This window comes from Amblyraja radiata, chromosome 31 (genome assembly GCF_010909765.2).
Source record: "Amblyraja radiata isolate CabotCenter1 chromosome 31, sAmbRad1.1.pri, whole genome shotgun sequence".
NCBI lineage: Eukaryota > Metazoa > Chordata > Chondrichthyes > Rajiformes > Rajidae > Amblyraja > Amblyraja radiata.
In genome coordinates, this window is record NC_045986.1 from 26581498 (window position 1) to 26653381 (window position 71884).

At 45.3% G+C, this 71884-nt stretch overlaps 2 protein-coding genes across 5 annotated transcripts; one reads left to right on the forward strand and one right to left on the reverse strand.

Annotated features, from left to right (window-relative positions):
• Positions 1-4335: 4335 nt before the first annotated feature.
• plod1 (procollagen-lysine,2-oxoglutarate 5-dioxygenase 1) lies at positions 4336-32135 on the reverse strand. Of its 3 annotated transcripts, none has more exons than XM_033048239.1 (19): positions 31927-32135; positions 27690-27781; positions 25719-25855; positions 24716-24879; positions 24070-24182; positions 23866-23929; positions 23082-23179; positions 22773-22871; positions 20464-20595; positions 19760-19881; positions 18739-18843; positions 16026-16151; positions 14856-14997; positions 14542-14655; positions 13332-13397; positions 11435-11539; positions 10651-10797; positions 7471-7596; positions 4336-5314 (listed from the first exon to the last, which is right to left on the reverse strand). In XM_033048239.1, the coding sequence occupies exons 1-19, from the start codon at positions 32021-32023 to the stop codon at positions 5159-5161; spliced, it is 2205 nt and encodes a 734-aa protein (XP_032904130.1). In that variant the 5' UTR covers positions 32024-32135; the 3' UTR covers positions 4336-5158. The 3 variants fall into 3 exon arrangements, with proteins under 3 accessions (XP_032904130.1, XP_032904129.1, XP_032904132.1); XM_033048238.1 differs by lacking the exon at positions 7471-7596 and adding an exon at positions 7836-7961 and having other exon boundaries at positions 31927-32133; XM_033048241.1 differs by lacking the exons at positions 7471-7596; positions 27690-27781 and adding an exon at positions 7836-7961 and having other exon boundaries at positions 31927-32048.
• kiaa2013 (KIAA2013 ortholog) lies at positions 23626-42784 on the forward strand. 2 transcript variants are annotated; one of them, XM_033048243.1, is made up of 4 exons: positions 23626-23666; positions 36031-37492; positions 38472-39325; positions 42297-42784. In XM_033048243.1, the coding sequence occupies exons 2-4, from the start codon at positions 36526-36528 to the stop codon at positions 42330-42332; spliced, it is 1857 nt and encodes a 618-aa protein (XP_032904134.1). In that variant the 5' UTR covers positions 23626-23666; positions 36031-36525; the 3' UTR covers positions 42333-42784. The 2 variants fall into 2 exon arrangements, with proteins under 2 accessions (XP_032904134.1, XP_032904133.1); XM_033048242.1 differs by lacking the exon at positions 23626-23666 and having other exon boundaries at positions 35854-37492.
• Positions 42785-71884: the final 29100 nt, after the last annotated feature.

Sequence of the window (71884 nt, forward strand, 5' to 3'; positions counted from 1 at the left end):
AGTGGTCAGGCAGTGTCTGTGGACAGTGGTCAGGCAGTGTGGACAATGGTCAGGCAGTGTCTGTGGACAGTGGTCAGGCAGTGTCTGTGGACAGTGGACAGGCAGCCCCTGTGGTGAATGGATACGCAGCGTCTGTGGACAAGGGACAGGCAGCCTCTGTGGGGGACGGAGAGGCAACATCCATGGCCAGGATCCTTCTTCACACTGCAGAACGAAGGCCCGCGCTACAGTGTAATTAGTAAAGTCAAGTTTATTGTCATGTGTTCAAGTACAGTGAGATATAGATACAATTAAAAATCTTGCTTGAATCAGCATCCCCGGCACAGGCTCGTACAAAACATAAATTACGCCAAAAAATTCTGCACGGCAGTAAAGAGAAAAATGACTGCAAAAAAAAAAACACAGCACATATATGCAAGATACAATTCGAAACAAAACAAGCCCATGGTGGCACAAATGGTAGTCCATTGTCAAGGTAGGGTTCGGGTGGCATTGGTCGGTTTGAGAATCTGATAGTTGGAGCAATTGAACCTGGAAATGAAGGCAAGCATATTGTATGCCTTCTTTACCACCCTGGAGTTTAGAAGGATGAGAGGTTATCTCATTGAAACATATAAGATTGTTAAGGGCTTGGACACGCTAGAGGCAGGAAACATGTTCCCGATGTTGGGGGAGGCCAGAACCAGGGGCCACAGTTTAAGAAAAAGGAGTAAGCCATTTAGAACGGAGACGAGGAAACACTTTTTCCCACAGAGAGCGGTGAGTCTGTGGAATTCTCTGCCTCAGAGGGCGGTGGAGGCAGGTTCTCTGGATACTTTCAAGAGAGAGCTAGATTGGGCTCTTAAAGATAGCGGAGTCAGGGGATGTGGGGAGAAGGCAGGAACGGGGTACTGATTGGGGATGATCAGCCATGATCACATTGAATGGCGGTGCTGGCTCGAAGGGCCAAATGGCCTACTCCTGCACCTATTGTCTATTGTCTATCTACTTGTGCTGCCACCCTCTGTGAGCAATGAACTTGGACTCCAAGATCCCTCTGCACATCACTGCTGTTAAGGATTTTGTCATTAACTGTATACTCTCCCCTTACATTCAACCTCCAAAGTGCAACACCTGACACTTGCTCAGATTAAACTCCATCTGACATTTCTCTGCCCATTTCTACAGCTGATCTATATCCCGCTGTATTTTCTGACTGCCTTCCTCGCTGTCTGCAACTCCTCCAATTTTGGTGTTGTCAGGTTTTGATAGGTAGAGGGTTGGACAAAGTTCAGAAATGAGATCACAAAAGGTGAGATTTAGGATAGAAGAGGTGCGACATGTGAAGGAACAATTCCTTACCTCACACCTTTTGTCTTTTCACTTCTGGCCTTTGTCCAACCATTTACCTGTCATCCCTGCCCCCTCACATATATCCACCTATCACTCACCAAGCTTTGCCCTACCCTTCCTCTCTTTCTCCTCCACCTCTGCAATCACTCTGAAAATAGGTCTTGACCTGAAACGTCACCTAGTCATGTTCTCCAGAGATGCACTCCAGCATTTGTTGTAAATCAGCATCTGCAGTTCCTTGTGTCTATGTTTACACACCAGGCTGAAAATGTAGTACATGCAGATTCAATTGTGGCTTTCAAAGGGGAATTGGATAAATATTTGAAGGTAAAATTGTTTACAAGGCCATGGGGAACAAGTGGATTGCTCTATAAAGATCTAACAAAGTCTGGGCGAAATGAACTCCAGTGCTGGAACAATTCTATGATCCTAACAAGGTAGTTGTGCACAAATGAACTGCAGATGCTGGTTTATACTGAAGATAAGACACAACGTTCAGGAGTAGCTCAGCGGGTCAGGCAACATGTCTGGAGTAAAAGGACGGGTGACATTTTGGGTCGGAGCCCTTCTTCAGACTGAAAACCAAGGTGGTTATATTCATTATTGTGAGTGCCCGGCACTTATGTGGCATGAATGTTTCTGGTCCCTGTTGTACTTAAAAGTGCAGCAAATGATGTTTGGGAAATAAAGTCTGGCATGAAGAATGAAACAGCTGCAAATGATTAAGACATCGAGTCATTAAACCTTTAACTTAGCTTTATCTTGGTGATTCATTTTAATTTTGAAAACATGAAACACTCAAAGTTGCGTCCAAGTTTACTCTCAGATGAGGAAGATGTCTATGATCTTGCTGGGTTGAAATGTCAGATGGAGGTCGCTGCAGACAAATGTGAGGTGGTACATTTTGGTAGTACTAATCAGGCTAGGACATAACCATGAATGGAAGGCCTCATGGGGTATTGAGGAAAAGCTGGACCTTATGATCTGTGGTCTGTGGACCCTAGTAGAGGTTGATTGATTCCTGAGGGTGGCAACACAGGTAGATAACATGGTTAGGAAGAAAAAGGATCCTGGCCTTCAATGTTCACTGGATACAGAAATAGGAAGGTTATGTTCCAACCTTGGTCAGACGTCTGCCGGAGCACTGCATAGAGTTCTGGTCAACATGTAAGAGGAATGTTCTGGAGAGGAGATTTATCAGGACGGTACCTCAGAGGATGTCGTTCAGTTATAATGAGGGACTGGAGAATCTAGGTCTCTCCTTGGAGCGGAGGAGGTTCAGAGGGGACATGATTGAAGCTTATAAAATTATTAAGGAAACGGATATAGGAACTTCCAGGAAACTTTCCGCCATAGCAGAGATAGATAAAATTATAAAAGGTTGATCTAGGGTTAAGGGGAAATGGTTTATTGGGGATATGAGGAAGATCATCTTCACCTAGAGAGTGATAAGAACCTGGAATGCACTGTCTCAGAGAATGGTTGCAGATGAGTTGCTGACATTTAAGTGTCTGGATGAGCTAGACACTTGAATCACTTCAGGCGTAGAAGTCTGGGCCAAATGCCAGGACATGGAATTAACTTGCAAGGATGCCCACTGGTCAGCATGAATGAGTTGGGCCGAATGGCGTCTTTCCATATAATTCGATTTTGTGACTGATCTTAATTGAGTTAGTAGGAAGGCTGATGAAATGAGCTCAAAGCTGATAAGCTGACTTAGAAATGTGGAACGGCTGAGTCGGATAAACGGAAGCCAATTATTACAGGTATCGTCTTGTAACCAGTTTGTGGCGGATGCTGAATGTATGGCTAATGCCATTAAACCAAGCTACACACTTAAAAAAATTATTTTTCAAATGGGAACTGACAGTTTCTCCCATTTATGTATTACACAGCAGTTTCTCATTTTAAATTCTTCCCAACACAAAACTGGGGTGGGCAGTCTGTCGGCAATATTAACATGCACATAAAGCTTGAATAACTCATTGCCAATCATTCCATTCAATTGCAGACATACAAGATAAAACACTTTTAGAAAATGCTAACAGACAATTTGTTAAAGTATAAAAGTTTTTATTTTGACATTATATGGGACCCACATTTTCTCAAATGTTCTTTCTGTTCATCCTGTAGAGAACCTTCCATCTCTGACTGGAATGCAGGAGATTCAATACTTGCAAGGTTTTGTGTGCAAGGTTTCCCCATCTGCCTCTACCGTCCACCCCCATTTATTTGTAATTTTCTTAATGGAGTTACAATTCTCACCAATTCCCATTAACCACATTCCTAGCACAGCTAATAATTCCCAGTCAGGCTGGATGTTTACTGCATGAATACTGGAGCTGTAAACACAGCAAGTAATAATAATAATGATGGATGGGATTTATATAGCGCCTGTCTAATACTCAAGGCACTAGCATTTCAGTGCCAAGTTGGGAGCCCGTTACTAAATTTTTAAACACTTGTCTGTTCAGAGATAAGACAACTGATTTATGTGATGGGAAATACAAGTAAAAAAGGAAATAATTGTGATGAGTCTTTGACAGTAATAAATGGAGCTAAGCTAGAGATCAACTGACAAAAACAAGATGGTGCAATATTGGACTGGGTATGCAAAATGCTTGACATATTCTCAAACTGTATTAATGCAGAACAATCATTCAAAGAGTCTATAGGCAGCGAACACAAAGTTTCTACTGAGGGATAGTTAGCAGAGTGCTTGGCAGTTCAATCCAACACAGAGAAAATCAAATTCCTCACATACATCTAACCATTTCACAAGCTACTCTTCCTTTTACATGCTCTGCAGTAGTGGCCCATGAGGCAATGTATTGTCATTCTTACATCATTTGTGTGAAGAGGTAGTTCATCCTTTCCTGTACTGCTAGTTTTGGTCAAACTTTAAAATCCCAACTACCAGTTAATTGTGGAGTCAGATCCATTGGCCATCCATTGCTAAAAACCGTACTAATCAAATCTTTTTGTTTGCCCTCCTTACTTTTGTTCCTCACCAACTGTTCTACTCCACAGATGTTCAGAGCATAAAGGTCAGCGAAAAAAAACTGAAACGTCACAACTGATTCTAACCTGTCAAACCATGGGCCCCACATGTGCATGTTGTGTGGGCACATGGTCAAAGTCATTGCAATCACTCCCTTCTCACTCTTGACTGTAATGGTTCAGTAGCACAGACCTGGGACTGAAATCCAGGACTGATGCAGAGCTGGAACCTGCCAGCTCCAAAACTACTGATTCCACCCAACTCAAACCACAGTGGGATGCCATAGAGTCCTCCATACCTCCAGCATCCGTGGGTTGCAAACTCTCCAGTTACTATGGAAAGAGTAGCCTCTGCCTTGAGAATTCTAGGTAACCCTGTCCGATTATTATGAGATGGGGCAATTGTATCTCCAGAATCCCTGAGTTAGAAACACACTGACTATTATGTGATAGGATAGATCTCTACTTCCAAGATGGATTAGCCCTGTGCCCCCAGGATCTCCTCGTTAGTACCCGTGTGGGATGTGGTGAGCTCCAGGATCTTGGGACAGTCAGGTTTCTATGGAATATGGTATCGTTGTATCGGCTGGACTTCTGTCATTTGAGATGGGATTTGATTTTTCCAATAATAACTTTCACAACTGACAAATACACCGGCTGCAACTATCCCTTAGAACTTAGCACCTAAAGAAATGTATTAACCATTATGTACAGGGCAGGGACGCGAGCTTCCCCTGCCGTAATATCTTAAGGAAGAATAGGCTGAAGTTTGTTGCAAAATTACATTTGTAATAACTTCCGCTGCATGATCTCAGATGTAAGCACTTTAAGGGTCAACGAAAGAGACAACGATATATCGAGTTCCGCTGGTGGTTGGAAGACCCTCATGGTAATGAGTCAGTCGTCCTGGGTGCAGGATGGCCCAGCCCTTCCGAGAAGCTTGAATGGAACAGTTATACCTGATGAACCTGCAGCCACCACCCTGCAAAAGACAGAACGACCATCAGCTTAATTAGCAATATCACCACTTCAGACCAAGTCACACTTGGACTAGGTATCTGTTACGCTAACCTGGTGTTGATAGGGTAAGGATATAAATCAGGAAATATGCCTGTGTTTACTGCGGTCATACATTGTTAGGGCAATCAGTCCTGCCATACACATTGAACACAGAGTAAAATTCAAGACACCACAGTTACACACTAAATCATGTAGATGCCGGGATCTTGCGTAGATTACAAAGTGCTGGAGTCATTCAGCGCGTGAGGCAGCATCTCCAGGGACGTGGATAGTGATGTTTTGAGTTACTCCAGCACTTTGTGTTCAAGGCACTGTCAGTTCTGCGGGCTAACACTGCTAGTAAAATCTGGATGCAGTATTCCTGCAACTGACCGGATATGGTCAAGTGTGAAGAGGGAACCTTGGGATATGTTTATATGTACATATAATCCCTCAACACTGAATAGAATGATAAGGAAGCAGTAAATTAACATTCACCATGAACAGAGGTCCAAAGGTAAAAAGGTTATTATTAAGTCCTGTCTACAGAACATTGCGTTGGGAATAGACTTGGCTGAAAGGAGGCGGGATCTTCAGCTGCACTGCTCTAAACCAGAGGTGGAGTCGAAATTCAAACGTGCGAGTCAAATTTCCCTTTAATTGGGAATAATTGTTTAGTCTAGCCCTCGACATATGAATAAACAGGCATTGTCAGCATTCATTCTTCACCTGTGGTGAAAACAACTCGTAACATTGAGCACAAGACAAATATCAACCTTTACAAACTTTCCTAACACAGAAACATCCAATCAGATGTACGCAACTTATTCCCTCTTCAAATTCAGATACTATACTGGCAACTTTCAATAGGAATAAATGAATTTTCTCCTTGAGAAATTTCTTTTCCACTTATAGGTAAATTATTCATCTGATCAGCAATTTGCAAAGCAAAGTGTAGCAGTTATCGTTCAACTTAGAATACTCTGGTTCACAAACTGCACCTTTATTAAAAAGTGAATTTCAACAGTTTTTGCTTTCACATTTTTGTTTAAACTTCAAGCTCAGATTTATATTCTCTTTGAGATGTTCACTGTTTGTGCAGGGGTCTCTGCACTATTTTCCCACAATAATCCCTCAGTTAACTTGGAAAAAGAAACTGAGAAACACACCAAGGGTCAGATATACAAAGTGAGACACTGAGGGGTCAGATACACAGAGACACACAGAGAGGGTCAGATATACAGAGACACCTTGGGTCAGATATATAGAGGTGAACCAAGGATCAGATGAACAGGTGAAGGGCTGACGTATTTTGTGACCCTCTCTGAAAGACAGAAGTTAGATCCCTAACTATTCCACATCAACAGAATTAAATCCAAGAATACTTTATTGTTTTTTCTCCTCAAAACCCTTGTGAAGAGGAGTAGGGGAGGTTCATCTGATCAACTTCAAAGTCTGAATTAAGGTAGGAAATGTGAGTACGACGGGCAGGATTGATTGGAAAAGGAAGACCTGCAATTAAGTTAAACATTACATGTAAAAACATCCAGACATTGAGGTCATTTTCTATTGATAACTTTGTGTTTCGAGACCCCCTTCTGGGGTTACAACCCAATGTTAATATCACAACTGGAAACCGGAGCACGATTCAGATTTCCCTGGTAGTAAAAATTATTACAAATAATTATATAAACATTCGCTTATGATAAATCAGCTGTATGCATTATCAATAACTACCAGTTTGGTCCCTCTGATGAGCTAAGCCAGAATCTTGACACATCCTTACCTTCCCCAGAGTATTAAAGATAAGCATTAGTTGAATAATCAAACGGCAATCTTCACTGATCATTAATGATTAGATCACCCATGCACCCGCTGAATCTGGAACATTCCACAGCTCGAACACATCTTCAGAAAGTGATAAACATGCAAGATCAGAACAAAGAGGAAGAATCAATTTACCACACTCTTGAGGACTTTGCAGGGAAGCCACTCAGTAAATGTCAGTGTAAATGTCAGAGCCATGTTTGATCTCAGAGCCAGTGCAGGATCCTGTGGACCAGCCCATGACACATGCTCCGTACTTGTGGCCGGAGTGAATCAGATTGGCCCGTCCCACGCAGCCAACTTACAACTTACCTGATAGTCAACTCCAACCTTGTTGAGTGCAATGTTTACAGTAAAAGTGGAAGCATCATGATGTGGCATTAAAGATGGCTGTTCATCAGGTTTATATCTAACTATAAAGGCCAGGTCAAACAATGCCTGCAAGAAAGAAGAGGGGTGTGAAGCAATACCATGCAGCATCCATTAAAGAGCAGGGACTGGGTATAGAGGTCAAAACCCCATCTTACAAAGCCCTGTGTTCCCAGGGAGTGTTTGCACTTGGGCCTCAACTATCTCCATTGTCATGAGAGTTCAGGCCTTGCACCTCTCCTGCACCTGGGCCTCAGGCTCCTCCATCATCACAGGCAATTCCTCCACTGAGACTGAACTGGTTTTACCTCATAATCAACTCCTGCCTTGTTTAGAGCTACGTTAAGAGTGAAAGTTGAGGCATCGTGGTGGGGTTCAAGCGAGGGCTGCTCCTCAGGTTTGTATCTCACTACAAAGTTCAGAAACGAGTAGGCCTGAGAGCAAACGTTTAACATGGAAGAAATAAAACCAACATTAGTAACCATGGCGATAACAATCATCAGATATAACAGTTGGTAATTAATTTATAATAGGCTTTTAATGGGTGTGTTAAACTCTTTTTTTGGACTTTTTAATTCCTCTAAACATTCATTTATTAATATAAACTTATGTTCACTTGTCATTCGTCATTTTAATTTCATGTTTCATGTATTTTGTGTTTGTGTTTTTTATGACTGTTGGCAGATCAAAGTTCTATCGTATTGTATCGTAATAACGTGCGATACTGAACTGGATTAGTTTAACAATTAGTTCCTTTCTTATTTTCACAACTACCCACTCCTCACTTTTCTACTGTGTTCCACAGATGTCCTCTCCTCTGCTCCTTATTCTAAATGCAGAGCATGTTGACAACAGTGGAGGCGTCAGAACAGAGTCCAGTCCAGATAGGAGCCAATTGTTCACAAACGCCTCATGGGAAAGGTCAGGAGAAGATCACCACCTCTTAATCACACTTACAAAGGAGAAAAATATCCCCGCCAGCGTGTGTGTGGAGGTGAGGGATTGTGGATTCTCTAATTAATTAGTCATCACAAATGATGAGACATGAACCTCCTAATTTGTGGTGGAAAACTAGAATAAAGAGCCACACAGCATTAAAATGTTTATCCTATTTCTTTAGTACATTTGTTCATTAGTTCATTCGTCATTCTTTGGAGAATTGCTAGGGTAGGGCAGTTAGACTTCAGTTACGGACCCTAATTTTTTTAATTGTGCCTCAACATCCAATGTATAAGCAAACGGCCGAGTCTGGAGAAGTCGGGTCACGGGCAGGCTGAAAATGAAATCATTTTCACCTGGTGTGTCACTTCAGTAAATAAACACCATGGAAGGTCAGGAACTTTAAACAGATTTGATATTTTCCGTCTCTATTCTTCAGTTCATTCTCTCAAATGCAAAAACTGGAGTAATAACCGCAGGCTCTGCTGGAGTCAGCGCCTGCCTCATCAATCACAGCAGTCACCACGTCTGAAGCCCGTGACAAGCTGCTTCTTGAGGATGATGTTATGTCACCTGTCAAGAGCCACACATTGATGTGCTTCGAGAGTGTTATTCCTGTACCTGTCCTAACATGCTTGCCCTTCAGTAGAACATAAACATACCTGCCCAGAAATTCAATCCCTTGAAGCTGTGCTTTCCAGATGAAACATGATTACCAGGTTGTTTCATGCCTCCAGGGTATTTCTGTGTGAGTATCACTATTCTGGCCCCAATATAAACTCCATCTCAGCAATGTATTGAATGTGTCATTCCCTGGGTTGTGCTCCTTTGAAGCATTGGGAAGGGGGCAGGGGGAGCATAGACTGTGTTATCCTAAGAGCAACCATGGTTGGGTCCATCTGTGACAACCAGGATCCCTTCAAATGGGACCTCTTGTCAGTTGTTCCCATACATCGCTTTCATTCTGCTAGCCCTTCCCTCGTGAAACCACAACCCCTCCTCACCAAATCTCTAGCCCATTTCTGCAGTTTCTAAGGCCTCAACTCTAAAATGCGATGTAAGGCCTCAACATCATGCGATGTAAAGCGCCTTGAGTATTAGAAAGGCGCTATATAAATCCCATCCATTATTATTATTATTAAAATCCAATAACCTGCCTCCATAATCCTCAGAGAGTTTCACAGAGCGCTCAGTCACCCCAAATCTGGCCAGGTAACTAATCCTGACTACAATCCCCTTCTGCCCCAACAAGGCAATAGTTCAGATGTCTTCCCCAATCTGCAGAACTCCACAGCCAAGCCTCTTGTGTCTACCCCCACCACAATGCTTTGACACGAAAGATGCAGTGACTTCCCACGTACCCCCTCCCTCCCTCTACCTCAGCTATCGCCATGTCAGGAGAGGCTTTGATCTCACACAGTCACAATAGGACTGTTGGTCTCCGTGACCACCTGAATCCAGCATCAAAACCAGCAACCAAACAACAGCTTTTGGATTAAGTTTACTGAGAAGACCAAAGCCACTGCCCCTCAGTTGCTGCCACAACACCATTGCCCTGGTGCAAACTTCAACCCTCCATCAGGCTGCAGCAGAGACATAGAAACATAGAAACATAGAAATTAGGTGCAGGAGTAGGCCATTCGGCCCTTCGAGCCTGCACCGCCATTCAATATGATCATGGCTGACCAAGGCAACCAAGAAGGGATAACGTTTGAACCCCTATTCTACCCCTGCCCTGACCTCCCCAACAGCACTTGACTATCTCTGCCTCAACTCTCCTGTTGATACAAGCCACGTCCACATATTCTTACTTCTAAAATATTCCGAATGTTCTGCTGTCAGCTCATCCACTGCACTAAGTCCACACTGAACTACATCGGTTGCTGGTTCAACGAAGAATTCAATTTAAAATTTTCCCACAGAGCTTTCACACCCAAATGTGATCTTGTTGCTCCTCATCTCCTTGACCTTCTTCCCACTGATTCCCCCTTCTGCAGTTCTAACCTTCTGTCCATCCCTCATCTTCAGGGGCAAATCTCACTTGGCCATTGATATACAGTAACAGTGCGGGTGTATGCGTTTGATGGGCCGATACGCTGGTGGCTCTGATCAGCCCAGTATTGCAGAAGGAAACAGGCACTCAGCCACAAAAAAAATGGACTGCAACAGAGCAGTAAAACTGACCTTGGTGTAGTAACCTGGGTAGACTTTCTCCGTTAAAGGTGCAATGTATTCCTTTAGAAACTTCTGCCATTGTTTCTCATATCCGACCTGATTCATGTGGATGTCGATTGTCGGCACGTTCTCATATCCACCCTGAATACGCATGTCCTGGGACAGAGTGGAAGGAAACAACAGGTGAAATATGTGGGGGGTGAAGATCATATTGACACTGTCACCTCAGCATTGATGTGTAGGAAAGAACTGCAGATAGAAACATGGAAAATAGGTGCAGAAGTAGGCCATTCGGCCCTTCGAGCCTGCACTGCCATTCAATATGATCATGGCTGATCATCCAGCTCAGTATCCTGTACCTGCCTTCTCTCCATACCCCCTGATCCCTTTAGCTACAAGGGCCACATCTAACTCCCTCTTAAATATAGTCAATGAACTGGCCTCAACTACCTTCTGTGGCAGAGAATTCCACAGATTCACCACTCTGTGTAAAAAATGATTTTCTCATCTCGTTCCTAAAAGACTTCCCCCTTATCCTTAAATGCTGGTTTAAATCGAAGGTAGACACTAAATGCTGGAGTAACTCAGCGTGACAGACGGCGTCTCTGGAGAGAAGGAATGGGTGATGTTTCGGGTTGAGTCCCTTGAAGGAATGGGTGACATTTCGGGTCGAGCCCCTTTGGGACTCGACTCGAAACGTCACCCATTCCTTCTCTCCAGAGACGCTGCCTGTCACGCTGAGTTACTCCAGCATTTTGTGTCCACCTCAGCCTTGATCACTGGGTTCACTCACCTGATTGCCTCCACTTGACCACTGGCCAAAATGTTCCATTTCCTCAATGATGTCATCGCAGCCTCGCTCAGTAAAAATAGGGAACCAGTAAACATCTGGGCATGGCTGTAAAACAAAACATGAAAGAAATGTACTGGATTGATTTCTCTGGAACACCAGCAGTTGAGGGGAGACCTGACATGAAATGATGAGAGGCATAGATAGGATAAACAGTCAAAACCTGTTTCCCAGGATGGAAATATCAAATACTAGAGGGCAAAATATAAAGGCCCATTCTCTGAAAAGTGAGCCCAAATGTCACACACGTGACCACCACATAATGCATTCAAAAAATATTGTAAGAGATACATCTTATTCATCGCTATTTTCCTACCCACAGAACGCTAATGCACGTCTGCTAAAGATATGAACATTCCAGCTTTTAAAAAAATATTCGCAGTCTGTAAAATGCTTCCGTGCGGTGTCACACACGTGACCAGTCCTATTTGATCTCCGACCCTAAACAAACATTGTCAGCATAACATATAAAAATTTCAATAGATAAACCGGAAAAAAAAAATATGGATCATATATACAGCACAAAACAATATACCTGTAATGCTTTCAGAATTAGAAGAGATCGTATTCCACAACTTTTCGTCTTTTTGGTCACACACGTGACTAAGAATGGGGGCCTAAAGGAGATGTGTGGGGAAGTTTTTTTTACACGCTGAAGGTGGTGCCAGGATTGCCCTGCCAGGGGTAGTGATGGAGGTAGATACCATAGTGTCATTTAAAATACTTTTAGAGAGTCAGTTGGATATGCAGGGAATGGAGGGATATGGGTTATGTGCAGGCTGCAGGCAAGAGTTGGTCTTGGCAACAGACATTGTGGGCCAAGGGTCCTGTAACTGCCGCACTTTCTATGTTCTATGAATCTGTGCCATGCAGCTGATTGCACCTTCACCCTTGACCACCCATTCTGCCACCCGTTAACCCATCCTCTCCCCACCCAATGGTGCTCCGCTGGATCTGATGAGAGTTCTTTGTCAATGGAAATATTTTCAATCTGTGCTGCCATGTGCAATGATTCGGGACTATGTGGGGCACCATGGCTCGTCAGCACTTCAAGAGTCAAGAGTCAAGAGTGCTTTATTGTCATATGTCCCGGATGGGACAATGAAATTCTTGTTGGTCACATAAAGATCACTTGTAGGTCACATAAAGTCTCCTTTGCCAGGGCAACAGTTCACTGTAAACCCAGTGCTGCACAAGGTTTACCATCACATACTGTTGTAAGCCACTATTGCTACAAGAGCAGTACACACTATTACAGCATGGAAACGGGCCCTTCAACCAGCCAAACCGACACCGACTATCGATCAACTTTTCACACTAGTTTTAAGTTATCCCACTTTTACATCCACTCCATACACACTAGAGGCAATTTACAGACTCCGATAACCTACAAAGCTGCACGTCTTTGGGATGTGGGAGGAGTCAGGAACACTTGGAGGAAACCCGCGCAGTCACAGGGAGAACGTGCAAACTCCACACATCTGAGGTCAGGATTGAACCAGAGTGTCTGGCGCTGTGAGGCAGTAGCTCTTCCAGGTGTATCGAATTTTGAAATGTCCAAGATGCTGGCATGTTTATAGACTACCTAAAAAGGACCCAAAGTCACTCAGCAGGTCAGGCAGCATCTCTGGAGAACATGCATAGGTGACGTTTCAGGTGAAGAGCCTTCTTATCTTAGTGCTGATATCAGAGTGCGTGAGTGAAGACAAGTTTCTCCAGGGAACAACACATTTTATAATTATTGATCAGTTTCTATTGCTGACTGAAACAGGAAGAGTACCTAGTCTAAACTCCTTGCATCACACTATCCAAAAACTTCAGTTGCAAGGTGGATTCTTACCTGCAAAAGGATTTTATCTTCAATTATTCTGCTCCAGTTTGGATGAATGTACTTCTCCTCCCAATCCTGCAACATAACAGAGGGGAATGAATGGGCTGCCTTGGCTTCCTGCGTCCAGCTCACTGCTCCTTCCCCTGATACTGGTCCGTGTCAGTAAGCATCTGGACTGTGGGCACATCTGGCTTGCACTAATGTCACATCTTCAGGAGGGGCCTGTTTCTGAGCATTATATTTTATTATGCTTTGATGAAATTAATTTTAAATTTGTTTCTTTAAAATTTACAATTATTATAGCACAGGTAAATAAATAATACGCCAAAATATATGGTTGCTCTCTGTAGGCTCCTGTTTTCCCAGTTATCATGAGTTAGATCTGGGATTGTTCCATGCACCTGTGTCCCATTTCTCTCAACACTGGGCTCTAGTGAACCCCAGCCACGCAGGCGAAGAGTTACAAGCCTAAAGGGGCTGTCCCATTGCGGAGACCTAATCCACAAATTCCGACGAGTTTGCCCTCGACTCATACTCGCAGCATGGTCGACACGAGGTCCTAGGAGGTCTTTGTAACTCTCCTTCATGCTCGAGTAGTCCCCGCATACTCAAGGTCTCAGCTAGGTCGCGGCATATTTTTCAACATGTTGAAAAATGCCCGCGAGTAAAAAAAGGTCGCCATGGAAAAAATCGATACTTTTTTTTACTCGTAGGTTTAGTGGAAGTAGGTCGGCATGTTATTCGTAGGTAATCGAGGGTAGTCGAAGGTAGTCCTAGATAATCTTCAACATAGTTGAAGGGAGGTCGAAGGAGGTCGTCTTCACTCTCCACTATTCGGTGTCCAATTTTCCCAAAGCTAGTCTTCTACATAGTCAAAGGAAGTCTTCAACATGACATTTTTTCAAACTCTGCTAAACTCTTCTAAAGTCGCCGCAGTTACGAGAATTTTTCGGCGACTTGCTGGCACCCATCATAGTCGCAGCAGGTCGCCGAAAAGTTTCAAATTGTTGAAAATCCAGCTGCGACCAGAAAAAGGTACGGCTCTCTGGGCAACTACTCATGACAAAACATGCGGGGTGACGCCTGTATGGTTGTGAGTAGTCTTTGGGACTGATTGTGAGTCTATGGTTGTGTGTAATCTGTGGGACTGTGGTTGTGTGGTTGTGAATCTATGGTTGGGAGGTTGGGACCGATTCCTTAAAGGGCCTGTCCCACTTACCTTTACGTTTTCATCAATCTGCCAGAGGTCATTGTGAAGGTTACCAGTGTGACAGTTTTCTACAGAGAGAATGTGTCCAAACACGTGCCTGTTGGTGACGTACATGAAGATTCCCTGCAGAAACAGAGTGGATCAGTAACAAACGTTAGGGTTAAGTGGTAACTAATAGACATCTTCTCCCTGCCCAGCAGACAGAGGGTCAGTTCTCGATACCCACACTCCTTCATTCTCTCGGTTCCAGACAAGAGCAAACGCTCCCTGGAGTTGCTTCACCGTAGGAAAACTCCCGGCCCTGGGGTCAGCCGGGCTCTCACCTGCTCTCTGACGTTCTGGCAGAAGGCCATGTCTGCGTCCAGCTTGTTGCTGTGGTAGAGATCTCTCTTAGTCAGGTCTGACCGCAGCAAGGAGCCGTGGATCAGGTACACACTGGAGATATACGGGACATTCCACACACCTCTGCAGAGAGAAGAGCACAAAGACAATTTAATCTCCCGCTCAAGAATCAAGCACGTCTAATTGTCCGGTGTACTGACGACAGAAAAATGAAATTCTTACTTGTAGCAGCAAAACGGGGCATAAACAGGGCATAATCCACATAGATAAATTCATATGTGTGTATATATATATATATATATACACATACACACACGCGCATACACATATATACACATATATATACACATATATACACACATATATACACATATATACACACATATATACACATATATACACACATATATATATATACACATACATATATATACACATACATATATATACACATACATATATATACATATATATACATACATATACATACATCCACATATATATATACACATATATATACACACATATATATACACATATATATACACACATATATATATACATATACACATATATATATATATACATATACATACACATATATATACACATATATATACACATATATATATATATACACACACACATACACACACACATATATATATGTGTGTGTGTGTGTATATATATATATATATATATATATATGTGCGCGCGCGTGTGTGTGTACATATAATACATATATACATACAATTCATAAGTTCATATGATACATAATAAATAAAAAAAGATAAATTAAAAGCCACAATACTAGGGATATAACTGCTTGTATAGTAGCAGTTATATCCAGCTACTATCTACCTCACTGGAAAAGCTCGGACTCTCTCTATCCTTGATCAGACTTTGCAGGCTTTATCTTGCACTAAATGTTATTCACATTATTCATTTTATTATGTATCTGTGGACCGCTCATAATCATGTATTGTCTTTCCGCTGACTGGTTAGCACGTAACACAAGCTTTTCACTGTACCTCAGTACATGTGACAATAAATTAAACTCAAACTTTGGACCATTCACAAGTTAGCTGACAAAAGGCACGATGTTTGTAAAGGGACAGATTCTGAGTCTAAGTTGAAAAGGTGATGCTCACGTTCTCCGTCGATCAACAATATCCACATAATCTTCTGACCGGGCGTAATATCCATCGACACTCATCGCCCCCCAGAAGTTTGACCACAACTTCTTACGGCGACCGACCAGTGGAGCCAGTATCGATCTGCAAAGACCAAAACCATCAATGACAATTATAGGCCGTCCCCAGAGTCCTGCAGGCTTCCAAAAGCTCCCGAGAAGCCAAACTCTTGTGAAGTCGGAAATGAACTAAACAGTGTGTGGGGGAGGATCACTGAGTTCTGTGACGGGAGAGTGAGCAGGCGTGGGAATAGTGACCATCAGCCGGCCTCACTGACTCGGTGAGTGAGTCTGCTCAGCTCTGCTCGACTCCAGCCAGTCCCAGGTTGTTGTGCTCAGTGAGGGAGGGGCAGGGGAGAAAAGGCAACACATAAATGCTCCGTTCCCATCCCGCAGAAGATGCCTGTAAACCCACAGCAGCTGGCAAATCCCTCCTGCCAGTCTCACCAACACTCCTTCGCGTGGGTGGGCTGTCCACAAGCTGGGGGTTGTTACCTCGGGAGGACCTGTTTGGAGGACCATTTCTGTCCACAGAACAACCTTCAGAATTCCACAGCATTTGCTTTAAATACATTCCTGCATCCGAAAGAATGTAGTTTATAATGTTTTTCCACTTTGAACTGAATGTGCCATATTTTTCAATCAATTCTTACTGATCATCTGTCGACTAGGTCCAAGTTGACAGACTCCAGACTATCCATTGCTATTTCACTAAAGATCTCAAGCAATTCCACACCCAACAGCACTAATTCTAACTGTGGTTTATTATTATCTCCCATTCACCTGGATGTTAAAAAATAATTATTCTCTATGACCAAGACTAGAAACGAAAGGATTTGGATTCCTGAACAGGTTATTCTGGGATAAGAGAAACTGCTTGGAACTGACGTTTAAGAGCTTCATTCAAAACGTCATTCCAGATCCAACTCCTGACCTTAATACCCACTACATTTGTTCCACATCTTTTATGATGGCAATCTGCCAAAAATCTACCAGTGTCAGGTTTTTAATTATTTACAGTCATAAACAATGATTTTTTTGTGAGACTTCCACTATCTTTTGTTGAAGGACAGTTTCTAACTTTTCTTCTGATTTAGTCATGTCCCCATGTCCAAGCGACCCCACCAATGAAAATGTCCCACCCTTTCTATCAATTCCTTTTTTTAATTTTTTTAATTATTTTTATTAGAAGTACGGTAAGTTACAATAATACACAACACATATGTCTTAATACATTTTTCGTACCGCTTCATTTTTTGAGCTTTAAAAAAAAAGATAGAAGTAAAGGAAGTAAGGAAAGTACGCAAGAGTCGTGAAGGTGCAAGAGAGTGTTGAGAAAAGAAAGCCCCTTAGAAAAGAAGTTAGAGAAGGAAGTAAAGAAAGAAAGTAGACCCTAGAAAAGAAGGAAAAAGAAAGGAGAAACAATCGCTCTATTATAACATTAAACTCCGCAGAAAGGGGACTACCAACCAAGTCTGTTTTTGTTGCCAGATCCTGGTACCATTTATTTATTTATTTATTTTTAAAATTACTATTGCACCTCATGCTTGTAATAGTTCCAAAAACGTAGACCACGTCTTTTGGAATTGGTCTGCTTTGCCTGCTAAGAGGAATCTCATCTCTTCCAGATGTAGTGTTTCAAACATATTTGATATCCACATTTTTATTGTTGGTGTGGGCGCATTTTTCCAGAATTTAAGTATGAGCTTTTTTCCCATTATTAGCCCGTTATCTTATCTATCTTATCAATTCCTTTCAAGTATTCTCCACCCTTTAACCAGACCCACTAACAATTCAGCTGTTAAAGCGCCGGTAACATTCTGGTACATCCATGTTGTATAATTTCCACAAACCACATATCATTTCTGTGGTGATGTGCCCAGCGTTACATTTTGGTTCTGGATTCCACCCTCCAAATTATAAGGATTAACATGTTCCACCAACCTCTAGAACCTGAATTTACTGAAGCCCCATTATCATATTTTTCATTTCTATTCTCCGACAATATTTCAACATAATTTTGCTGTAACGCAATAGTGAGCCCAAAGTTTGTGTCAAAAACTTCCGCTTCATAAATCTGAATGTGGCCCAGAACTTGAAATGGTTTTTATTGACTCTCAAAATTCTAGGGTGATTATAGGTTGATGCGTTGTATATATGACTAAGAGATACTGTATAGTACATGAGGGTTTTTTCTTTTTCTTTTTCTTTTTTTTTCTCTCTTATTTTTGTATGGCTTTGTAAATATTTGATTAGTGTATAAATGTAAATAATTTGGTGTACATATGGAAATAGGTGTTTATAGCTGCTAAATCTGTATAAGCTAATTATAAGCAGTTGAATAAGGGGTGGGAATTAATAAGCTTTGGCTTCTTCCTGCTCCTTTTCAGACACATACGATTCATTTATTTATAAATATTGTCTATGACACTTTATAAATATTCTTATTTTATTTTTTTGTTTTTTTGTATGCTGTTTCATATTTGCTTTTTATTTTTTATTCTGTTTGAAATAAAGAATTTAATTTAATTTAAATTTAAATTGATTTAAAATATGTTTTGACCGTCTAGTTAGTTAATCAATAAAATTGGAATGTGTTTTAACCTGAAACATATGTTTCTTTAGTTTGGAACATTTATGCAACAGATAAAGTGTTTGAAGTTTGTTCTGACCTGTTCTGATCAATAAGGAGCTTGAGGGCGTCACGATTCTGAAGCACAACTTCAATATCAACATTGAAGTAATAATCACAGGCCACATCCTGGCGGCACATGTCCCTGTAGGAGACAGGGAGAGGGTCACAGACAGTTATAACAATTCCTGTGCACACAAACGAACGATCTTGTTCAATCACAATGACAAGAGGAACATTACATGGAGTGATCAGGATTTTTATTTACCGTAACTCCTCACCTTATTGCTTCTTCCCCCTGCCCAGGCTCTTCCCCACCATGTTTGTGATCACTGACACTCTCTACCTCTGACAGTCGCCTGCTCACAACCTCCCCATTTTCACCGTGGACATTCAATCCCTCCACATCTCCATCCCAACCCAGAATGGCTTGAAGGCTGTGTGTTTCTTCACCGAGCAGAAGTTGAACCAGACCACCCCTGCACACCCAGCATCTCCTGACTGGACTCATTCTCACGTTGAAAAGCCTCACCTTCACCTGCATCTGCATCCTCCAAACCGCGGCACAGTGGCGCAGCGGTAGAGGTCCTTATGCCCCTGTCCCACTTAGGAAACCTGAACGGAAACCTCTGGAGACTTTGCGCCCCACCCAAGGTTTCCGTGCGGTTCCCGGAGGTTTTTGTCAGTCTCCCTACCTGCTTCCACCACCTGCAACCTCCGGGAACAGCACGGAAACCTTGGGTGGGGCGCAAAGTCTCCAGAGGCTTCCGTTCAGGTTTCCTAAGTGGGACAGGGGCATAAGGATCTATTACATCTGCTGAACAAGGTGAACAGAGTCTGAGTTTAACATCTCATTCAAAAATCAACACCTGCGTTCTGTGCTTCACTCACTCAGAATGGATGCCGAGTGTAGTCCTGCCTGTGGCAGCCTAAAGATTGGGTTTGAGTTTCTGTGCTTAAGCAAACAATCTTCAAATTTAGAGGCAAATGTAGCACCCACTGGGTCAGAGTAGATGTACAGTCACCACAAGACACAGTCTCCCGCCCGGTTTGCTACTCACAGTCCCATGTTGCGAGCATCTGTGTTGAGCATCTCCTCCTCTGGACCGATCACTTTCACGTTCTGGTACTTGTCGCCTTGTTGCTCTACGAACTTCCTCACATCCCGCTCGTGGTCTGTTTGCTGTTGGCACAGGAGAAGCATCTCAAGGCACAGTTTCAAACCAAGTCAGACTGCCCTACTCTCACCACCAATATTTCCCCCCCGTTTGATTCAGCATCAATCAGGATATCCGTCACATTCACAGACCACCATTTCAAACTGTTCTATTTAGGGGCAGCATGGCGGTAGAGTTACTGCCTTGCAGCGCCAGAGACCCAGGTTCGATCCCAACCACGGGTGCTGTCTGTACAGAGCTTGTACCTTCTCCCTGTGACCGTGTGGGTTTTCTCCGGGTGCTCCGGTTTCATCCCTCACTCCAAAGACGTACAGGTTTGTAGGTTAATTCCCTCAGATAAAAATTGTAAATGGCCCCTAATGTGTAAGACGGTGTTAGTGTATAGCGGTGATCGCTGGTTTGCACAGATTCAGCGAGCAGAAGGGCCTGTTCCCGCGATGTATCTGTAAAACTAAAACTAATCCTCCTCTGGCAGATGGTAGACCCAACAGTAGAGTGAATAATCAGAAAATAAGTCGGCGTATCATGCCAGCACCCTCATCTCCCCCCTTCCCACCTCCCTTTATCCCCACCTCTCCCTCACTCACTGTGTTGTGGATGAAGATTTGGAGTTGTTCCTTTGGGTAATCCAAATTCACTAAACGTTCAAAGAAGTTCTCGACAAAAGGCGTCAGCTGCTCGATAAAGATACCAATGAGGACAGTTGGAAATTTGTTGTCCTAAATAAAAGAAACATTAAAAAAAAGTAACTCACAAAATAGTTCACAAACTGGTATACAGATCCCCAAAAGATAGTGTGTAGGAAGGAACTGCAGATGCTGGTTTAAACGGAAGATAGACACAAAGTGCTGGAGGAACTCAGCGGGACAGGCAGCATCTCTGGAGAGAAGGAATGGGTGACGTTTCGGGTCGAGACCTTTCTTCAGATCCGAGTTACTCCAGCAGTTGTGTCTATCCTAAAAGAGAGTAATTGACAGGCAGATATCTCTCTGAATGTTCTGCCCTAGATTTGCCCATCAGGTGTCGGGTCCAAGGCTAGTTGAAGAGTCCCGACCCGAAACGTCACCTGTCCATTCCCCCCACAGATGCTACCTGACTGACCCGCTGAGTTACTCTTGTGTTTTTCAATCAAGATTCCAGGATCAGCAGTTCTCTGTGGCTCCAAGGGTGCATCTTGCTGTCACTCTGAGAAGGACGAAAATTTTCCTGCCCCAGCTGCACATTTGCAGCCGATAAAATTCATCCCCTCCAGTGTTACCACTCCCTTGAAGCTCCCCAGAACCACAGCCATGTGTATTAACGTGAAACGCAGGTGTTGCTCAAAGACTGGTGGGATCATTATTACCTTAAGGCACTGTGTCACTTGATTAACTATTTCACCACGTACTCCCTGCTGCTGGAGTTTAGTATTATTGTCTGTTGTCGTAAACTGATGCTCTTGGTTAAGTCCAACCAAGTGGCTCTTACCAAGTACAACGTCAGCGATGCCCAGCTTGAATTTCACCAGGACCACTCACTTCCAGACCTGATCGTAGCCTTGGTCCACACATTGACCAAAGAGCTAAATTTTAGAGGTAAAATGAGAGCAGTTGCCCTGGACATCAAGGCAACATAGAAACATAGAAAATAGGTGCAGGAGTAGGCCATTCGGCCCTTCGAGCCTGCACCGCCATTCAATATGATCATGGCTGATCATCCAACTCAGTATCCTGTACCTGCCTTCTCTCCATACCCCCTGATCCTTTTAGCCACAAGGGCCACATCTAACTCCCTCTTAAATATAGCCAATGAACTGGCCTTAACTACCTTCTGTGGCAGAGAATTCCAGAGATTCACCACTCTCTGTGTGAAAAATGTTTCCCTCATCTCGGTCCTAAAAGATTTCCCCCTTATCCTTAAACTGTGACCCCTAGTTCTGGACTTCCCCAACATCGGGAACAATCTTCCTGCATCTAGCCTGTCCAACCCCTTAAGAATTTGGTAAGTTTCTATAAGATTCCCCCCTCAATCTTCTAAATTCTAGCGAGTACAAACCGAGTCTATCCAGTCTTTCTTCATATGAAAGTCCTGACATCCCAGGAATCAGTCTGGTGAACCTTCTCTGTACTCCCTCTATGGCAAGAATGTCTTTCCTCAGATTAGGCAACATTTGATCGAGTGTGAATTCAAGGGGTCTTGGTCCAACGGAAATCAATGAACATCAACAGGGGAAACACTCCAGTAGTTGGATTCAATCCCCGCATAAAGGAAGCTGGTGTTGGATCCCTGAGATAGACCGGCACTGCCCAAGGATGTCACTGCAGTGTTTCTCAGACTCAATCATCTTCAGCTGCTTCATCAATGACCACTGAAACCCTCAAGGAGCTCAGCCCCATCCAAGACAAATGGCCTCTTAACTAGCACCCCGTCCTCAACACTCCTCCCCTTCACTCCCAGTGCACAGAGGCCTGCAATATGTGTTATGTACAAAATGCACATCAGTTACTAGCTACTTGGCCGGGTTACTCTGACAGCACCTTGCAGATCCACAACCTCAATCCACAAAAGTATAGACGATGCCTGGGAATATTCCCAGGTTCCCATATAAGATGCTCACCATTCTTACTTGGGAATACATTTCCAGTCCTTCTTCATAGCTTGGCTTAAAACTATGAACCGCCCCCCCACCTCCCTCCCCAACAGTACCATGAAAGTACCTGCACTAGAAGGACTGCAACAAAAAGCAGCCCACCGCCCCCTCTTCTGGGGCGATTACAGACAAGCGGTAAATGCCAGCCTTATAGCCAAAGTGCATTAAAAGATTGTGGGATATGTAATATTCTGCAGTACCGACACAAGAACAGCACAATGCACTGCATCCCCCACCTCGCTCACCAATTCCCAAAAGAATTCTCACCTTTTCTGGCAAACTTATGGTGTCCTTTTCACACTCTGTGCAGCCAGTTTCAAAGGTCCACACTTTTGGAATGTAGTTTCCCAAATAGTTGAGCTGCATCTTAAATATAAAAGAATTCAAAGAATTCAAATAATCTGAGATATTAGAGCGAAGGAAGTGAGGGGGGGTGTAGTGAGAGTGTCGGGAGGATGACAGAAACGGACAGTAACAGGGACACGGAAAGTGACTTCAGACCGAGTTGGTAACAAAGGGACAGGAATGGATGCAAAGTGCGAGTGGTAAATACTGCGACCTCAGTCTCGTCCCTACCTTGGTGGGTCCGTTGCCATGGATGATGACTGGCAGCGTATCGTAGGCCAGGTTCCGGGCCCTCACTCGCGCTTCCTCAAATTTCAAAACCACTTCATCTGTTAATCAGAGAGAAAGAGTGAGGGGAGAGAGAGGTGGTGGGGGAGAGAGAGAGGTGGTGGGGGGGAGAGGTGGTGGGGGGGAGAGAGAGGTGGTGGGGGGAGAGGTGGTGGGGGGGAGAGGTGGTGGGGGAGAGAGAGGTTGGGGGGGGGAGAGGTGATGGGAGAGGTGGTGGTTTGGGGAGAGAGGTGGTGGTTTGGGGAGAGAGGTGGTGGGGGGAGAGGTGGTGGGAGAGAGAGAGGTGGTGGGAGAGAGAGGTGGTGGGAGAGAGAGGTGGTGGGAGAGATGGTGGGGGGGAGAGGTGGTGGGGGGGGAGAGAGGTGGTGGGAGAGAGAGAGGTGGTGGGAGAGAGAGAGGTGGTGGGAGAGATGGTGGGGGGGAGAGGTGGTGGGGGGAGAGAGGTGGTGGGGGGAGAGAGGTGGTGGGGGGAGAGAGGTGGTGGGGGGAGAGAGGTGGTGGGAGAGAGAGGTGGTGGGAGAGAGAGAGGTGGTGGGAGAGAGAGATAGGTGGTGGGGGGGAGAGGTGGTGGGGGAGAGAGATGGTTTGGGGAGAGAGATGGTTTGGGGAGAGAGATGGTTTGGGGAGAGAGATGGTTTGGGGAGAGAGATGGTTTGGGGAGCGAGGTGGTGAGAGGAAAGGGGGAAACAAAAGAACGAACTGGGTCAGAATCCCAACCCTCACCTACCCAAAGCTCCATTCAGATTCTGGAAGATCCGACACTTGTGGTCCAGGGTGATATTCAAATTTGCCTGGAGAAAAATCAGAAAGATGTTAGCTGAGCATAAGTCGACTTTGCGTCATGGCCCAGGAGAGTTGGTGCCAGTTCCTACACATTTCCACAATCGCCCATTGAATTCAATCTTGTTTCATCAGTCCCCTTGGTTCTTACCCTCTTCTCGGCATCCAGGTAGATGTTTGTGTAGAAGAGCTGATCATCATCTTTATCCTGCAGATTCCAGGGCTCCATGAGTAGGTAAACATTAGGAGCAAAGCCAATAAATCCTGAAATCCCAGAAAAGTAATGATGGACATTGTCATCACATTGTCATCCTCTCCCTGCCACAGGGAATTTAGAGAATCTAGTACAATGGCAGCAGCTACAAACACCCAGACTACAAATGAAGACACATACACATGAAGATATAAATACACTTGCCTTCATTGATTGGGGCATTGAATATAAGAGTCAGGAAGATATGTTGCAGCTTTATAGGATTTTGGTTAGGCTGTAATGTGTGCAGTTCTGGTTCTCTGCATTATAGGAAGGATGTGGCGGCTTTGGAGAGGGTGCAGTAGAGGTTTACTAGAGTACTGGCCTGGAGTGAAAGATATTAGCTCTAAGGAGAAATGTGGATTGTTTTCTTTGGTGCATCATGTATTGTCTTTTTGCTGACTGGTTAGCAGGCAACAAAAGCTTTTCACTGTACCTCGGTACATGTGACAATAAACTAAACTGAACTGAGACCGTTAAAATCTTCCACTTTGCCCGTTAACCCATAGACAGAAAGCTGCACAGCACAAACCGTGAAACCCACCTCCAGAATTGAGGAATCGTTTCCCGTCGCGAACGTGGGGATACTTGACCTCAAGGTGGCGATTGGGCCAGATAAAGACTTCGGCAGAAAAGACCACGCTGTGCTTAGTCTGCTGAAACTTCTTTAGTAATTCTTCAGGTCCTGAAGCAAATATCACATCATAGCTGCAAGACATCACAAGAGCAAACAATGAAAGAAGGCTTTGCAAAGCTATAGCATACAACACATGACGTGTTCAAATCACAAAACTGGAGCCAATTTGCACAAAGCAACATTTCACAAGCAAATATGTCAGTGGTCATAGAATATGCTCCAGTGGTGATATCAGTTGAGGGGATAATGTCAAGTCAACTTTATTTGTCACATACACATACAAGATGTGCAGTGAAATGAAAGTGGCAATGCCTGCGGATTGTGCACAAATTACAGAACAGAATAGAACTGAATCAGTATTTACATGTTAGAAAATATATTTTTTTTAAAGTCACAACACAACAGTAAATTAGTCCCTGGTGAGATAAGAGTTTACAGTCCTGATGGCCCGTGGGAAGAAACTCCGTCTCATCCTCTCTGTTTTCACAGCATGACAGCGGAGGCGTTTGCCTGACCGTAGCAGCTGGAACAGTCCGTTGCTGGGGTGGTAGGGGACCCCCATAATGTTGCTGGCTCTGGATCTGCACCTCCTGGTGTACAGGTCCTGCAGGGGGGCAAGTGTAGTTCCCATAGAGCGCTTGGCCAAACGCACTGCTCTCTGCAGAGCCTTCCTGTCCTGGGCAGAGCTGTTCCCAAACCAGATTGTGATGTTGCCAGACAAGATGCTTTTGTACAGCCCCAGAGTAGAAGCACTGAAGGATCCTCAGAGAGACTCAACCTGTATTATCCAGGAGACGAAGGATAACTCCATGTTCATCTTAGGAATAGTGTAATGGGAACTTTTATCACAGCCTGAAGGAGGAAAAGGATGCACCTTACACTGAATGAGACCCACACTGGCTGGCTGTACCTGTCCACAAACAGAATGACAAGGTCCTTTGCACTGGCGTACGGTTTCATGGCTTCCTTCAGGATCCGAACTTTCTGCCCCCCTCCTGCAGTTTGAGCCACATCTCCACCAGTCCAGTCTTCGCCCATACCCAGCACCTGGAAACAAGAAGAGATACAACCCGAGCATCAAATTACCCATCCAGAGGAAGCCAACTGTTTAACCTCCGCCAAATAAATAACAGGGCTGAACTGACCGCTTCCTTGGGAGCAGGGACTGGCCTCTCTGCTGAGGTTGGCTGAAGAATTGCTACACTGACTTTGTGTCTGCCTGTTATCTATCAACCCTCGGGATATCTGAGCAATTGCTCTAAATATCTTTATGATGCGCTGAGCAATAGTTATTTGTGATTGACAGTTGGGGGAGGGAGGTTGCAAGAGCTGATTTTTAGAGAGTTGTATTCAGTTCCAAAAAGTTCCACAACCTGTTGTGGAGTTGAGGCAGGGACTATTGCAATGTTTAAGAAACATTTAGACAGCTACATGGATAGGGTAGGTTTAGACAGATATGGTGGGACTAGAGTAGATAGGGCATGTTGGTCGGCATTGGCAAATTGGGCTAAAGGTCCTGTTTCCACGCAGTATGACTCTATGACTTGCTCCTGGGCTTGGCCAAGGCAGCCATTCACAGGTCTAGGCAGCAGCTCGTGGAGAGAGTCTTCACCCTGATTGCCTGCACCTCTGCTGAGGTTATGATTGAGTCCAAGTGTCCCGAAAGAGTCAATGCACAGTATTCAAGATTTCTGCAGCCACTAACTAGGGTGCATCATAGTTGTGGAAGACAACGTCTTAATTTATTTACATTTTCTTTTTCGACACTTTGCATGACATAGAATTTTTTTTTTCAATGTAAAAACAGGGCCAATAGGAAAAAAAATCACCAGAAATTTCCTGCAGTCCATCTGTGGTTTCCCAACAGCCTGGCAACCAGCGGAGGTTACTGCTCTGTAACTCTGAGCTTACACGAGGGTATAGGAGGCATTAAGGGAGCTGCTTTTTTATTGGAAGAGAATTTAACACCAAGAATAAAGATACCTGATGTACAGCCACAGTGGCTGGCGTACAGCGAATAGCTTTAGTCTCCTTATCTAAAAAAAGGGCATTTTGCTACAGGGATAGTGTTGCAAAGATTCACAAGATTACATCCTGAGGGAGTAGGTTGGTTGTTTAAGGAGAGACTGAGTGGGGCTGGCCTCTGCTCTCTGGGGTTCCAAATTACTAGGTGACCTAATAGAAGCATACACAATTTCAGAGAGGTCCACAAGGTAGATTAGATAAATGTTTCCCTTGAGAGAGGAGTCCAAAACTCAGGTGTCACAGTCTCAAAATAAGGGATAGGCTTATTGAGGAGAAAAATCTTTGTCCAAAGAGTGGCTAATCATCGTGATTCTCCGGAGAGCTGTAGAATCTCAGTCACTGATTGCATTCAAAGCTGAGGTCTGCAGATTTCTGGATATTGGAGAGTCGTATGAAATTGGGAAAAGGTAGGCAATTTCTTTGGATATAGTGGATTATCCATAATCCAGTGGAATGGAACAGCAGGCTCGAGAGGCTTAAGGGCCAACTTCTATCAGTTCTCCAATGTTCTTATAAGGTTAAATCTCTCTTGGCAATGTGAAACCTAATGTTCAGAGCCAGGATTGAAGGGGCACGTCTGAGAACATTGCATTCCCGCCAGACAACCCCAGACACAGCAAATCAGCACAATCGGGACCTCAGGCACCGAACAACAGGGTAGGTTGGTGCATTAGTATGGGCTTTAGATCAGAAATGTATACAAGCAACAATGCTGGGTTAAAAGAGCAGGAACCGCAGTGGTTAGTTTTTAGGGAAAAGCACAGCATTAATATTAGACAAGCTTCTGACACCAGATAAGTTATTTTCATCAGATTTTAGTGTTAGGCGTTGAATCTTCAGTTACAAATTGCATCACCTTAACCGTGTAATTGAAGAAGTTTGCAGATCTAATAAAACGTTTGAATCCATCGGTTTCTTTCGTGGCAACAGTGAAAACCAAGAGCTTTTCTGCATAAACAATGAAAAGTGACCGATTAAACAAGAGACGCCACTCATAGTCCCATTCCCAGTTCTTACTTCCCGAATCACAGCCTGCCCTTACACCCTTCCATACAGCATATAATCCTCCAGCATTTTCACCACCTCCAACAGGATCCCACCACTGGCCACATCTTCCCATCTCCACCCCTTTCTGTTTTCCGCAGAGACCGTTCCCTCCGCAACTCCCTGGTCAACTCGTCCCTTCCCACCCAAACCACCCCCTCCCCAGGTACTTTCCCCTGCAACCGCAGGAGATGCAACACCTGTCCCTTTACCTCCTCCCTCGACTCCATCCAAGGTCCCAAACAGTTTTTACAGGTGAGGCAGAGGTTCACTTGCACCTCCTCCAACCTCATCTACTGTATCCGCTGCTCCAGGTGTCAACTTCTCTACATCGGCGAGACCAAGCGCAGGCTCGGCGATCGTTTCACTGAACATCTCCACTCAGTTCATCTCAACCTACCTGATCTCCCGGTGGCTCAGCACTTCAACTCCCCCTCCCATTCCCAATCTGACCTTTCTGTCCTGGGCCTCCTCCATTGTCAGAGTGAGGCCCAGTGCAAATTGGAGGAACAGCACCTCATATTTCGCTTGGGTAGCTTACACCCCAGCGGTATGAACATTGACTTCTCTAACTTCAGATAGCCCTTGCTTTCTCTCTCCATCCCCTTCCTCTTCCCAGTTCTCCCACTAGTCTTACTGTCTCCCACTACATTCGATCTTTGTCCTGCCCCCTCCCCTGACATCAGTCTGAAGAAGGTCTCGACCCGAAATGTCGCCCATTCCTTCTCTCCAGATGCTGATGTTGAATTACTCCAGCATTTTGTGTCTACTTTCACCCTTCCTGTTCCAACTCAGATTCAAATTAACAATCCGGCCTTTCCACCATGGCCAACATCTCAGCTCATACAAGGCCCTCATCCTCATACAAGGCCCTCATCCTCGCGCTACTCCCATTGTAACCCAACCAACCCCGTCTTCACCCCCACACTCCTCATTACATCCCACACCCTAACACACTGTGGGTGGATTCCCCACTGCAGCTCCCAGCTTGAATCATTCCTTATTATTGACTCAACAAACAATGGACATCAACACTTTCAACCAGTGAGCAACCCCCCTCACACAGCTGAAGACCTATGAGACAGAGCAGGCCGGCTCCCTCAAGGCAGAAGTCAGGATCGTGACGATACACATTTAGGGCGGCACAGTGGCGCAGCTGGTAGAGCTGCTGCCTCACAGCCCCAAAGACCCAGATGCAATCCTGACCATGGCGCTGTCTGTGTGGAGTTTGCACATTCTCTCTGTGACCATGTGGGCTTTCTACAGATGCTCCGGATTCTTTCCACATACCACAAGATGTGTGAATTTGTTGGTTCATTGGCCTCTGTAAATTGCCTCTAGTGTGTAGGGAGTGGATGCAAAAGTGGGATAACATAAAAATAGTGTGAACGGGTGATTGATGGTTGATGTTGACTCTGGTGGGCCAAACGGCCTGTTTCCTTGCTGTATCTTTCAATCAATAAAAAAACCCCATTCAACTTGCCTGAATGAATGCAGCTCCAACAACACTCAACAACATTGATACCATCCCGGGCAAATCAACCAGTTGCATTTCATCTCCACCGGCATGTAAAAGATTAGTTCTCTCCGCTGCCGGCACACGGTGACTGCAGTGGTCCCCACGTACACAGAGCGCTCCCCACCAGTCAATGTCCTCCACCATCAAGAAGGGCCCCATAGCAGAAGCGTCCACGTCGCGGGAATGGAAACTGGAAGTATCCCGAGCTAGTTCTGCTACCACCATCGTCTGTTGCGACAAGTGATGGCTCCCACTGTTTGTCACCGGAATCTCGCATCCTTTTCAGGACGGACAATGACAGCGAGGTCAACATTTGTCACAAGATGGACACGGAAAGAAGAAGAAGAAGAAGAAGAAGATCATCAAGAAGGACAAGAGGGACCAACCCCTGCAGCCTCCCCATGAAGACAAGATGACAAACGCCCCCTGACCTGGGAATACAGTAGAATGCTGGTGCATCACTGTTACTGGCTCTGTCCTCGAATTCTTCGCCCGACAACATTAAACACAAGGTGCTGGCATAACAGCAGGCCACGCAGCAGCTCAGGGGAATGTGGAAGGGCCCCATAGCCCATTTGTGTTTTTCTCAAGACTCCAGCATCTGCAGTTCCTTGTGTCCTCACCCATCATGGAAGATCCATCACTTGAGAAAGACAGTGGTTCACCACCTTCTCAAAGGTGGCATTAGTCACTGGCCTTACCAATGACATCCAAATGCTGGAAACTAATTTTTTAAAACTGCAATGCATGCTTTCTCTGCAGACCAGACTGAACAGTAACACGGGCAAGGCCAATGGACCATGGACATTACTCCTGCTTGATCATCCTCTGGGCAGTCAAGGTCCCACGTGGCCCACACCTGAAGTCAGGGCACTGGGTACACAAAAATGCTGGAGAAACTATTGACACAGTACCTGTTTATTCTTGGTGGATAACATTCTCTTATTATGGGAAAATCAGCTATCAATAATACTCAATGTTTAAGAAGGAACTGCAGATGCTGGAAAATCGATAAATGCTGGAGAAACTCAGCGGGTGCAGCAGCATCTATGGAGCGAAGGAAATAGGCAACGTTTCGGGCAGAAACCCTTCTTCAGTCTGTGGAGGGAATGGACAGGTGATGCTCCGGGGCAGTTCGAATATTCTTCGCACAAAGGATGGTGGATGTATGGAACGAGCTGCCGGGAGAGGCAGGTACTATCGCAACGTTTAAGAAGCATTTAGACAGGTACATGGATAGGACAGGTTTAGAGGGATATGGGCCAAACGCTGGCAGGTGGGACTAGTATGGATGGGACATGTTGGCCGGTGTGGGCAAGTTGGGCCGAGGGGCCTGTTTGCACGCTGTATGACTCTATGACTGGACCTAAAAAGTCGTTTGTCCATTCCCTCCGTAGATGCTGCCTGACCCGCTGAGTTCCTCCAGTGGTACACAAAATTGCTGGAGGAACTCAGCGGGTGCAGCAGCATCTATGGAGCGAAGAGTACTTTGCTCAGAACCCAGCCGTCCATTTCCACAGCATGGTGTGAGTTTGGTTTATTTCCAGTCCTCTTCTTCCACTTCTTTTCAAACGACCGCTGTTACATTAAAAAATAAAATGCCATCTGAGCAAATGTCTGGTTGCCCGGACACTGCCGTGCCAGCTGGCAGAAAGGAAATTGTAATTTTCTTCATAAACAGAGATGTAATTAATTCCATCACTTGAGATGGGTCGTGAGAGAGAGTGGAATCTCGGCTCCGCTGTGAAATCGGAGACGAGGGAGGAATGTGGAGAGACCCGAGGCTTGGGACTCTGCCCCCGGAGTTGGAGCGGTCGGGGTGGGGGGCTAGACTGAGGCCGAGTCCCAGAGGACCCAATCCCCCCGCGGCTGGCGGCTGCAAGGGCTTGCTGGAGGTCGGGCCGACCCACCCCCTTCCACGTCAGCACCTCCACTTTCAAACAGGGGATTATTAAACCCAAAGCAGATGCAAAGCTGGCGGCCAGATGTAACACCCTACATATGTTCTCCTCTCACCACGTCCCCAACAAGCGCCACCCCCCCCCCCCCCCCCACCCTCACGACTCTCTCACTGTTCCCAAAACACAGGTTTCCATTCACCCCTCCTGGAAAGAAAGTAAACTTAAAAAAACCCACTAGACTCCCCCCTCAATCCTCGCGGACTCCTCATTCCTCCCCGACACCCCCTCACTACCTCAATCTCCTTACTCCTTTCTGATCCTCCTCGCCCCTAATCAAATCCCCTCACTCATTCCCGACCCCCCTCACACTTCCCTGACCCCCCCCCCCCAAATCTCTCACTCCTCCCTCAATCTCTCATCAGACCCTACCAGATCCCCTCATTCAGCCCTGATCCCCTTTATTCCTCTCGTTCTTCCCTCAACCCCCCCCCCCCCTCGCTCCTCCCTGATCCCCCCTCAAAAATACCTACACGCTCCCCTCCCCCCCCCCCCCCACCACCACAACCTCCCCTACTCAGCGATGCCCCCCCTGCTTCTCTCCCTTGCCCTCCTCTCCTTTCCCCCATTACCTTTAAGGATCGGCCTTCCCCTGCTTTCACCCTCGCAACCGGGGAGTTGGGAGAGTAAAACCAGGCTCAGAATCGGCCAACAGACTCTGTGATCCATCGCTGCTCCCGCTCGATGTCCTGCCTTTCTGCTGCTGCTCGCTGTGCTGTGGACTAGGAGGAGGCCGAGGACCACCCCTTTCCCATCACATCATCGCGTTGTGCAAGGCAACGCTTCGCTTTAAACAGGCCGGCCCCTCCTCTCTTCTCGGGGGAACCGGGGCGGCTGACCCGGCTCACGTACACACAGTGAACAGCAAGAACCATCCCCACACACCTACCCTCACACGAACTCATGATCACTTTCCCACCACGTTACTAAACAACCACAGACTGCGGTGAGGGTCCTGATCCCACTGTGGGTGTGTTAACCAGTCACGATTTTGATTAAAAGAAAGACACAAAGTACTGGAGTAACTCGGTGGGTCAGGGCAGCATCCACGTTCTCCTATCCTGTCCCGCTGAGTTACTCCAGCACTCTGTGTCTTTTTTTTTGTAAATCAGCATCTGCAATTCCTTGTACACACACACGCCTTTACTTAATCTAGAGAACACTACATCTCCAAATCCAACGGGAAATTTTCCAGCTGCTGCCCATAGTTATTTTTAACAGCAGGATCAATGGGACACAGTGGAATGTTGGAAGTTGAGACCATGTAAGTAGTTATTCCAGCCTGACATACCTACAATGAAATCACCACTGATCTACGCTCCAATTTATTGGACGACGTCAGCGGGAACTCTCGCCCGTCCATTCCCTCCACAGATGTTGCCTGACCTGCTGAGGTCCTCCAGCACTTTGTGCTTTGCTCAAGATTCCAGCATCTGCAATTCCTTGCCTCTCCTGAGTTCCAATGTCCTTGTGTCCTTGAGTCTGAGTTGAGACGAGTCTGACTGAAAGAATAACCTTTTGCCACTAGAGAAAGTCAGGAGATCCGCGGAAACACATTGCAGGCCAGGCAGCATCTCTGGAGAACATGGACTGGTGACGTTTTGGGTCGGGATTCTTCTTCAATCCAGACCCCAAACGTCATCTTTCCATGTTCTCCAGAGATACTGCCTGACTTGCTGAGTTACTCCGGCACTTTATTTCTTTTTTTGTAAACTAGTATCTGCAGTTCCTTGTTTCTACAGGAGATGTGCGGTTCCTTGTGTCTCTATGCTCCAGCTTTATTGGCCCGCACCCTTTACTGCAAAAAAACTGTTCAAAAAAACTGTTAAACTGAGATTTACAAATAACAAGTAATGTGGGATCAATTGCAATTTGCACCCATTAACAAATTTCACCACTCTTTCATGTAATGACAAAACATTAATCATACAGGAGGCCATGCAGCCCACTGTGACTGTGCTATTGTAATGTTGCTACCTAACCTAATCCCAAAATAGACACAAAAAACTGGAGTAACTCAGCAGGTCGAGCAGCATCTCTGGAGAAAAGGAATAGGTGATGTGTCGTGTCAAGACCTTTCTTCAGACTAATCCTAACCTAATCCCAAGGGGTCCATGACTCCACACTGCCCTTCAAGTCCATAGAAATGTGGTAACACCCTTCCAGCGAGTTCCAGACCCTACCACCATCTGAGTAAATCTTTCTACCAGCTTCCTTAAATCTTTCTTTTTTACTTCTCTGTCAAAAAGGAAACATGTCCTTCTGATTCATCCTATCTAGGCTACTTAGATTTTTTCAACAGTTCAATTACATCTCCCCTCAAAGAAAACGACCCATGGTGCCCAATCCAGCAGAGTCACAGAAACGGATCTGCAATCATACAGTACATTACAATCGCTCCACGCTTTTAAATCTGTGGACTGTGGACTGTGAATTGCTCAATTGTAATCATGTATTGTCTCTCCACTGACTGGTTAGCATGCAGCAAAAGCTTTTCACTGTACCTTGGTACACATGACAATAAACTAAACTGAAACTTAACTGAAACTTCAGAGGAATCTCTCTAGATCACCCTCTAAGACCGAGTAAAGGATGGAAACTGAGAACCTTGTGTAACTTGGTGCGAAAACAATAACTCTCCCTCAAGTTCAGCAAGGCAAAGTAGATTGTGATTGACTTCAGGAAGTGACACCATACACACTCCCTGGTATACATTGATGGCACCGAAAGAGAGATGGTTGAAAGCTTCAAGTTCTGAGGAATAAAACTCACCATCAATTAGTCCTGGACCAGCCACATTGAATCTATGGCCAAGAAAACATACGAACGCGTCTACTTCCTTAGAGGGCTCAGGAGGTTTGGCATGCCCCCAACAACCCTCACCAACTTCCACAGATGTGCCAGAGAAAGCATTTTATCGGGATGCATCACAGCATGGTTTGGGAAGAGCTCCATCGAAGACCGCAAGAAATTGCACAGAGTTGTGGACGTAGCCCAGACCATACTCAAACCAACCTCCCTTCCATGGACTCCATCTACACTCCATACTGCCTCGGCAAGGCCAGCAGAATAGTCAAGGAGCAGTCACATCCTGGTCACTCCCTCCTCCGATCAGGCAAGAGTTACAGAAGTTTGCAAACGCACACCTCCAGATTTAGGGACAGTTTCTTCCCAACTGTTATCAGGCAACTGAACAATACTATCACCAACTGGAGTGCAATCCTGATTTTCCAACTACCTAATTGGAGATTGTTTAACTTTCTTTAATTGGACTCTTTAGTGTACTGTGGACAGCTAGATTGTATTCATGTATAGTCTTTCCTCTGATTGCATATCATGGAAACAAAAACTTTTCATAGCACCTCTGAACACGTGACAATAATAAACTGGAAAAGGCGTGACATCGCGGTGCTCAGCAACACTCTTTCCTCACCTTCTCTCTGGGGCAATCCCTATCAGTTTGTCCAGGATTCCCTCTCCTGCTGTATCTGACATTGGAGACACAAGGAACTGCAAAGGGAGAACTTCTTTAAAGTAGGCATACCTTGAGGAGATTTCGCAGTGGGGCAGTAAATGGAGACACAAGGAACCTGATATTGGATAGACACTAATGTTCATGATTTAGCCTTGCGTGTTGGAGCAGGATTAGGCCATTCAGCCCATCAAATCTACTCCGCCATTCAATCATGGCTGATCTTACCACTCCAACGTAACCCCATTCCCTGCCTTCTCCTCATAACCCCTGACACCCGTACTGGTCAAAGTAGGGGCTGAGACCAGCTGAGTTACTCCAGCATTTTGTGTGGACATTCTGCCCAGCTACGGGGCGGGGCATGGATCCGGGGCGGGGCCATGGCACGGGGCGTGGCCATGTCGCAGGGCGGGGTAGGGGGCGTGACCATGTCGGGGTAGGGGCGAGGCCATGGTGTAGGGCGGGCCAGCGTAGGGGGCGTGGCCATGGCACGGGGCGGGGCTGTGTTGGGGACGTCGCCATGGCACGCGGCGGGGCTGTATTGGGGGCGTGGTCGCGGGGCGGGGCTGTGTTGGGGGTGTGGCCATGGCGCGGGGCTGTATTGGGGGCGTGGTCGCGGGGCGGGGCTGTATTGGGGGCGTGGCCATGGCGCGGGACTGTATTGGGGGCGTGGCCATGGCGCGGGACTGTATTGGGGGCGTGGCCACGGGGCGGGGCTGTGTTGGGGGTGTGGCCATGGCGCGGGACTGTATTGGGGGCGTGGTTGCGGGGCGGGGCTGTATTGGGGGTGTGGCCATGGCGCGGGGCTGTATTGGGGGTGTGGCCATGGCGCGGGGCTGTATTGGGGGCGTGGTCGCGGGGCGGGGTTGTATTGGGGGCGTGGCCATGGGGCGGGGCTGTATTGGGGGCGTGGCCATGGGGCGGGGCTGTATTGGGGGCGTGGCCACGGCGCGGGGCTGTGTTGGGGGCGTGGTCGCGGGGCGGGGCTTGTTCCGGGGTTCGGCAATCGCTTCGGGAGCTGCTGTCGCAAAACTCTCCGACACTTCCGGGCGAATCCAACCGATGGCAGCGAATCCAACCGACGGCCGTGAGAGTGACAGAGCTAGGAAGAGAGATGGGAATAAATAGAATTAGAGGTGAAAGCTGATGATCTGACGGTGGCATCTTCAATAACAAAGGGTCGAGATACTGAGAGATGTGTGAGAGAGATATGCTGAGGGCAACTGAGATGGAGATGCAGTGAGAGTGAGGTTGAGGCAGGAGGGAGCGAGGACAGGAGGAAGGAACCAATATAATCAGGGAAAAAACAACACTGTCTTGACAATATATTGGAAAGAAGGAAGAAGTTCAGGGCTTAAAATTACAGTCAGTATAAGAGACCAAGAGTTTTTTCTCTTCCAGCTTCTAGTCACAGAAATCACCGAATTAGTTTAAAAGAAGGGGATAAAGGAATGGTTTTGCTGACGCTGATTGCAGTGTCCTTGAAAGTAAAAGCAAGATTATTGTTGTGTGGAGCAAAGGGGGTCTGATTCACAGTTAAAATAGGTTAACTGAAAAGTATGTATTGATGTATTTTTTGTTCTCTCCTGAGAGCTGACAGTCAGGAAAGTATTAGAGACAAAGACACTGCTGGATAACTGATAGGTTTGATTGGAGGCTGGAAGGGATAGGACCCAGGGAAGGGAGCAGCGGCCACAAGATGTGGTTGCAGCAGCGATTGAAGGGGTTACCCATGTTACTCTCCAGTAGCTGGGCGAGGAGAATGCTGGTATGCCTTGGGATTCTGCTCATCTTTTACTGGTACCTGAGCTCGGAAGGTGGATTCAGGCTGTTCCCTGGTGCAGCAGATCCCAGGACGGTCACAGACGGTTGTCTTCAGGTAGAAACCCAGCGGTGGAAGTCAGCCATAGACCATGGCAATGCCTTGATGAGTCACATCGACGGAGGTAGTCTGGGGCAGTTATCTGGCCCAGCTGTGGTTGGCAATGGTCATTTGGTCGTGGATGCTTTCTCTAATCAGCTTTGGGTGGCATCATCTCCTGCCTCGGGCCTTGCAGCCGTCCACCTGACAGACTATGTACCGCTGGTATCTCTGACGCCACTTGGTATCCGCTCAGCATCCAGAGCTGCACTCATCCACTTCCAGGAGGGAGTGGTGAGCTTGCTGCAGTGCATCCAGGTCGGATCATCGCACACGACCCGCGAGTGCGTCACTCTCCGTGAAGATGTGATTGTGCATCGGAGCCGTCCCCATCTGATTCTACAGAGGATTCACATCTCCAACCCCACAGACCGAGTGACTGTCTTCGAAGTCAACAAGTCGCCCGTCATAGGAAACAAATTCTCCTCCAGCCTGGAGAAACAAAACAACCAGGAGTTCTTCCTCTTAGCAGGGAGGGCACTGACGGAGGAAAGGGAGACCATCTTGGTGGTGGTAGCCACAGAGAAAGTGGCCACCAGGCTGCAGGTGGCTGCAAAGTCTGAATTCACAGAGCACGTGGTTTCGGTGGTTTATACACTTGTGCTGAAGGACTTGACAGATGTGGAGGAATCATTCAATAAACTGAGGAAAGCAGCAAAAGCAGAAATGTCTGAGCTGCTGAAATTGGGAGCAGAAGAACTCTACCAAGAGCATCGGAAGGTGTGGGGCGATTTAATAAACTCAGGTAAGCCACCACGTGTGGATAGGATTTTTCTTCACTGACAGCTTCAGTAATTCCGTGTTATACTCCTACTCTTCTGCAGAACCACCATTGTGGCAATGCGGTGGCACAGCTGGTAGAGCTGCTGCCTCACAACGCCAGAGACTCTTGTTCAATCCTGATGTCCAGTGCTGTCTGTGTGGAGTTTGCATGCTCCCCCTGGGACCACATAGGTTTCCTCCCACTTCGCAAAGACGTGTAGGTTTGTAGGTTAATTGGCCACTGTAAATTGGCCTGAGTGTGTCAGGAGTGCATGCAAAAGTGGGATAATAGAACTTGTTTGAAAGGGTGATCAATGGTCGGCATGGACTTGGTGGGCTGAAGGGCCTGGTTCCATGCTGTATCTTTCAATCAATCAATCCTTATTACCCAGAGAAGAAAGACAATGTTCGTGTGAAAAGGACAAATGATGGCCGTCTGAGTGTTGCAGTTAAGTGATTCCATCTCTTCTCTTTGTCAAAATGGAGTTATTGCTTGTTTTAGGGTATTTGAGATATGCTTACACAAAATAAGTCTTCTCTGAGTACAATTTGAAAATATTTATACCAGAGAAGTAAGAAATTCCATCACAGAGAGCTGAAAGAAAAACACGTTTTCCTCATTTACAAGAAAACTCCTTTCTGTCAGTTGCCTCCTTTTGTCAAAGTAGGGCAGAATACATCAGGCCGGGCTATGGAACTGAAGCGCTACATTGCTGAGAACTTTATTCTCCACTCTGTATCTTTGCCTTTACACAACATAGCATACTTGAGTTTGACTTGATTGTATTTATATATAGTATTATCTGATTTGTTTGGATAGCAAACAAAGCAAAGCTTTTCGCTGCATCTTGGTACATGTGATAATAATTAACCTAAGCCCAGTGAATGTGTAATTTGAATGTGTGACAAGGTTGGCTGATTGAGCTGAGATAGCCGTCGTGAGCTGCCTGTTTCTGTTGCAGGAGTGGAGATGAAGAAGATTATGGATGCTCACACGCCCTCCAGCGTGATCGTCAACAAGACTCTCTTCTACGTCCTCTCCACGTCGCCTGCTCCTCTGCTGGACCCGCAGAACGGCGCGGAGGAGCGGGAGAAGCTGGAGGCCAGCCTGAACTACGCCGACCACTGCTTCACCGGCCACGCCACCATGCACGCGGAGAACCTGTGGCCGGCGCGCATTGCCGACGTGGCCCACCTGCTGCAGCTGTCCAATCTGTGGCGGCTGACCCTGCAGAAGCGAGGCTGCAAGACCCTGGTGGGAGCCGGGGCCCACGGCATGATGCAGGGCATGGTGATGAGCTTCGGGGGCCTCCAGTTCACCGAGAACCACCTGCAGTTCCAGGCCGACCCCTCTGTCCTGCACAACAGCTACCTACTGCGGGGGATTCATTACAACAAGGATCTGATCAACCTGGCCGTCTTGCTGGACGGCGACGAGAAGCCTTTCCTCCACGTCTCGGTCAAGCCTCAGGAGAAGCAGGTCAAGCTCTACGGCTGCGAGGCGGGCTGCATGAACGACCCTGTGGAGCTGACCGCCGAACTCAAGGGGCACACCTTCCCCGTCATGGTCACTCGGCCCATCACACCCCTGCTGTACATCTCCACGGACTTAACTCACCTGCAGGCCCTGAGGCACACACTGCACCTGAAGGCCATCCTCGCCCACGAGGACCACATGGCTGAACAGTACCCCGGCCTCCCCTTCCTCTTCTGGTTCAGCGTGGCATCGCTCATCACCTTATTCCACCTCTTCCTCTTCAAGCTCATCTACAACGAGTACTGTGGCCCGGGAGCCAAGCCGATATTCAGGAGCAAGGTATAAATCTTCTGCGGGAGCCCTCTCTCTGCTTTTTGCTACCTGGGAGCGGTTCTACATCCTGACTCTTGCAACCTTTCTCTGAGATGGGGTTACTGGCGCGGCTCTGGTGCTGAGAGGGACGTAGTTTGCTTCTCTGGTGTCACCTTTTACAGCTTTCATCAGCACGAGTATCCTGATTCAAAATGGAACTCCTCCTTTCCTGAGTGACCTATATATCAGCTTCATAGATTGCAGTACAGATCTTAGATTTTAAATAAGGTCAGAGCTTGCACTACTGTAAGTGAACACACCCTCATTTAACACGCTGAGAAATAAGCCCACACTGATCAGACGATGCGATAGCATTGTTCCACCTCCTTATTCTGAATGTTTGTTTGTGGTGTATGCTTGGGGTGATTTTGTGTCATGGAATGGGGAAGTCAAGACAGATATTTAATTCCTGAATTAATCTGAGACGGTGCTTGCTTTGCGTCATCAGTCTGTCCCGCTGGGTGTGACAATGTGCACGAGGTGTGGGTGTAGGGGTTGTGGGTAAGGGGACAGAAATCTTGGTAGGTCCAGGATTATACAACCAGGTCCCAGTTGGCTGTAGAATGTGGAGCGGAGCCCAGTGGAACCAGGGATGCAGCAAGGGTCTTGGTGTGGTCTGATGGTGCAGGGTTAGGTGTTGGTATCTCCAGAGCAGAATCTCATGTAGTTTAGGGTTCAATATAAACTGGAGTGTAAACTCCTTCCATCAATGTCACCAACATTCCTTGGAGAAAATATGTTCTTTCTTATTTGAGCGAGCAAAGTTTTAGAGAACTCCTGATGTTGTGCCATCATTCCCTGTAGATGGGTGAACTATCCTAAATTGCCACCTCTGTTATAGGAACGCATTGAACACTGTGAAACATCCATAATTACTATCCAGACTCACTTTACAGACTGACCTTGTTCATCATCAGCAGTTGGAAATAGACTGGCTTTTAAACCAGGGGAGATTCATTTGCCAGAAAGACATTTCTCACCTTTATTGTCTTGCATCTAATGCCAAAATGTAGTTTACCAAAATGAATGATGGACTGCCCCTGCAGTTAATCCTACTTATCACACAGACCGTTGCTAGGACATAGAGTGAGGTTTGATTATAGGTCACAAGGAATACGGACTCTGTACATAAGCCTAATGCTTGAAACAAGAATCGGGTATTAGGAACTGGGAAGAAGTCTTAGTTGTGGAATGTGAAGAGTGGACAGGTTAAACTGAGAGTGAAGATTGGGGGCTGGGAAGTTGATCAAGTGAGGTTCCAAATCCATTCCTCAAACCAGAGATTCTCCTTCTGATTGCTGACAACAATGGAAAATGGCATGTGGCAGATTGTGGCTTTGTGTTGCATAGTTGCCTTTCACTACTGCCCCTCACAGCACATGAACCTGATGTAATTTGCAATAAGCTAATAGAAGGGGACCTAAAAGGGTGGCTAATATTCTAGAGAGCGTGTGAGCTGGTACTGGAGGGCACTTCAGAAGCCTTGTGGTGCAGGAAGTCAAAGGATGGGCAGCGAGTGAGAACGTTGATGCCTTTGTTCAACAGAGTGATTCCTCTTGGCTGGGCTTGGCTGCAGAGTCACCGCCCCTTTCATTCTCCCCATGCTCAGTATCAGCTGGGGGACGATGTGAAGAGGTGAATGATTGGTTTGGTTGGTTTTATTAAATGATTGAGCTCATTTGTGAATGCACTGTATACGTGTGTGTGCGTGTGTGTGTGAGCGTGTGCGCGCTGTTCATATTTTAGGAAAAAAATAACCATTGCTTTGCCTGTGTGGCTTTGAACATAGAACAGTACTGCACAGGAACAAGCCCACAATGCCTGTGCCAAGTTAAACCAATCTCCTCTGCCTGCACATTCCCTCGATTCCATGCATATCCATGTGCCGGTTTAAAAGCCTCATTAACATCACTACGGTATCTGCTTCCACCACCACCCCTGGGCGATGCAGTTATAAAGACCCAGGTTCTTTTATGCTGCTCTTAAACCCCAAAATATCGTTGCCCACCAACAGCTGGCCCTGCTATTGGAAAGGCCATGCTCCTTGAAATATCCGTACTGCAGACCAGACTTCTGTCACATTCTGACATTTAGTAGCAGCTGGCAATAGATTGGCTTCAAACCAGTCCTGAGATTCATTTAGCGGAAGGATATTATTCACTTTTCTTGTGTTGCATTTAGTTCCGTGTTATTTATAAAACAGACGGTGAAGATTTGTATCTGGCCGTGCAGTGTGTGTGAGTCTGGTCCTGTCAGTCCGTACCCAGCCCCGAGCTCTAGGCTCCATTCTTTCTGTTCCCCCAGCCTGCTCTTTAGATCAATGTTGTCCATGCAAAGTTTGTGTTCTTTTAGAGGTGATCAGAGATAGAATTTTACTCGCCTCCCGCTACTGTGCTCACACACTAGTTTACAAAGCAGCATCTGCAGAACCTACGACCAGTTCAGCACTCCTGCCTGTGTGGTAGAAAATATATTTTTAATTGCTGAAGTCATCCTAAAACTAAATGCCCGTAGCATTCACAATAATTTCCCAAACCATACATTGCCATTCCCCCTAATCATTAACATCCTGTACTACTCCCCTAGTTATTGATATCTTCCATTATGATTGCCCTGAACATTGGTACCTGATTGATTGAACCATCTGTTGTTGTTGTTATTGTTGCTCACTGATGGTTAACTTGTTAGTGCTGTTCACTCTTGCTCCCCTTTCACTTTATTGGTGCCACAGTCAGGATAGTAGAAGTGCCCTTGTCGATTCTGATTATTTCCTTCAGCTTCTTTAACGAGTTTTCCGCTCTGTGTGTGCTGGCTTCCCAAGTCTGTTGGTTACAGTTTTCTCTTTGTTAATTAAACAGGATGTTGTAAGAATTTGATGAAATGATTCTTGCCACTTTTCATCATCCCATCATGTGTCCATATGGTTGTTAACATCTAGGTTAGAGGAAGTGACGGAGCCGTCAACATCAGCTGAGGACACGTCTACAAACCAGCTCTTTTTTTGATCAAGAACTCTGCTTTAATTTATTTTGCTTATAAAAGATGTGAAACTAAACTAGACACTGGACGTTAAAGTAACTTTCAGCACGACTGTGGTGTGGTCTGAACTGCTCATCGTGGTGAGATTCTCCTGGCTTTCCAGCCACAAATCCATCTTTATCTGCAGTAAAAGTGCCCTCGCATTTTCCAGAGTAATATAGGCTTTGTGGTTCCTGGCATTGGGTCAGTCTGCTTCTGAATCAGCCGTGTGTCGTTTTCATTAAAATTTTCATTTCGGGAAAGAATTGTGGGGGAGAAAGTTTTTGATCCAAAGTGTTTTGGAATGAAATTGGTGTGTGATTTTTTTTTTTGATTTTTTATTTTAATTTTATTTTTTTTATTACTATTGATTCTGTTAACAGTTTGAAATAAACACAATCCCTGCAGCAAATGACTGCTGATTTGATCTTTGGATTGAATGAGAACTGATCAGATCTGATGTTTGCAGAATTTTCAATAATTACTCTCAGTGGTGGAGTACAAGGATTATGCTGGTATTTCAGCTGTAAAATCGGCACTGATTCCATTATCTCAAAGCTGTTGTTAAATTCAACATTTATTTCATTTTAACTCCGGTGTGAAATAATTTATTTTGTGGTCTTGCTTCCTTTTATGGAAATGTGTCAAAGTTCCTGGTTGTTCAGTGTTTTGTGTCGTTAGTTACAGGTGCTGCGTTCCATTCCTGGTTCAAAGCTCACCTTGACCATACACTAACAGGCAAGTGTGCACTTCACACTCTCCCTGCGCAGGTCACATCTAACTCTCCCCAGAACTGCAACTGCTCATCCCAGGAAACTCCCTTATAAATTTATTTGTACCTTTTGGGCTGCACAAAAAACAGGCCCTTCAGCTCACCATGGCCACACTGACCATCTATAGCTATTCCATTTTCCAGCATCTTGCTTGTAGCATTCTGTAGCTTGTCAGTTCAATTGTTCTTTTAGATATTTCAGTGTGAGATGCTCCGCTTTCACCACCACTCTCAGGCATGCATCTCTAATGCTCTCACATCCTTTCTATAATGTGACAAACAGAACTCAACATAGTATTTCAGTTCAGTCTAGACCGTTTTTAATGGCAGTATATTGTTAAAGTTCAGCATGACCTCCCTACTTTTATATCTGTGCACCCAAGCATTGATAAAGCTAAAAATTGTGTATGACTTAATATCCCCCTTCCCAATATATTGTACATTCCAGGCCGACGACAGACACAAAATGCCGGAGTAACTCAGCAGGACAGGCAGTATCTCTGGAGAGAAGGAATGGGTGACGTTTCAGGTCGAGACTCTTCTTCAGACATTCCAGGCCCCTCTGCACTAACATCCTGTTTACTGTCCTCTTTACAGTTCACAATACTGCCAGGTCTTGTGTCATTATTAAGTGTAGGAAGACTGGTTTGAGCCTAGAAGTCTCAGTCATTTACATAGATTAAGATAAAGGCCCAACATCAATTCCCACTTTTAATTCACATCTAATTCAGAAAATAACCATAAACTACCACCTTTTGTTACCCATTACTTCGCAGACCATATAGCCATGCTGCACTTCCCTTTCTTGCTGAGTACTTTATCTCTGATTATAAGCCCATTCCCTAGTAGCCTTAAAACAAAGCCTTGTGGAAATCCATGTACAGCACAATAATTGCATTTATTAAAGACCTTTCTTCAAGTTTTGTCCTACTCATGGTCTCAACATGTGGATGCACTATTTAGAACAAGAAGAAACTACTTCACTCAAGTGGTGGTGATTCTTTCCAATTATTTATCCAAGAAGGTTGTGTGTCCTCAGTTATTGATTACATTTAAAAAAAAACCAGACTGATCTCCTAACCAGAAATCTATCAGAAGAAATGGGGAAAGGAGAGAAAATGGAGGTGGTGATTATCCATGATCTTGTTGCAACAGCTGAGCCGACTCCATATGCAAATAACACGCATCTGTTCCTTATGCACGAAGATCATAAAACAAGCCAAAATGATTTGGAAAGAGAAAAAGAAGTAAATAAGATTGAAGATGGCATCATTATCATATGACAATTAAATTATTATATTTTGTCTCCCATCTCTACATATTGAAAATTTAAAACAAAAAGTTAGAAACACAAGAAATGACAGTGAAGCCTGCGATGTTAATATGTAATAGATTGGAAACACAAGGCACATTTTATAAAAAACGGAATATAAATATTTTGACACAACGGCACGTTTCTGTATCAGAACTGCAATCAGAACGAGGTCTGAAGAAGGGTCTCGACCCGAAACGTCACCCATTCCTCCCCCCTCCCCCAGAGATGTTGCCCAAAAGATCATAGTGCTCTATGATCTTTGATGCTGCCTGTCCCGCTGAGTTACTCCAGCCTTTTGTGTCTATCTTTGATCAGAACCAGGAGGCCGCGGCAAAGCTGGTTGTCGCCACCAGGGGTCAGGGTTGCTCCAACTCAAGCGATGCCAGTGAGTCTGGTCTCTGCTGTTCCCAAGTGCCTGGAATCCACTCAATAAGCATCATCCGGCCGCCGACAACTCACATCTGAGCCGCGCAGTTTTAACCCTCCGCAGTTTATAGATAATTAAGAATAACAAACCACACAAGATGGTTTGTGCTAAATATTGACTAGTTACCACTCCTGGTATTTATTTATATAATATTATTAACTATTTATATGCAATCAAATATACATCAAAGAAGGAGGAGCCCCTTGTGCAGCGTCGGGCACACATACCAGTTCATAATCAGCATCATGGATTAGCACAACCACACAATCTGTTCACCATTGCTGTTATGAGAAACATCTCCCCATCGTTGTAACTCAAATGGCTGTCTGTACCCCAGTCTGTCTATGCCTTTGCCTTTATAACCAGAGATCAAAATGAGGGCATAATAATTGTATTGGTTCTGTTTGCTAACGGAATCAAGGGATAGGGGGAGAAAGCAGGAACGGGGTACTGATTTTGGATGATCAGCCAAGGTCATATTGAATGGCGGTGCCGGCTCGAAGAGCAGAATGGCCTCCCCTTGCACCTATTTTATATGTTTCTATGTTGTGTGCTGAGTTGGTATAAATAATAAGACTGCCAACTGCATAAGTGATGGGTCTCTAGGTGCTTCCCAAGTGAGTACATGATGTAATTGTGTGAAGGGCGATTACTAGGGAAACTCTCGGAAGTGCTCCCTGTACTCTGCAGCATATGGACTAGTTGAGAATATGAGGAGGTCTCAGCTGGTGTGCCTATTACCGCGTCTCTTCACCACCAAACATCAAAAGGACTGCTAATAAAATGTCATGTTGTGAAACAAACAAGCTAGCTTCCAACTGCAAAGTAACATGAATATTCTATTGTAGAGAGGAGCAAAGAGGTTGAGAATAATGCATTACATGTAACAGCATCACATAGAAAAAAAGTATTTAAATGGATATGGTTCCATGCAATTTGTAGATGTAATCTCCAAAAGCATAGCTTCAGCACAGAATTGACAGATTATATGACAAATTTCTTACACACCCCACACATGGCCAAGTTTAAGACAGAAGATTTGGGAAATATTCAAGAAGGAACTGCGGATGCTGGAAAATCGAAGGTAGACAAAAATGCTGGAGAAACTCAGCGGGTGCTGCCCTCTCACCACAGCTGCCCCTCTCACCATAAAGCTCTGCCCTCCAGTATTTGACATGTCCCCACTGGGGAAAAGGCTCTGACAATCGATCCCATCCATTCATAACTTTATGTAGTTCTATCAAATCTCCCATCAACCTCAATTACTCCAGTGAAAACCATCTGAGACTGTCCAATCTTTCTTTATAACTAATACCGTATAATCCAGGTAATATGTTGCAGTCGAGGGCATTAGTTATGAGGCGAGGTTGAACGCATTTGGATTATTTTCTCCTTGGCGATCGGTTCGGTGATCTGAGTAACTGATTAAGAGGTGGGATTGGGGATGGGGGTGGATGTGGGGATAGTCAGTCCCACGGGCTGCAGGTGAAGCCTCTTCCACCACTTCCCCTTAGATCGGTCCACCCCTCGCTGTGACGTGTCCACATCCCTGGTCCTTCCCGTTTCTCCAGAGCTCCTGGAAGCCTCTCCACACCAAAGATCTTTGCTCCACAAATCAAGATGTCCACGATGCGCTCCAGACCATCATCCCTGACATTTGCTTGCAGACAAATCCGGAGGGAATCCGAGGAACTGAGACATGTTTAATGCTCCATTAAATCTCCTCATGGTTGGGTTTTACTTCCCTGGGCTTCGCTGATGTCGGCAGCCGGCGGGGTGAAGAAGGGAGAACGCTCCGTGAGAACGGACCCCTCCTCCTGGGCCAAACGAAACTTCGGCGCAATCCACCATCGGAAACCAACAGGCGGTCGAGGGCGAAGAGAAGCGGCTGTCGAGGCCTCGGCGTCGGACTTGCTCTGCGACACAGCCAGGTAAACAGTCCCACTGTGCCGGGCAACTTGTCAGAGAGTGCATCACACCGGTAAACACTGGGGTATCCACCGCCCCAGTGACTAGACACAGTAACTCTGCCCAAAAGATAGACACAAGACGCTGGAGTCACTTAGCGGGTCAGGCAGCATCTCTGGAGAAAAATGAACGATTCGATGATGTTTCGGGTCGAGATCCTTTTCTCCAGAGATGCTGCCTGACTGAAGAAGGGTCTCGACCCGAAACGTTGCCTATTTCCTTCGCTCCATAGATGCTGCCTCACCCGCTGAGTTCCTCCAGCATTTTTGTCTACCTTCGATTTTCCAGCATCTACAGTTCCAGTTCCTTCTTAAACATTAAACGCTGAGTTATTCCAGTATTTTGCGTCTATCTTCGGTATAAACCGGCATCTACAGTTCCTTCCTACACGACTCTGCACACTTACTGTTCGACCCCGTGAATATCTCCAGCGCAGTCTGTTGTTGCTTCACGTTTCCAGCAACACTTTAGATCTGGAGACACAAGAAACTAGATGCTGGAATCTTGAGCTAAAACAAGATGCCGGGGGAACTCAGCGAGTCAGACAGCCTCCGTGGAGAGAATGTTTCGGGCCGGGGTCGTTCAAGTCAAATGTCGTCTGTCCGTTCCCTCCACAGCTGCTGCTGCTGCCTGACCCGCTGAGTTCCTCCAGCACTTTGTGCTCAGTGTTGTAGGCCTGTTTTGAGTGTAAATTGCACCGTCCGCGGTTGGTACCGACCAGCGGAAACAAGTGCAATTACAAAATATGTCAGGGTCGTTTCACGAATTGTACAAATCGCTTTTGTACAAATCGGGAGCATCGGATCCGGATGACGCCAGGAGTGGCTCCGGCTACCGAACGCGTTGGCAATGTGTGTCAAATCGGCCGGTAGTTCAGAGCAGAGAAGGGGAGCGAGCGGACGGGATACCGGAGTTACGACCCGGACCAGGCGCTGTTACATTGGGGCGGCGGCTCCGCTCGTTCCATAACGGTATTAACTAATCGGAGACCGCGCTTCACTACAAATATAAAATTACACAAACGAATATTATTTAAAATACGGATTTCTACGAGTTTAAAACGAATGTTGCCGATAATTGCCAGAAATTATAAAGAAACGAAAAGGAAATTTGTCAGAGAGGCGATGGAGAGAATCTAGCGACCCAGGACCGTGTTGTGAGAAGGGGTTCGGCCCGAAACGTTGCCTATTTCCTTCGCTCCATAGATGCTGCTGCACCCGCTGAGTTTCTCCAGCACTTTTGTGTACCTTCGATTTTCCAGCATCTGCAGTTCCTTCTAAAACACCATGTGTTCTTTACTATTTCACAGAGAATTATTAACCTTTCACGATATAAACGCATAATCTACCTAAAGGTGACATCGAAACATTGGTTAACCGGTCTCCTCATGAAGGCGAGGATAGTTAACTAACTTCACCAGAACTGGGGGGGAAATGAACAGAATGATGAAAACTGCAAGAATAGCGAGCGCTCGTTCCCTTCACAACGGCGAGAATAAAATGCAACGTTACAATTTAATTTCAAACAGTTTTCCCGTAAATTAAAATTACAAGCACCAAAATAAATGCACAGTCTGGTTCTCTCGTTGTTCCTGAATCCAAATTGGCAACTCGCGTTTTACAGAGAAATATTACATTTAAAACGACACCGCTCGCATGAATCTGAGACCGGACACAAAGTTGCGAGCCGACATTGGCCGCGTCCGTCAAACCATTGATGGGGAGATGGCGGACATTTTCACTTCGTTGCCCGAGGTTAACAAGAGAGGCAAAACATGGATTCGGGTTCGCCGCCAGCTTTGAGCATTATTGCACAAAAATAAAGTCTGACAGGGACGTGAATGTACAATAAACCAGAAAAGCAAAACCAGATAATAAGCAACAACAGCAAGATTGGACTCCTCAAGAGTGTGGAATTCTCTGCCTCAGTGGAGGTAGGTTCTCTGGATGCTTTCAAGAGAGAGTTAGATAGGGCTCTCAAAAATAGCGGAGTCAGGGTATATGTGGAGAAGGCAGGAACGGGGTACTGATTGGGGATGATCAGCCATGATCACATTGAATGGCGGTGCTGGCTCGAAGGGCCAAATGGCCTACTCCTGCACCTATTATCTATTGTCTATATACTGCCCCGCCAGGCAGTAAAACCATGGCGGATCGTAAATCTAGACTCCACCTTCCTAATTTATCCCCATATCTGATTCAGTTAGCAATGTCCAAAAGAGCAAATATACAACCCGGTCAAAGATTGCCCAATGTTCATAACTTCCAGATAAATAATTTACCGCTACTCCCCAATCTGAATGGCTGAAACGTCATATTAAGATTCCCTCTGCTATGCTCTCTCAGAATCTAACATATTACCGTGAAGCGACCCAGCTCTTTAAGCTCAGAGTCTGAAGAAGGGTTTCGGCCCGAAACGTCGCCTATTTCCTTCGCTCCATAGATGCTGCTGCACCCGCTGAGTTTCCCCAGCAATTTTGTGTACCAGCTCTTTAAACCTTGTGGAGAATAGGTCCATATACGCAATCGATCCTCGTTTGAGAATCCACTTAAGCCAAAGAGGTCCGAATAAGTTTACGATGCGCCGGTTTCACGGCGAACACCTAATTCATTCGGTGTAGGCCCTCTGCAATTACTTAAAGGTTTCCATAGTCTTGAAATCCAACTCCCGTGCTGCGCGCAGTTGCATCGTGTGCAGTTCTGGTCGCCACATTACAGGAAGGATGTGGAGGCGTTGGAGAAGGTGCAGAAGAGGTTTACCAAAAATGCTTAGGAAGGAACTGCAGATGCTGGTTTACACCGAAGATAGACACAAAATGCCGGAGTAACTCAGCTGGACAGGCAGCATCTCTGGAGAGAATGAATGGGTGACGTTTTGGGTCGAGACTCTGCTTCAGACTGAGGGTCAGGGGAGAGGGGGATACAGATATCTGGAAGGGTAAGGTGTGAAAACGAGAGATCAAAGGGGAAAGCTGGAGAGCAAGATGTCAGAGGGGTGACAGCGAGAGAGGGTGTTGAAGAATTCTCGTCAGAGAGAGAGGACGGGAACATTCAAAGTAGACATACCTTGAGGAAATTTCGCAGTGGAGTAGACAAAATGTGTAAGAATCAATATACTGCCTGGCTTAGAAGGCATTAGCTGTAAGGGGAGGGTAGACAAAAGTGCTGGAGAAACTCAGCGGGTGCAGCAGCATCTATGGAGCGAAGGAAATAGGCAACGTTTCGGGCCGAACCCAATGCTGCTGCACCCGCTGAGTTTCTCCAGCACTTTTGTCTACCTTCAATTTTCCAGCATCTGCAGTTCCTTCTTAAACAGTTGTAAGGAGAGGTTGGATTTGGATTGGATTGTTGGATTGAACGTATTGTTTTCTCTGGAAGGCCGGAGGCTGAGGGGAGACCCGACAGAAGAGAGACATAGACTAGTAAAGAGTCAACATCGTTTCCCCAGAGTCGAGAGGTCCAAGACTAGAGGGCACAGCTCTTAGGTGAGAGGGGCAAAGTTGCAAGTGGATGCTCGACGTTTTTTATATAGAGGGCGGTGAGTGCCTGGAACGCGTTGACAGATGTGATGGTGCAGGCAGATACCACCATGGTGTGGAAGAGGCTTTTGGATAGGCACATGGGACATGGATATGCAGTGAGTGAAGGGATATCATGGACCACTCGCAGGCAGAGGAGGTCAGTTTAAAACGGTACGAGTTCATTCCAAGAGCTCTCCCGAGTTTAAAACAAATCAAACTCATGGTAAGCACGGAGAATGAACGTAGCGGGTACGTCGGAGCTCGGGGACGTCTCTTAGCGCTAACGGCAGGTACTCGGGAAGACTCGCTAACGGCAGGTAAGCACGGGAAGACTCGTGAAGATTTTTCAACATGATGAAAAATGGCCACGAGAGCCCCGAGTACCGGCGAGTGGCCATTACCGTAAATCTCCGATTTCGAATCTGGGCAAACTCGGGATAACTCTTGGAATGAGCTCGTACCGTGGGGCAGGGCTTTAGGACGCGGTTGGAGTTCCGCGTCAAAGGCAGCAACCGGTCACCTTGCTCGTTGTGTTCCAGGTGTGGGGCTCTCCCGACGGGCGGAGGGGGCCGGACAGTCCGCCGGATCGGCGCCGCCTGCCTGCTGTCCTTGGCCGCGTTGATGGGGTCACTGTGCCTCGACTTGAAGAGCAGCTTGGCAGGCTGGAGGGAGACGGAGGACGCGCTCCACGCTCTAGTTTCCCGCAGCAACACCCTGTCCCTTCAACTCATCGGCCGCCTCCAAGAAGAGCGCGGCTCGGCCAGGAAGGTGCAGAACAAGTCACGGCTCACCTCCTTCAACCTCACCCGAACGGCTCAAGTGTTGACGCGACTCAGTGCCCTCTGCACCGAGCTGAGAGCGGGCGGACAGGGCTCAGAGGGGGCATCATTCACTTGCCAACAGCTGGTGGAGGGAATCAGGCAGAATCTGGGCGGAAACGGCACCAGGCATGAGGACGAGACAGACCACATCATCACATCGGCCATCTCCATTCTGCTGAGTGGCCCGGGCGAGCCGGAGCGGGAGTTGAGCCGGGCCAGAGCGAACCAGGACTGGGCAGATGTGATGTCCTTCAGGCTGACACTTCGAGCCAAGGAGGAGCTCCTCCTGCGATCACAACCTCGGCCCTCGGCCCAACTGGGTGACCCTCAGACCACATGGCAATGGGCAGCGACCACACTGAACCACGGGCTGGTTATTTCCGAAAACATGCAGCGATGTTGCAGGAAGAACATGAATCTCTCGCTATATTTCACACAGCAGGAAGGAGTTTGCCTCTTCTATCCCCCCCTTCGCGTGTTGGAAGCTGCTGACCAGGACGTGATGTTGGGTGTAGTCCATCACCTCGACATTGTTCGGGAATGCCTGCTTAGTCTGGCCGGCGGCTCCATGAGGAAGAAGTCGAGAGATGTCCTGTCGGACCTGAGTTACAGGGTCACGCTGTTGGCCACCGCCTGCCTCATCTACCCGGCCGTGCTCGTGTCTTTCAAGCAGATGACGGAATGGATCCAAAACTATGCGCGCCGTCTGAAGGAGCGCACCGAGGACTTGAGGCGCCAGCGGCGCTTGGCCGAGGACCTCCTGCACCAGATGTTGCCCAAATCGGTGGCGAGGCAGCTCCGGAAGCACAAACACGTGGAAGCGGAGAGCTACGAGCAGGTAACAGCCAGCGGCGTTGACCTGGGTCTTAATACAGACACTCTTGTGTTGAAATTACGGCTTTTAAAAAAAAATCGGAAGAGGTCTTGGAATGAACTCGTACCGTGGGACAGGGCTATAGCCCTGTCCCACGGTACGAGTTCATTCCAAGAGCTCTCCCGAGTTAAAAAAAAAAATCAAACTCGTGGTAAGCACGGAAAATGAACGCAGTGAGTACGTCGGAGCTCGGGGACGTCTCTTAGCGCTAACGGCTATAGCCCTGTCCCACGGTACGAGTCCATTCCAAGAGCTCTCCCGAGTTAAAAAAAATAATCAGACTCGTGGTAAGCAACGTGGAGAATGAACGTAGCGGGTACGTCGGAGCTCGGGGACGTCTCTTAGCGCTAACGGCAGGTAAGCTCGGGAAGACTCGTGAAGATTTTTCAACATGATGAAAAATGTCCACTAGACGAGTGACCATTACCATAAATCTCCGCGTTCGAATCAGGGCAAACTCGGGAGAACTCTTGGAATGAACTCATACAGTGGGACAGTGGTTTAACACTCATCCGGTGGTCTCACAGCGCCAGAGACCCGGGTTCGATTCTGACTCTGGGTGCTGTCTGCGTGGAGTTTAATGTTTGACCGCGTGGGTTTTCTCCAGGTGTCGGTTAATAATTGGCCTCTCTCAATGGTCCCTGGTGTATACGGACATAGTGAGATTACATAGAATGAGTGTGCGTGGCTGATCAATGGTCAGCATGGACTCGATGGGCTGAAGGGCTTGTTTCCATCCTATACCTTTCAATCAAATCCATCTGGCTTGACGCATGAAGACACAAGAGACTGCAGATGCTGGAATCTTGGAACAAAGTATCGGAAGAAATCAGCGGGTCAGGCAGGATCTGTGGAGGGAATACCATCTGAAGAAGGGTCGCCTGAAATCAGAAACGTGGTTGGTCGATTCCCACCGCAGATGAAAGGTGCCTGATCCAGCACATTGCTGTCTACAAGAAAACTGGAAGTGGGTCATTGTGAGTTACATGCCCAGTGTCTGATTCCTTAGAAACAGTACTATTGTTAAAGGCAGCTTTGCTATGAAAGTTGTATCACAAGCGACTCACAACAGACACTCTCTAAAATAAAGGGACAGAATTTCTTGGGTTGTTGTCACAGAGGTCAGGTCAAACATTCAAAGGTTAGTCGTGCCCATCAGTGCCAAGATGAATTTCTGGATTGGCAGACTTTAGCTAAATACAGAGGACAGTGGAGCATAAAAATCGGCCTTTCATTCTAAAATTCCTAAGTTAAATTAAACACCAAGCTGGAAAGTGTGCAGAGAAGATTGCTGAGGACATTGCCAGGACCCGAGGGCCTGAGCTACAGGGAGAGATTGAGCAGGCTGGGACTCTATTCCTTGGAGTGCAGGAGGATGAGAGGTGATCGTGCAGAGGTGTACAAAATCATGAGAGGAATAGATTGGGTGGATGTACAGAGCCTCTTGCCCAGAGTGGGAGAATCGAGAGGATATGGGTTTGTGTATGCACCCACCACCACCCCTTCCAGGTACCTACCACTCTGTAATAAAACTGCCCCGCATATCTCTTTTAAACATTCCCCCTCTTACCTTACAACTATGCCCTCTAGTCTTTGACATTTTCAAATGATCAAATTCCTCTTCATAAATAAACACATCTTCGGTCTATTTGCTAATAAAGCAGTATTATATTTCTGACATCAGAATTCTGGTTTGGGAGAAAGAATGATAAAGTTTCTCCCAGGGAAAGCTCTTACATGTTGCAACCTGATAGTTACACTCAGATCGTGTTAACTAATGACATTTGAGAGTTATACAGCACGGAAACAGCCCCTTCGGCCCCAATTTGCCCATGATATCCCATCTACACTAGTCCCGCCTGTCTACGTTTGGCCCATATCCCTCTAAAGATTTCCTATCGATGCAGCTGTTTTTAATGTTGTTATAGTGTCGTACAGTATGGTATTTTGGCAATTGGCTAAAGCATTGATTTAGGAACAAGCAGAAATGGAATCCAACCTTTGCATCGGAATAACTAGGCTTCCAAAATCCTATGTCTCATGTGAAAATTATGTTTCAGAATTCATTCTCTCCCTTTAAGGTAGTTTTGATTGAAGCCCTCAACCAAATGTAATTTAGTAATGTCTAGATACTGTCCACAAACTTCATCCAAAATAACATTGACTCAAATTACATTTGAGCCTAGCATCATAAATCTTTGCTGAATTTCAAAAAATCTTTGACATTGCCGATTTCTTTAAAATCAAATAATTAAAAAAAAATTCTTCCCCCGAGGCTGCAGAGTTTAACATAATCCGTGCAGATATTTAGTGGCTGGATTCTGGGTTACTGTCTTTTATACAAGTTTAGTATTGAAGAATGCTTGCTTGGTACAGTGTGAACAGGGGAACTGTTTCTAATGATATTGCCAGTCCCCTTTTCAGGACTGTAAATTACTGTCAGGTGTATCCAAGTGAGTGTGTTTATTTGCATCTGAAAGCAACTCATTCTTGCAAAATAATTATAAATAATTAGCTCATCAACAATTACCGCAAGATAAAAATAAGTTGAGTGTAGAATGATAGATATAAACAGCGATCTTGATGTAGACCAACAAAAAAATCAAAAGAAAGACTTGTGTTATAATGGAGCTATTATATATTCGAATTTTTTGTGCCCTTTGGTCAACCAAAAATGTGTTCCTGAAAATGAAGCCGTGTAGTTCTGCAGTAATGTTGGACACACAACAGCAGAGTATTATGTCTGTTCAATGTGTGGTTGTTGTATTCATGCCAATTTTGGGAGACAGAATAAAACACAAAGTGCTGGAGGAACCCAGCTGGTCAGGCAGCATCTGGATCAGAAATGAACAGATGATGATTTGGGTTCGGACACTTCTTCTTCAGCAGTCTAAAGCCAGACCCTGACCTGAAAAGACCCATTCCCTCCCTAGATGCTGCCTGACCCACTGAGTCACCATAGCACTTAGTGTATTGCTCAAGGTTCCCGCATCTGCAGTTCCTTGCGTCTTCATTGGGAGACTGGATGGTTTTTGTTTCATTTTGTATCTGCAAAAATAAAGTGTTATGTTCAGAGTTCATGACATGTGCTGGTGGGACATGAATTACTTCAGATGGATTGTCACCTTGTCGCAATAAAGAAGCTTGTGTGGTCCTGAGAGTGATGCCATCTGGAACTATGCTCCTGGTAGGGCCACCCATGGCGGTACGGTCAAGGGGGAGGTCCCCGACAAAGAGCAATCCAACCAAGACCTCAACGGTGGAACAGGTGGAGGATGATGGCTGACCTTAGTGGAGCGTCACAACGGCTGGGAAGGCGGATGAAGGCTGCAGCAGAAAAGGGTCTCCGGTCATCTTGGACTCAATGCCACTGGATCATGACCCAGATCTGTCAAGGATCTGTCACGTGGTGGCTGTGTGCACTAGTCTCCCCACGTTAAACAAAGTCACGCACAGGCGTCCTGACATAGGACAGTCATATTCGTTTCGAGTGACCGCCGATGATGATGACTTCAGGTGGGACTTGGACTATCACAAGAGGGATATGTAGTATCTCAGGTGGGACATGGAGCTGTCAAAAGCAGCCCCGGCCATTGTACATGGCCTTTCTTAACCACAGCCAACCGAGAGAAAGAGTGCTCAAGGATAGGAAGAGGATGAGAAAGTGGGATAGAACTAGTATGAACGCGTGATTGATAGTTGCATGGGCTCGATGGGCTGAAGGGCCTATTTCAATGTTGTACCTTTCAATCTATCAATCAATTTTTTTAATATGTAGTCTGGTATTGGTTGATGCAGGAAACTTGTCCTTATACTTCCTACATTATAGAGAAGCATAATTGTGTGAATGTAGGAAGCAGTATTAATAATATTTAGGCTAAAATCAAGGTGTTTTATTGCTATTTGCACAGGGAACAATATAAACTTCTGCATTTAAATCCATATAAATTGATATTTTGTTTTAAATTACTGGCAGGTGACAATTTATTTCTCGGACATTGTAGGATTCACCACCATTTCTGCTTCGTGTACGCCTCTGCAGGTAGTACAGATGTTGAACAGCCTGTACATGTGCTTTGATACCAGGATCGAGTCATACGACGTCTATAAGGTACAGAATCCTAAGAGCTGATAACCAGTATAAGAATCATTCATGATAGTGGAAGATAAATCATAATCTGGGGCTAAACCGAAGACAATTATATTTCAAGGGCATTAGTGAAACACCATAAATGTCTTGCCTCAGTTAACCATATAACCATATAACAATTTACAGCACGAAAACAGGCCATCTCGACCCTTCTAGTCCATGCCGAACACGTATTCTCTCCTAGTCCCATATACCTGCGCTCAGACCATAACCCTCCATTCCTTTCCCGTCCATATAACTATCCAATTTATTTTTAAATGATAAAAACGAACTTGCCTCCACCACCTTCACTGGAAGCTCATTCCACACAGCCACCACTCTCTGAGTAAAGAAGTTCCCCCTCATGTTACCCCTAAACTTCTGTCCCTTAATTCTCAAGTCATGTCCCCTTGTTTGAATCTTCCCTACTCTCAGTGGGAAAAGCTTATCCACGTCAACTCTGTCTATCCCTCTCATCATTTTAAAGACCTCTATCAAGTCCCCCCTTAACCTTCTGCGCTCCAAAGAATAAAGCCCTAACTTGTTCAACCTTTCTCTGTAACTTAGTTGCTGAAACCCAGGCAACATTCTAGTAAATCTCCTCTGTACTCTCTCTATTTTTTTTTTTTTTTTTTGTGATTATAAACTACTCATAACGTAAAGGTACATGACACGGCCCTCGGAGGGAATTGAGATGGGGCCTGGTCTAATATCAAGGGAATTACACCTTCCTATCAAATACTTTGGACATTCCCTCAGATCTTCCACTGCCTATGTGCCCCCCCCCCACCCCCCCCCGTTCGTCCTTGTGTTATTGCCTTGGTATCTTTTAGGTTGAGCTGAGAAGGAGTTAATGTCCTGTCTGAAAGTCAGAACTCTGACAGTGCAAAGGTCCCTAAATGTCACACTGAATATTGGAGCCTGGACTATGGTTCTTTAAGTGGAACTTTTACCATCATCTATGGAGAACGTGGATAGGAGTCATCAGACTCAGACTGAAGAAGAGTCCCAACCCAAAAGGTCACCTATCCATGTTCTTCAGAAATGCTATCTGACTCCAGCACTTTGTGTCCATCCATTTTATGTTTAGCAGTATTATAACGAACAATTCTATTTTTTTCATAACAAGTTTTATTTGTTCAATTTCTTCTTGATCAAGGTGGAAACTATTGGGGATGCCTACATGGTGGTCGGTGGCCTTCCCGAGCGGAAAGGGGCTAAACATGCTGACGAGATCGCTAAAATGGCCTTGGATCTGGTAGCAGCTGTACGGCAGGTCCCAATTCCTCACATGCCGACAGAAAGGCTTCAGCTACGAGCTGGGATTCACACAGGTCTTCAACTCTGACTAAGACCCTCTGGAATGTATCTTTGACTCTATCCATTCATTTCACTATTGATTATCACTCGATCATCCAAAACATTGGGGTGACCAAATTTGATCGCCCGTGAAACCAGATGTCTCGATTATGACATCTTTTGCCCCATATTCAATGCAACAATTTTCTGCTGCCTGTTGTGTGTACTTGCCTTCTGCACACAGCCAGGGCACACTTGGCGAAACACTAATCGCCACAGTTTTAGTTATTCGGCTGGTAATTAAGGAGTAAACGACAATCTAAAGAGGAGGTTCTTAAATGTAGGAGGCATAACTTCAATATGATGAGAGGATAATTGACCAGGGTAGCGTGAGTGAGGAACTGCGTGAATTTGTGGAGATGGATTATAATGAATCGCAAAGGACATGGCGGGATGTGAGGAAATAAATCGTTGCAGACGGATTGTTATAATTGTTACGCTTAAGAAAGAATTGCAGATGCTGGAAAAATCGAAGGTAGACAAAAAGCTGGAGAAACTCAGCGGGTGAGGCAGCATCTATGGAGTGAAGGAAATGGGTGACGTTTTGGGTCGAGACCCTTCTTCAGGCAATCAGTTATAATTGTTAAAGATTGTTGCCACAGAAGGCTGTGGAGGCCAAGTCAATGAATATTTTTAAGGCCGAGATCGATAGAGGCTTGATTAGTATGGGTGTCAGGGGGTAAGGGAAGAAGGCAAGAGAATGAGGTTAGGAAGGAGAGATAGATCAACCATGATTGAATGGTGGACTAGACTGGATTAGTCGAAAGGCATAATTCTGCTCCTATCATTTATGACATAATCTGGAACACTGCCTGTAGGTTTAATGAAATCAGAATTAATTCATCTAAAATTAATCAGAATTTTGCGAAGAAGGTTGGATAATCACAAGGGAAGTTTTTCACTTGGCTATGGGGATAGTCTGAGGGAGAAAGAGTGTATGATTTATTCTAGAAGGACACAACGTGGGCCAAAGGGACTGTTTCCGCGCTGTATCTCTAAACTAAACTAACCCCTGAGGTGCTGTGTGAGATTGTCACATCATTAGAACAAATACAACAAAATCAAAGGAACTAGGAGGATGAAATGGAGTCCTTGTCGGCAACAGGCTGGGAGGATGTACAAGCGAGATAGCAGTGGGAATGTGTAGGGTTATGTTGGATCTGTAGTTTCCAACATCTGCATGTTTTGATTTTCATTGATCTAACATTTTTCAAATTCTGTGACCATATAATGAACAAAATAAATGGGCTATTGAGGTGTAATTATCATTGTGTTTTCTAGGACCCTGCGTGGCTGGGGTTGTGGGATACAAGATGCCCCGTTATTGTCTCTTTGGAGATACAGTGAATACTGCATCGCGCATGGAATCCACCAGCCTGCGTAAGTCACAATTACATATTGTTACTGGTGGAGAGGCATCTTGATTACATGGATCACTGACGGATTGGGGCACTGATTTAAAAGTTGGGCTAGAATTCTTGGAGGGGGATCTTATACAAATGCTCGTTATAACTTAGAACAGATCATAAAGTGGTGTAGAGACATTCAATCCTGGCTTTTCAAGAGGGAATCGGAAAGACAAATGAGAGGGTATATTTAGCGGGTAGGGTTGGAGAAGAACAAAGGGAAAAGATAAGACTTTGCCGTCCATCACAGTGAGGAGGTGTTGGAGATACACTGTGATGGATGTTTATGTAAACTGTGTTAAGTGTGGGTCTTGGGTTTTTTTGTAATGTAAAAACTAGAAAATGCAATTTCGTTCAAACCAAGTTGTTTGAATGACAATAAAAGGCATTCTATTCTATTTTATTTTGCAAGGCTGTGGGGAGAAGCAAGATAATGGGGCTGAAGTCCTGTTCCTTGGGTTGAATATTCTCCTTTTGTTCCTTAACATCTTGTGATTCCAAATGTTAACCACAATGGTGATTTGGCTCTGACCTGTCTGTTTCCAAGTACTAAGCCGTCATATCTCTAATCAGCTTCACCAAAGACCCGGTGAAAAGAATAGTTAGATGTCTTCAAGCAAACCGCATGCTGTGTTATACATGCTGCATCCGTCTACACCACAACCAGATCATCCCACCCCATCTAGCGCCTTCCATCTACAAACAATTAAAAACCATCTCACTCCACCCAAGACACCTGATGTATTTATTCTATGAGATGCTGAGTGGATGCAACACAACGTCTTCCTTTGCCATGTGTTTATCCTCTTTTGCAGCTCAGAAAATTCACATCAGTTCAGCTACATTCTCTTGCCTGATGACGGATGATGACTATGAAATCGAATTAAGAGGTGATACCGAACTTAAGGTAAAACCAAACAGCTCTGATCCAAATGGACCGATCGGTAGTTTTGTTATGGCATTTGCTCAAACAGCTCCTGTACATCATTTTATTTTAGCGTGGTTTCATTTGACCGAGAAAAGCACTGTCTTTCACACCTCAACTCTCAAAGGATGGACAATTAGCATCTAACTGGATGGAAGGAGTTAAGGCCAGCGAATGGAGCTCATCTTTGAGTGAAAAGTCAGACTCCAGTTTGGGTATTGGCTGCATGGCCATCAGTGTATGAGTAAATAGATGACAGATTGTGGAAGAAAATATGGTGACATTCTGTGGTCAAATGATATGATATCAGGAAGTGTTGTGAGCCGAAAGAAAGTTATAAAGGTTTACCTCAACCTTGAAATGCAACTAAATTGGAAGATTGAATGTCTGTAGTATTTTGACATTGATGAGAGACGAGCACAGCACTCAACTCTCCTGCTCAATAAGATCGCAAAGCACACAAACTGTATATAAACAGGAACAGTATGTTCCATGTTTAAAGATGCATTAAGATAATTATAAACATTGAATACAATAAAATGTTATTTGAATAAGGTTAAGCTATAAACTGAAATATCTTAAGTAATTTCTATTTTAAGTCATGTTATTTTGTATTATTTATCTATTGTTTTCTTCTGGTCTAAATGTGTTCTTAGGATGCATATAATTATATCTTATCATGTAATGTAAAAACGTACTTATGCTGCAGGTATCAAATGAGAATATATAAAATTATCAATTCAATGAATTCCATTGATTATGTTGGGAAAACTGATCAGTTTGTGGAGGATTGGTGAATCATTAACAGTCATTAAGATTTCTGCTTTAATCTGTTTGTACAAATCCAAATCTTACTGTCAGTTTTACCATGTAATTGCAGCAAATAATGAGAGCTTCACCTGTCATTGAAAGTGAGTTTAGACTCTTGGTCATGAGGTACAGGTTATGACATTTATAATGGGACTGGAGCAAAGTGCTGCTGAGAGCTGTGATCGAAGCTGTTTTAATACAGTTATAAATGCTCCTCTGACAGGGAAAGGGGAAAATGAAAACATACTGGCTGATTGGGAACAAGAACTACAGCGTTCAGAACGACAGCCTGGTCTGTCACAGGAATCCACGCATCAAGAAAATAAATGAGAATGGAGAAAGTATGGCGTCAGTACAACAGGTGAGACCAGATGAAGGTGGTAGAGGCAGGTACAATAATATACGAGTTGGCATGGACAAGTTGGGCCGAAGGGCCTGTTTCCATGTTGCATTAGTGTATGACAACTCTAAAACCAACATGGGTGGACAACTATAACAACAGATGTCCATCCACGAAACTGAAAGAGGGTATTGACTCAGAATGTCGCCAGTCCATTTCCTTCCACAGATGCTGCCTGACCCACTGAGTTTCTCCAGCACTATGTGTTTCGTTCAAGATTCCAGCATCTGCAATTCCTTGTGTGGCAACTAAATAATCAAACTGTTTAACTGTTGCTACGTCTAGTATGATTTTAATCTTGAATTTGTCTCCTACAAAAACAAAACATCATTCACTTAATTTACTCAGGGGCACAGTCACAGGGGCACAGGCACAGGGGCACAGTCACAGTGGCACAGTCACAGGGGCACACACAGTGGCACACACAGTGGCACACACAGTGGCACAGTCACAGTGGCACAGTCACAGTGGCACAGTCACAGTGGCACAGTCACAGGGGCACAGTCACAGTGGCACAGTCACAGTGGCACAGTCACAGGGGCACACACAGTGGTACAGTCACAGTGGCACAGTCACAGTGGCACAGTCACAGGGGCACAGTCACAGGGGCACAGTCACAGTGGCACACACAGTGGCACAGTCACAGTGGCACACACAGTGGCACAGTCACAGTGGCACAGTCACAGGGGCACACACAGGGGCACAGTCACAGGGGCACAGTCACAGTGGCACAGTCACAGTGGCACACACAGTGGCACAGTCACAGTGGCACAGTCACAGGGGCACACACAGGGGCACACACAGGGGCACAGTCACAGTGGCACACACAGTGGCACAGTCACAGTGGCACAGTCACAGTGGCACACACAGTGGCACAGTCACAGTGGCACAGTCACAGTGGCACAGTCACAGTGGCACAGTCACAGTGGCACACACAGTGGCACAGTCACAGTGGCACACACAGTGGCACAGTCACAGTGGCACAGTCACAGGGGCACACACAGGGGCACACACAGGGGCACAGTCACAGTGGCACACACAGTGGCACAGTCACAGTGGCACAGTCACAGGGGCACAGTCACAGGGGCACAGTCACAGGGGCACAGTCACAGGGGCACACACAGTGGTACAGTCACAGTGGCACACACAGTGGCACAGTCACAGGGGCACAGTCACAGGGGCACAGTCACCGGGGCACAGTCACAGGGGCACAGTCACAGGGGCACAGTCACAGGGGCACAGTCACAGGGGCACAGTCACAGTGGCACAGTCACAGGGGCACAGTCACAGGGGCACAGTCACAGGGGCACAGTCACAGTGGCACAGTCACAGTGGCACAGTCACAGGGGCACAGTCACAGTTTCAGAAAAGATCTACTCAGTGAGTGACTTTTTTGCTCAAGCGAGTTTCTAAGACCGTTAAAACCGGGATCAGAAATAGCCCTGCGGCCTTTTGAGCCTGACCCAATATGCATTAAGATCATGGTTGAACTCCTATATATAAAAGGTCTTCCTTTACAGCATTCTGACAAAGCCATATTCACTAGGTAGATAAAAATGCTGGAGAAACTCAGCGGGTGAGGCAGCATCTATGGAGCGAAGGAATAGGTGACGTTTCTTCAGTCTGAAGAAGGGTCTCGACCCGAAACGTCACCTATTCCTTCGCTCCATTGATGCTGCCTCACCCGCTGAGTTTCTCCAGCATTTTTATCTACCTTCGATTTTTTCCAGCATCTGCAGTTCCTTGTTAAGCCATATTCACTTATTCTTTTAAATTCCAAAGAAAAATGTTCCACTACTTGGTTTTAGATTTTGAGTTTTATTTCCTTCCATTGCAGCACAAGAGATCACAAACACTTTCGAACACTTCGTTCAGACTTCGGTCTGGATGACAATAAAAGGCTATTCTATTCTATTCTATTCTGTAAAGGCCACTTTAAGAGTAAAATTAACATATTGCAGGAAAGATCTGTTATCTGTGAAAATGCTTTACTAAGTGTCGTACCTGGCAATTCCAGCAGATGGCAGCCCTGGCCCACATTTGAGCTCCAGTGGGCTGTGAAATAGTGAACCCTGGAGCTCAGATTTAGTACTAATGAAGTTATGTCTCACCTTTGGTGGACTGTAACCTACATTGTCACAGAAATAGGTCCCTGATGTGCCTTACTTCTAGTGAATAGGTCATTGCAACATTTGAACCACAACTCCTCTCAGCTGGCCTTGGCAAGATGAAGTGTCGGTGGTGGAGCTGGGCAGTTTAACAGAACTTCAGGCTGTGCGAAGAATTGTTAATTGATTTCTCCAAAGACATTTAATCCCTTCACCTCCAGAAACCAAACAAGGCGTCAGGGACAGATGAAGGGCAGGGGATCGATTCAGTGCCACTTGTGGCTGTAAGAATAAAAATCACTGTCATATTGACACTGGACCTGTTTATTCTTGGTGGATAACATTCTCTTATTATGGGAAAATCAGCTATCAATAATACTCAATGTTTAAGTAGGAATTGCAGATGCTGGAAAATCGAAAAATGCTGGAGAAACTCAGTGGGTGAGGCAGCATCTATGGAGCGAGGGTAATAGGCAAGGTTTTGGGTCGAAACCCCTCTTCAGACTGATGTGAGGGTGGGGAGGGGCGGGAAGAAGAAAGGAAGAGGTGGAGCCAGTGGGCTGAGGGAGAGCTGAGAAGGGGAGGAGAAAGCAGGGGCTACCTGAAATTAGAGAAGTCAATGTTCATACCACTGGGGTGCAAACTGCCCAAGCGAAATATGAGGTGCTGCTCCTCCAATTTATGGTGGTCCTCACTCTGGCCATGGAGGAGGCCGAGGACAGTGAGGACCACTGTAAATTGGAGGAGCAGCACCTCATATTGATGAATGAGGGCAGAAATTATATAAAACCCCACATTGATATGGTCATGCTTTACAGCTAGCATTGATGGCCAAATAGAGGATGATCACACAATATTAATATTAAATTTGAAAGAGAAACAGGATTTTGAGGGGCTTGTTAAATTTACATAATTTCAGAATCTTATGTTCACTGAATAACTCGGTTCGTGTTTGTGGGGTTAAAACAAATGTTCTGATTCTTATTATAACTCAGTTAGAGATTGTGGAGTCAGAATACATTTTCCGATTCCTACTAAAGTCCAATTAATATGGAAAATAGGTTTAGGGGATTTCTAAGAAATCCACAAATATTTCCATTCCAGTGTCCAACAATTGACATCTCAAACTGTGACCATGTTTAGTTTAGTTTAGTTTAGAGATACTGCACCCGTAGTCAGGATCGAACACGGGTCTCTGTCACTGTAAGGCAGCAACTCTACCACTGTGTCACCATGACTATGAGTGCAATACTGGTGGGCAAAGGGTAGTTACTCCGGCATTTGGTGTCTATCTTGGGCAAAGGGTAACTCATGCTTGTATTTTGCTTTCAGTCAGGCACAAGTTCCGCAGCACAGACACCTAGCAACAGAACCACACCTCTCTCTCTCATGGAGGTCAGTGCCAATGGACACCCAGGAACCAAGAGCGACTGTCTTCAGAATGCTGACAGCCTGTTAGCTTTGTCCTCATTGAAATCCAGTGAACATTCAGAGAGTTGCAGTCCCAACTCTGAGAAGGGAGCTGCCCTCCCTGATAGACGCAGGGGCCAGGAGCAAGAATTCTACCTCAGAGGCAGACCAGCGGCTGAATCAGAACCTTCTGCTGACAGACGTGATGGAGCACAGGCTGCCCATGAAGACAGACATACAGACAAATCGGAACTACTCCCTGGATTTGTGAACTGAAGTTAATGGAAGAAAACAGAATTAGAAATTCTATCATGCTTTAGATTTTGATGACAACTTTTATATATAAATGTTTTATATATATATATATATGTGTCAAGACTGCAGCAGATATATTGTGGGCAGTAGGTGGCAGTGTTACAGTATCAACCCATTCTCATTCTCTACCAATCTCTGCTCACTGGGGTGAATAGAACTGACTGTAGATGTAAGTAGGTTCCCGAGAGCTCATCCCGATTTCATTCAAACATAATGAATTAGGAAAAATCTTCTGTAAAACTGCCAGAAATGATTAGATCAGTTTTTCTAGTTCAGTTTAGTCGTGTGATACAGCACGGAAACAGGACCTTCGGCCCAACGAGTCCAGGCTAACCAGCAATCCCAGCACATTAATACTATCCTACACACACTAGGAAAAATTTTACATTTCCACCGAGCCAATTAACCTACAAACCTGCACGTCTTTGGTGTGTGGGTGGAAACCGAAGATCTCGGAGAAAACGCACGCAGGTCACAGGGAGAATGTACAAACTCTGTACAGAAAAGCACCCGTAGTCAGGATCGAACCCAGGTCTCTGGCACTGTAAGGCAGTAGCTCTACTGCTGCGCCACCGCACTGCCTGTTTCAATATGTTTTTAAATCCTGTGCTTGTATTGCTTTCCATTATACACTAGACTAAGTGGGACGCGTTGGGTCCCATGTTCACACGGGAGGGCTGGTCCCCCAACGCAATATTCCACCTCTCCACCAATTCCAATATTGGTGGCCAGTGGGAGGGGGGGGGGGGGCTTTCTGGAGCGCTAGTATGGGTGTTGTGGCCGAAGCAACTGGTTTCCAGAGGGTTAGTATGGACATTGTGGGCCGAATGGATTCTTGGGCTGGCAGCTCACTCACTCAGGGCTGGTGGGCTGGCAGCTCACTCACTCAGGGCTGGTGGGCTGGCAGCTCCGTTACTCAGGGCTGGTGGGCTGGCAGATCAGTCACTCAGGGTTGGTGGGCTGGCAGTTCACTCATGGCTATTCCTTGAAATTCCATTTCAAGCAGAGTGCAGGCCACCAAATTAAATTTCATAGCATTTCAAGCAGAGTGCAGGCTACCAAATTCAATTTCATAGCATTTTAAACAGAGTGCAAGCCTCCAAATTCAATTTCATAGCTTTTCAAGCTGAGTGTAGGCAACCAAATTCAGTTTCATAGCATTTCAAGCAGAGTGCAGGCCACCAAATTCAGTTCCATAGCATCTCAAGCAGAGTGAAGGCCACCAAATCCAGTTTCATAGCATTTCAAGCAGAGTGCAGTCCTGCCCCCCCCCCCCCCGGAAGGTGATTGACAGGCGAGAGGACCAATCAGCTGATCTCAAGATTTTTTAAACACTCATAATTATTTTTTTTTCATCGAACAGAAAAATCCTCGGGGCTGGCTCAGAGGAGGAGAACTGCGAGTAGGATGGCCAAAAATCATAGCGATATATGGTAGCTTTTTTTTTCTAAAATCAATATACAGCGCAGACAGGAAGTGGTCAAGATGAGACTTTTAGTTATATAGATCTTTCCAACAATTGGTAAATGTTACCCAATGTTTGCCTCACCTATACCTTTTTCCAGATTTATCCCCCCTATTCCAATGAGTCTGATGAAAGGACCTGACCTGAAATATCAACTGTCCATTTCCCCCCACAGATGCCGCCTGACATGCTGAGTTTCTCCAGCACTTTGTCTTTTGCTCAAGATTCCAGCCTCTGCAGTATCTTGGGTCTCCGTTTTATTGCCCCAACCACAGTCTATTCTGAGATATTTACAGAAACTCAAATTTGCTGCCTTTGAGAGAGAAGCACATTCATTATCCCTCATTGTAAGAGGTGTGTCAATGACATGACTCCTTTATTCAATGTTTGCAGGGAGATATATCGCAAGCCCATGTTTGTCTTAAACTCAATGAATCCCTCCACCTGTTTAACACCAGCAAAGCCTGCGTTTGAATCCTGAATAGTTAATTTGTAGAACTAGATGTTTTTGATTATAAAATAGATTGTAAAAATAATTCTCTTTGCAACAGCTAATTATGCAGTCCTTTGATATGAATCTGCATATTTTGTGAAGCTGAATTCTGTTTTTCTTTGTTCTGCACTCTGTGTCTGTCATGCCTCACGGCCTCATTATTGAGAAATATCTAATACTCAACATTTGCCCTGATAAGACTATTGCAGTTCATCTCCACAACTAAAGCTCATGTAGTGTAAACTATGTTGGTGCTTTCTCCCTGATGACTGGAATTCTCACAAAAATGCTGAAAGCGGAGTGCTGTAATAGTTCTCTTTTAAATTTGCCTTTTATCCCCCACAGACTTTGTTCCAATATATATTGAAATTGTTTAAACACAAAAGGTTGCATTGTAAATGTTGATCTGGGGAAATGTGGAATGTTCGATGACAAATGTGATCTCTAAAAAAGTTGTGCACATACTAAGTGTTGTCTATAAAATGGGGGGGGGGGGGGGGGATTCAGTCAATGTTATACAGCAAATACAAAGGACATCATTGTGGTGATGATACAACTGGATTAGCACCTTGTCGTGGTGGAGAAGTTTGTGTGGTGCTGAGATCGATGCCGTCTGGAGTTATGCTCCTGGTGGGGCCACCCATGGCGGTAAGGTCGAGGGGGAGGACTCTGACAAAGAGCGATCCAACCAAGACCTCAACGGTGGAACAGGCGGAGAATGATGGCTGACCTTAGTGGAGCATCACAACGGCTGGGAAGGCGGATGAAGGATGCACCATGTTTGGCACACACATTATGGGCTGAAGGGCCTGTTCCTGTGCTGTACTATTCTATGTTCATTCACATGGGCTAGCTGCAGAGGACCGATCTCACTGAATTTACATCCTGAGGTTGGGTGGGTAAGGTCTCAGCAGTTACTGGGCCTCAGGCCCTTGCATTGCCTTGACAGGCTTTGGTGAAAGAAAACCCAGAGTGGAGCTTTGCTCTGTGGCACAGTCTGTAACTGAACAGTTTATCTACAAACTATTAAAATTGATGTTACTAATAATCTTTAAAAGCATGAATTACATATGCATTAACTCAGAAATAATTAAAAACATTAAACTAACATAAATTACTTGCATTCTAATCCTCAATCCCCAATTGGAATGAACTGTTGCTGTTAAATTGCTAATCACGTGAACTGAATCATTAACTGCAAAGTTTTATTTAGATGGGCTCCCAGAGCAAGTGTTTTACAACCACATACACACCGTGGAAATGAAAAAGTGCAGATTAACCCTTGAATACGGTGAGGCTGATCCTACATTCCAAAAGACCCATTTGATTCCCTCACTGATAGGAAACCTACCAACCTCACTCAAGGACTCTGTCCCGACAGCTTCTATGACAATGTCCTGTACAGAGAGTCCATTACATCACCATGGGTATTCCAGTCATTCGGACAATGACTGCCCGCAACACATATCGATCCATTTAGTACCAAATGGTGTTTGAACCACACATTATTTTGTGGTAAGGAAGGATTTTGGTACATTGACGTTCATCAGAATATTGAGTACAGAAGTTGGGACATTTTGTTTGTTGTACGAGACTTTGGTGAGGCCACATTTGGAGCATTGTGGTCAGTTTTGGTCACCCTGCAATAGGAACGATGTCATTAAGCTGGAAATATTTCAGAGAACATTTATGAAGATGTTGCCAGGACATGAGGGCCTGAGCTATAGGGAGAGGTTGGGCAGGTTAGGACTTTATTCCTTGGAGCGCAGGAAGCTAAGGGGTGATGGTATGAAGGTATATAAAATCATAAGGGGAACTGAGAGGGTGAATGCACAGAGTCTTTTACCCAGGGTAAAGAAATCATAAACCAGAGTACCTGGATTTAAGGTGAGGGGAAAGATTTAATAGGAACCTGAGGGGCAGCTTTTTTAAATCAGAGAGTGGGTATATGGAATGAGCTGCCAGGGGAGGTAGTTGAGGCAGGTGCAATCATTCGCTCGTGTGTCAGACGACGTGTAGCTCGCTGTTGGCTTCTGTCGTTGTCCAACATGTTGACAGAATGTATCGCGCGACACGTCACAAAGTGCATCGTTTCCGGGGATCGCCACGAGGAGGCTTCTTTCATGATCCCCGGCAGGTGCAATCACAACATTTAAAAAACACTTGGACAGGTAAATGGACAGTAAATGTTTTTGGGATCTGGGCCAAATGGGGGCAAATGGAACTAGCTTAGATGGGGGCATCTTGGTCAGTATGGTCAGGTTGGGCTGAAGGGCATGTTTCCATGCTGTATAACTCAATGACACACTGACAATGACAGAGGGGGGCATTTAGAAACATAGAAACATAGAAATTAGGTGCAGGAGTAGGCTATTCGGCCCTTCGAGCCTGCACCGCCATTCAATATGATCATGGCTGATCATCCAACTCAGCATCCATACTGAGTTGGATGATAAGCCATGATCATATTGAATGGCGGTGCAGGCTCGAAGGGCCGAATGGCCTACTCCTGCACCTAATTTCTATGTTTCTATGTTTCTAGTATCCCGTACCTGCCTTCTCTCCATACCCTCTGATCCCCTTAGCCACAAGGGCCACATCTAACTCCCTCTTAAATATAGCCAATGAATTGGCCTCGACTACCCTCTGTGGCAGAGAGTCCCAGAGATTCACCACTTTCTGTGTGAAAAAAGTTCTTCTCATCTCGGTTTTAAAGGATTTCCCCCTTATCCTTAAGCTGTGACCACTTGTCCTGGACTTCCCCAACATCGGGAGCAATCTTCCTGCATCTAGCCTGTCCAACCCCTTAAGAATTTTGTAAGTTTCTATAAGATCCCCTCTCAATCTCCTAAATTCTAGAGAGTATAAATCAAGTCCATCCAGTCTTTCTTCATAAGACAGTCCTGACATCCCAGGAATCAGTCTGGTGAACCTTCTCTGCACTCCCTCTATGGCAATAATGTCCTTCCTCAGATTTGGAGACCAAAACTGTACGCAATACTCCAGGTGTGGTCTCACCAAGACCCTGTACAACTGCAGTAGAACCTCCCTGCTCCTTTACTCAAATCCTTTTGCTATGAAAGCTAACATACCATTCGCTTTCTTCACTGCCTGCTGCACCTGCATGCCTACTTTCAATGACTGGTGTACCATGACACCCAGGTCTCGCTGCATCTCCCCTTTTCCTAGTCGGCCACCATTTAGATAATAGTCTGATTTGGTGTGGTTAGCAGTTACACGAAGAGTTAATAATAAGGAATTGTTGATAAATACAACAGAGCTAATTGAGGCTGCATTTATTCTCCGGGCAATAATTGCTAGAATCATGAAACCAGAGCAATTTTATATAATTTTCCAAATTAAAATGTATCTTGATGCATCATGCTCTCTGAAGTGGCACACATCAGAACAGAATTAATTATCCATGCAAATAGCATGTTTTCTAATCTCAAAGCTGAAGCAGCTTGTTCATTTTCATAACAATAAGAAGCTGTAACAGGGACAAAGCCACCACACTCAATTCATTCCAGATACCAACATTTCACTTTCACATCCTTCTGCCAGTCTTTTACTGAAGAAGAAAGCAGAGAAATTAAAGCTTTATTTTGTTTGTGTTTGCACCTGGGAACTGTTACTAATTTTTGTCCATTTTATATGTCGAATGAGAAAATAAATGAGAGGTTGGATGATGCTTGGCTTAAAAATGGACAATTTCTTGCCTCTTGGCTGCTGTAGTTGAAGTAAAGATGAAAATAAAGATTGAGATTATTTCCCAATACCGAATAAATATCAGGGCAAGACATCAAAGAAACAGTCGCACCTTTATTGAATCTTTCAATTTGTGCTTTAGTAAAATCATATTAACCTGATGTCTGTGATTGGGAGGTGATTATAGCTGCACCGAGATTGCATAGCAATCAAATTTTCATCTAATTTGCCTTACAATGAGAGCATAAATTTGTTATGGTATATCTTCTGATACAAAATTAACTCGTGTTACAGTTGTGCTCACAGGAAACTTCATAAAATAAAAGCTCAGCAGTAATGGGGTGACATTCGGCCCATCGAGTCCACACCAGCCAGCAATCTCCACACACTAATGCTACACACACTAGGGACAATTTACAATTATATCAAGCCAATTAATCTACAAACCTGTATGTCTTTGGAGTGTGGGAGGAAACAGAAGATATGGGAGAAAACCCACACAGGTCACGGGGAGAACGTACAAACTCCGTACAGACAGCACCCATAGTCGGGATCGAACCTGGGTCTCCAGCACTGGTAAGGCAACGACTCTACAAATGCGCCACCGTGCCACCCTAACCAGGTTCAGTCTTGACCTATTGTGCTGTCTGAGTGGAATCTGCAAGTGTGAGTTTCCCTAGGTCACTCTAATTTCCTCCGACATTCCAATGACACGTGGGTTGGAAGTAATGCTTTTTTTGTCGATATGCAAATCAATTAAAATTTAAGCAACATTCACCAATATTTTTTCCCACCAGCATACCCCCCTCTTTTGTTTTGATTTCATTTCCACTATAACATTCTCGTACAACTATAACACTTTAGTTTAGTTTATTGTCACATGTACCGAGGTACAGTGAAAAGCTTTCGTTGCGTGCTAACCAGTCAGCGGAAATACAATACATGATTACAATTGAGCCATTTACATTGTATAGATACATGATAAGGGAATAACGTTTAGTGCAAGGTAAAGCAATGAACATCATTTAATAGTAATAACTAAAAAGTATAAAATCAACGCATGTTAAGAATTGAATATATTTCTTAGGACATTGTACACTCAAAAATGTACCAAGCAACAGGTTCCACAAATCAAAATAATGGCCTTGATACTCATAGCCTTTGATACAACAGGATATAAGAGGTCAGCCTATGCAGGACAAAACGCCACAGGAGATCCTTCTTCCGTGGCTATCAAACTGTACAACTCCTCCCCCTTCTGTTGTGGGGTAGACTGACTCTCC

What these genes read in the sequence shown, in the direction of transcription:
- plod1 (XM_033048239.1), bottom strand. Translation starts at nt 32,023, where the DNA reads ATGGATCACAGAGTCTGTTGGCCGATTCTGAGCCTGGTTTTACTCTCC. An exon ending in CCATAAGTTTGCCAGAAAAG is followed by an intron (nt 20,596 to 22,772) that starts GTGAGAATTCTT and finishes TCTTTTATTTAG; the next exon opens with GACAACAAATTTCCAACTGT. An exon ending in GCCAGAACGTCAGAGAGCAG is followed by an intron (nt 14,656 to 14,855) that starts GTGAGAGCCCGG and finishes CTGTTTCTGCAG; the next exon opens with GGAATCTTCATGTACGTCAC.
- kiaa2013 (XM_033048243.1), top strand. Translation starts at nt 36,526, where the DNA reads ATGTGGTTGCAGCAGCGATTGAAGGGGTTACCCATGTTACTCTCCAGT. An exon ending in GGGCGATTTAATAAACTCAG is followed by an intron (nt 37,493 to 38,471) that starts GTAAGCCACCAC and finishes TTTCTGTTGCAG; the next exon opens with GAGTGGAGATGAAGAAGATT. An exon ending in AGCCGATATTCAGGAGCAAG is followed by an intron (nt 39,326 to 42,296) that starts GTATAAATCTTC and finishes GTTAACATCTAG; the next exon opens with GTTAGAGGAAGTGACGGAGC.